Source organism: Anarrhichthys ocellatus, unplaced genomic scaffold (genome assembly GCF_004355925.1).
Source record: "Anarrhichthys ocellatus isolate YVR2014 unplaced genomic scaffold, GSC_Weel_1.0 scaffold58, whole genome shotgun sequence".
NCBI classification, from domain to species: domain Eukaryota; kingdom Metazoa; phylum Chordata; class Actinopteri; order Perciformes; family Anarhichadidae; genus Anarrhichthys; species Anarrhichthys ocellatus.
Window position 1 is genome coordinate 1887957 of NW_022280088.1, and position 72089 is coordinate 1960045.

General features: G+C 39.1%; 4 protein-coding genes and 1 pseudogene across 5 annotated transcripts in view; 3 read left to right on the forward strand and 2 right to left on the reverse strand.

The window, feature by feature from the left end:
- Positions 1-1276, reverse strand: part of LOC116396675 (NACHT, LRR and PYD domains-containing protein 12-like) — a 9491-nt gene extending 8215 nt beyond the window's left edge. For both annotated transcript variants that reach the window (XM_031871428.1, XM_031871427.1), the window contains exons 1-2: positions 1131-1276; positions 134-237 (exon numbers count right to left, since the gene is read on the reverse strand). In XM_031871428.1, the coding sequence (XP_031727288.1) occupies positions 134-237; positions 1131-1261 (235 nt within the window). In that variant the 5' untranslated portion in view covers positions 1262-1276. The remainder of the gene's footprint in view (positions 1-133; positions 238-1130) is intronic.
- A 7502-nt stretch (positions 1277-8778) lies between these two features.
- LOC116396707 (arachidonate 15-lipoxygenase B-like) lies at positions 8779-16201 on the forward strand (annotated as a pseudogene).
- A 739-nt stretch (positions 16202-16940) lies between these two features.
- ccdc86 (coiled-coil domain containing 86) lies at positions 16941-20216 on the forward strand. Its single transcript, XM_031871454.1, has 4 exons — positions 16941-17572; positions 18293-18422; positions 18516-18590; positions 19146-20216. Exons 1-4 carry the CDS (start codon positions 17028-17030, stop codon positions 19296-19298), a joined length of 903 nt encoding a protein of 300 aa, XP_031727314.1. The 5' UTR covers positions 16941-17027; the 3' UTR covers positions 19299-20216.
- A 5558-nt stretch (positions 20217-25774) lies between these two features.
- rnf24 (ring finger protein 24) lies at positions 25775-55266 on the reverse strand. The gene is made up of 6 exons (XM_031871410.1): positions 54753-55266; positions 40619-40768; positions 37460-37502; positions 36687-36728; positions 31626-31705; positions 25775-29883 (listed from the first exon to the last, which is right to left on the reverse strand). Exons 2-6 carry the CDS (start codon positions 40759-40761, stop codon positions 29742-29744), a joined length of 450 nt encoding a protein of 149 aa, XP_031727270.1. The 5' UTR covers positions 40762-40768; positions 54753-55266; the 3' UTR covers positions 25775-29741.
- Positions 55267-68557: 13291 nt separating this feature from the next.
- smox (spermine oxidase) overlaps positions 68558-72089 on the forward strand; it is a 15525-nt gene continuing 11993 nt past the window's right edge. Inside the window, exon 1 of the mRNA XM_031871388.1 lies at positions 68558-68659. The gene's annotated coding sequence lies outside the window, so the exon portion shown is untranslated. The remainder of the gene's footprint in view (positions 68660-72089) is intronic.

Here is a 72089-nt window from a genome sequence, read left to right on the forward strand (position 1 = left end):
GACCGTATATGAATCAATGAGAGCTTCTTCCTTTGTGTGTTCACATCGTTCAATCCAACAAGTGTCTCTGTATTAAAACAACACGTCCTGTTTCCAGACATGAAGACATCAGCAGAGAAATGGACAGTCTTACTTTGGACACTTCTGGTCTCACTGGCCGTCTGCAGTCCGGCTCTGGTTCTGGATCTGGACATCAGCCTCAGAAAGAACTTAGAAACACGACTCCTCTTCTTCTTCCTGTAAAGACATTTATTTAGAACTAGAATGATTTGTTGGTTGTTGTTAAAACATCCAGATGTGGACTAAAGTGTGTAGAAGCTCAGATGTTCACAGAGAACAGTTAAAGTGTTACTTTTCTCTTTGAATTCAGCGTTCAGTCTGTAATGAAAATGTTCTTTGATTTCAACTCTCCTGCTTTCATAAACTCTCATCAGCTGCTTTTCCTATCAGGCTGTCTGATGAAACATTGAGTGATCTGTCTGTAGTTTGTTTATAACTAACTCAACACTTCCTGCAGCTCCTTCACAGTAAAAGTCCTCCATTAGAGAGAGCCGATCATGTCCTTTACTGTGTCACAGCTCAGCTTGAGTTAGTTGTGTTTGAACTGAGGTTAGAAGAGGTCTACATGTTGTGGTGGACCAACAGTCTAACACACAGTATGTAACAGTGGAGTCTCAGGTTCAAGTCCACACACTTTCCTTCTTCATGTCTGTTTTCTGTCACTTTCTACTGTCAACTATCAAATGAAGGATCAATTCAAACATGATGAAAACAGAAGAGGTCCAAATGTACAGTTGACCATTTCCTGTCTTGTTTTTGTCAGCAGAGAACTTTGACATCAGCAAACATCAAGATGATTTTATTCAGAATGAATCTTTGAGAACAACAAATACATTAAAGTAGATCTGAATACACAAACTACTGTTACTGCAGATATTTAGAAGCTTTTAAAGTTTGTATTAGTGCTCTTAGATTACATCACAGCTTTTCTAGGTGACTGACAGCTGTCACTGATACTAAGAGGAAGAACCTCAAACTCAACTCAACACCTCTAAATCTACAGAACACATTGTCAGAGGTACAGGAAGTGAAAATGACTCCTATGAATGAGTTAGTAGAAGTTCTCTTACTGTGTGTCTGAGGGTCCAGGTTCTTTACTGAAGAACAGAGGAAACCTTTTGGACCGATCACTCTTCATAGACAGACAGCCGGAGACTAGAGACTCTGCTCTGTCCTCCTCTTCCTCCTCACAAACACTCATCTTCTGATCTGAAGTCAGTCTGAGAGTAAAACAGTAACACTGACTGTGAGAGAGCAGACACCAGAATCAAGACGTGAGAACAGGAAGTAACACACACACACACACACACACACACACACACACACACACACACACACACACACACACACATTCTGACATGTGTGTCCTCTACAGCAGTGATTCTCAACTGGTGGGTCGCGGGCCCGTTTTCAGTGGGTCGCGGGCCTTTGCCTGACAAAAAAATTTTGAAGGCCATTTTTTATGCAGCGGAATTATTCCAGCATTTACGGCACTTGTTCAGCGGTGCAGGAAACACACCGATCAATGCGTTGTGAATCACATCACGTGATGCAGCTCAGCCAATCAAATATGGGTAAATATGGGTATTCTGACAAGTTTCCTGATTTGAGTGAGATGTACACACACCATGACACACGGAGGAGAGACGAGGAGATAGACAGCAGAGCAGGACTATTGAGGTGTGAGTTGAGTAAGTCAAATCATAGGACGATCTCCAAAAGAGAAAATGACCAGAGAGACCAGAGTCATGACTCATATACTGGACAGACTCATATAGCTGAATTCTTCCCACACTCATTTCTCTTTTTAGAAGATGAGAAAAAATATTATATTGTGGATTTATCACTTCACCCTGAATGAACTGAATTTAAAGCTGCAGGGCAATTCAGTGAAAATAATTTTTCTAAAATGAATTTCGTTACGTAATTTATTTTTTAATCCAGCCATTATTTTACTTGAAATGAGAAGAACATTTATTCATGTATTTCTATGTATTATTTATAATCCATCCAGTTCAATTTGAAAACTGAGAATAATAATTGTTAAAATATAATTGGTGTACTTTCTTTATTTGATTTGACAGTTGTTGACTGCACAGAGATGTTACTACCAGACTTCTTGAATATAGATATACCCAAATTATATATATATATATATATATATATATATATATAATTTGGGTCGTGGGTCGTGGCTTGTCATTAAGGGGTGATGGTGGGTCCCGCAGCCAGACCAGTTGAGAACCACTGCTCTACAGTCCACAGGGAGGAAAGTGACTCACACACTGTGACAGTAAAACAATCAAATGTTGGATTAACACTTAATCCAACAGAACTTCCTTCTGCTCTGTGACTCAAAATGGAGTCTGAACTTTCTGATAAACACATCAGGGTTATTTTCCTGTTCTCATGTACCTGGATCACATCATCACTGTACCTCCGACCCTCTTCATTTACAGGAAATCAGCTGAGTTCCTGTAGAACCCACAGAAGAGTTCCTGTGGGTATGTTTGTGAGCTCACACAGATCCTCTTTGTATTATGATGTGTTTATGAGCGTCTCTCTCGGCTTGAACAGGTTGAATTAAAATGAGTTTTGGTCAAAATTTTGCTGCATTATCTTTATGTTTAAATCATGAACATGAATCTATAAGAGCTTTCTGTGTAAAGGTTTCTGTTCCAGACTGTGAGGAACAACAACACAGTTGAACATCAGCTGCTTTTTACAAGTTACAGTTTAATTTCTTTCCTTCTGTACAATTTTCTTGAAACAATACATTAAATCTCAAAATCAAACAGTATAATTAATTTAATTAAAAGTAAAGACATTACTTAAATAAACTAATGGTCTTAAGTTGCAATAAATAATGTTATATTAGTGATTTGTTTATATATGCTTATGTATGTTGAACTTAAAATAGTTATTTCATTAAACTTAGACTAAAGAAAAAATAATTCAAGTGAACTAATGATTTTTAGTAAAGATTACTAATGTGGACTTAAACTTGTCTACTGCATTCATTAAGCTTCTATGTTAACACAACTTGATCTGTTTAGTTCCTCCATTTGTAAAAACTTAAATGGTTTGAGGCAACGGGTTGCCACGCGATTTTCTAGTAAAGTCAACTAGTTCGGGCTAACAGTGTATCTATATATATGAACATAACCCATACAACAACAGTGTTAATGGAATTAAGGTGATAGTGCAGAATGGAGGTAGTAGTGCAGTTTGACTGTTAATTGTTCATGAGAGTGACGGCCAGTGGAAATAAGCTGTTCCTGTGTCTGGTGGTTTTGACGTACAGAGCCCTGTAGCGCCTACCAGAGGAGAGGAGTTGGAACAGGTCGTGTCCAGGGTGTGATGGGTCTGCAGTGATCTTTCCAGAACGTTTCCGGACTCTGGAGGTGTACAAGTCCAGGATGGAGGGCAGGCTGGAACCAATGATTCTCTCTGCAGACCTGACAATCCGTTGTAGTCTGTTTCTATCCTGTTTGGTGGCCGATCCAAACCACACTGATAGAAGAACAGAGAACAGACTGGATGATGGTGGAGTAAAACAGGATCAGCAGTTCCTGAGGCAGGTTGAACTTCCTGAGCTGGCGCAGGAAGTATAACCTCTGCTGGGTCTTTTTCCTGATGGTGTTGATGTTGGGGGCCCACTTCAGGTCCTGGGAGATTGTGGATCCCAGAAACCTGAAGGTCTCCACCACAGACACAGTGCTGTTGAGTATGGTGAGGGAAGGGTAGTGTTGGGGGGCTCCTCCTGAAGTCCACTGTCATCTCCACAGTTTTGAGCTTGTTCAGCTCCAGGTTGTTCTGTCCACACCAGAGGACCAGCTGTTCAACCTCCCGTCTGTACGCAGACTCATCACCGTCCCTGATGAGGCCGATGACCGCTGTGTTGTCTGCGAACTTCAGGAGTTTAACAGTTGGGTCCTCCGAGGTGCAGTCGTTGGTGTAGGGGGAGAAGTGCAGTGGGGAGAGCACACATCCCTGAGGGGTGCCAGTGCTGATAGTCCGGGTGCTGGATGTGATTTTTCTCAGCACATACAGTACAATTTTAGTAACCTTAAGATTGCATTAAAGTGTGTTATGAATAACTGATTAAAAGTATTAAACTGTGGTCTCATCATCTTACCTTATCTTAAGTGTTTCAACAACAGAGGTGAGTGACCTGAACTCAAACATTACAAATTATATTATTGCACAATAAAGCAACAATTCATTCAATACATCATCATTTTGACAAAGGTTGTACCACAATGACCACATTGTGTTGAGGTAACCAAACAGACAAATTGAGTGCATAAGTTTGTCTTTATAGGGCTGGCCTCCGTTTGTTCAAGCTGAGAGGCAGCTACAACACACACATTCATTAATATATGTCCCAAAAAAATGATTCAACCCTTCAAGTTTGTGTCTTATGTCTTTTACCAGTACATTATACAAATCGTGCTACACAATAGTGCTAAGAAATAGAAAGAAAATATGACCCCTCACCAATCTAACCAAGGATGACATGTTCAGTTGCATGTCATCATTCCACCGCTGGCTGTCGGGGTGCTGTCCTGCAAATGATGTGGGCTTCGTAGATAATTGCCACACTTTCTGGGGAAGACCTGGTTTGATTAGCGGCAGCATTCATCCCACTTTGGATAGCGCGATGCTCATATCTAGAAATCTGACCGAGTTTATTCGTGGACTTAACTCAGAGTGGAGATCAGGAAGCAGAGTTGCTCCCTTACACGCTTCTCTGCACTCTCATTAGAGCAGTAACCCACCCAAAGACCCATAGAGACCATGTGTCTTCCCCACAGCCACTTAAGTGAGATAAATCAGAAGTAAATAGAAGAGGAGTTACACACAATAGCCTAATAAAAATGAACACGACCACCGCAACAGTGCAACAAAATAGGAAATTAAATGTGGACACTTACATATCAGATCTATAAGTAAATGATTTAATATCAGATAATCATATTTATTATTTAGTCTTAAGGAAACCTGGCTGTGTAATGAAGAATGTATCAGCCTAAATGAATCAACTCCTCCAAGTCATATTGAGACTCACATTCCTCGAGGCACAGGCCAAGGAGGTGGAGTAGCAGCCTTCTTTGACTCAAGCCTATTCTATTTGTTATAGTGTACCAGGCCCCAGGTCTTTATTCTGAAATTTCTGAATTTGAATTACTAAGAATCTTTATCAAGTTTAGTCCTTAAAACAGTCTGGTGAGAGTCTTAAAATGTATCGGAAGACCCTCCGTAATATCAGAGCAGTCTACTACTCATCAATAATATTGATCTCCTCAGCACTGTAGCTGACAGAGAGTCAGAGCATTTTTGAGGGACTTTCTACATAACATTAGTTTATTTGAAGATTTTCAGTCAGGATTAAGAGTGCATCATAGCACAGCGATAGCACTGGTGAAAAATACTAATGGCCTTCTAATTGCAAAAAACATGTCTCTGTACTTGTCTTGTTAGAACCTCAGTGCTGCATTTGACATCATTGACCATCATATCCTATTACAGAGACTGGCACATTTAATTAGCATGAAAGGAGCCGCACTCAATTTGTTTAAGTCCCAATTGTCAGATCAATCCCATTTTGTATGTAAATGATGAATCATCGATGCACGCCAAAGTTAGTCACAAAGTCCCACAAGATGCTGTGCTTGGACCAATTCTATTCACCTTATATATGCATCCTTTAAGCAAGATTATCAGTAAACACTAAATAAACTTTCATTGTTATGCAGATGATACCCAATTATATCCATCGATCAAGCCAGATGAAACCAACCAGTTGGCTGAACTTCAAGCATGTCTTAGGGAAATAAAAACCTGGATGACCTGCAACTTCCTCATGTTTAACTCAGACAAAACTGAAGTCATGGGGCCTCGCCCTGAACATATTTTATTTCATTGTCCACAAACTACCAGCTGTCTGTTAGAGAAATGAGGACAGTGTACAACTAAAAAGTGGATTGAAGTTATTAGAGTATCAATTTCAGGGGCAGAGTAAAAATTTGTGACTCAGCCCAAACCTAGGGGGTTAAAAGGTTGAAATATTTTTTTTCCCATTTGCCACAGCTATATGCACGATTCTTCAAGCCATTTGAGATGCTAGAATGCCTGTACATCATTTAGAAAAGCGTGATAGTAACATTCATTCTGTAGCTTTCCTGTAGCTGTCACCTATAAAATGATGCTCCCATACACCTAAACTCTCAATTACGTTTCGAGGGAACCATATTTTTATCCGGACTGAAAGGGCGCAGTTTTAAACCATTTTAAACACGTGGTTAACGAACATAATAAATCTAAAAACACTACACAATTTCTTAGTAAGGTTTAGTAAAAAAAACATCATGGGTTGACTTAAAAGGATTACGAAATTGAAACAAAACAATAAGGAAACAAAAGTACTTTGTACACCCGTAACACAAACAGCAGTCTCCTGTGTGAAAGGCTTGTGTTTTGAGACAGATTTATGATAAGTCAAAAGCATGCGTAATCCACAACAAAACAATTTTCCTTTCAAAAGTAATTCACAATGTATTGTTTTGTTGTATGGGAACATTGTCTTTAGGGGACAGCCTGCCTGTAGAGCCTACATCTTATTTTGCATATAATTGTACCCCAACTGTCATTTTCCTTCTGGATGAAAATGTTCACTTTGACCATCAAAAAAGGCAAAAACTGTGACTATTTTAGAATTTACATAACAGCGAAGGAATTTGGTGTAAACAGCATTAGTAATCTTGAAACTTACTTTTGTTATTCTATGCTGGAGTAGAGTTCACAGAACGAATATTTGGCAAATGTGCTACAGTTGGATCTAAATCTATTCTGGACTGTTGTCATTTCAAATAAAGGATCCCCAATAATGCGGTATTCAATAATGGATTTCTTTAGGGAATAGCATAGTCGGACAAACAACAGGAGCATATATTATTATTTTACGGTACTTTATTTGATCTACTGCTGGTCACTCTGTTCTCCTTTCCTCCTCTTTTCTTCTAAATGTCTCTTACTCTCAAATACTCATAAAGTTTAAGGTATTTAAAAAATCTAAACGATTCGGGACTTTTGAGAAAACAGTTGGGGCTGGAGCTCTATATTTACGTAAAGAAATCTGTGCTTGGAGGATTTGCCTGTGAAGTGAACAGGGAACAAGGTCAGATCATCAAGAATAGATGTGGAAAATGAAAAAAAACTTTTGGAACTGTCAATAAACATTTAAAGAAAACTTGATATATTACATTTTCTCATAGTGACAACAGCCAGAGCAGATGAGGAGACAACAGATCAGATTTCATGAAGGAAGACTAGTTAGAAACTATATACTGTAGCCTTCCTTATCATCTGCCTTTGACTCTGGAATGTCACCCGCATATCAGAGACCATGGGGCCACCCCACATGGACCAAAAGGAAATAAATAGAAAATACAGTAGGTCCTTGATTCTGTGCCGACATGTGTGTATTAGTTTATTTCCCCATTCTTCCTTTAGTGGGTGTTAAGTTAACTTTGACTTAATTAACAAGGATCCTGTTTATCTTTTAAGCTTAAACAAAGTGTCCAACATCATTAATAAACTTGTTAGTGCTTTAGTGAGTTCTACTCTGGAGGCTATATTGTGTCCTCACCTTTTCTAGATAATATTTATCCCTTGAGACGCCATGTTGAGGAATCTGTGATGCACCCTCTGATTCAGGAGCCTCTCCCATCCCCTCAGGTTGATTACGAGCCTCTCTCAGGGAGAAACCCATTCCTCGGCTGTGCATGGTTGACCTGTCACCGCGTTTCAGGGAATCCTCCAGTCAGACATCCTGGACTAGCTCCCAAATGTCGTGGAAAATACTGAAAAATATCAGGTTTTAGTCTAGTAAAAGATGCAAGTTGGAAATCGAAGTATACCAGCAGACCAAATATCCATTTAACATGGATTTGACATGTAATGACTTAGGATGCATTAATTTTACCCTTTATATGTGAAACATCTGCAATCCAACTGCTTAACGTCCTACTCATCCATGTCAGGTGGTTTGTACATAAGGTCTCTTATTTATGCATATCCTTAGTTTCTCAAAATACACACAAAAACACATCAAATAAAAAACAGAATGAAGTCTAACCCTTAAAGTATTTCGCGAGTTTACCAACTTGCAGTTACCAACTTAACCAATAACCATCATGTGAATACATAAGCCTCTGGTCATTATTATATAAACAGGAACGTAATGACTATGCATAATTATAACAGGGATTTTCCTCACAGGTGGAAAACCTTATTTGTCTTGAATGATAATAGTGCTTCCTTATTTGCTTCATTTCCCTGTTGTTTTGTAGGTCTAACTTGATACATGTCCAACATTCCATCAGCATTCAGCTGGCTACTACTCCCTGAATGCACTCCCACAAAACTGTATAAAAAGGGGAATCAGTGGTGAGCAGTTCAAAAAGGAACTTCTCATTAACAGGTAAGAAGAGAGATGCTTTTTCGGTTCACATAGACTGGATTGTAATAAATAAGGTAGAAAAGAATAATTTAATATTAGTTATTATAACAGCATTTGCCAATAGCCTTTTCATTGTGATACCAGTATTTTAAAGTGTTTACTCTCAGGTCTACATGATAGTTAACCTGAACAGTGCTGAGAATGGTTATTATTTTTCTCTCCCCACCAGGTTTCTTCTGCTTTCCAGTGTGAAAATGGTGAATTATATAGTGACCATATACACTGGCAACCTCGCCTCTGCCAGCACTTTTAACAGTGTCTGCATTAAGCTGGTGGGCACGAAAGGGGAGAGCAAACGCACCTGGCTGATAGGCTTCAAAGGGCCTTTATCCTTCATCAGTGGAGCAGTAAGTCTGAAATATTGCTCTAAATGTATAACATACTGTCTCAACTTTACGAGATTATGGCACATTAAATATCAATCTCGAGAAGCTGATGTAAACTCTGGTCAACTCAGACTCATATGTGCAGCAACAGGATATGTGCTGCTCTGTAACTCTTTAACTTACGGCCACAAGGGTGAACAAAGCAACAAAACAAATCCCAATGAATTCATATTTTATGCAGTGACATTATTTTGCTTAAGTTTTTATTTTGTCCACCCTTCCACATTCAGTAGTTTATGATAAGTATTGGGATGTTACAGCTCAGTTCTTAGTTATCAAATACATTTTTATCTCTTGTATGAATGTTTTCAACTCCAGGTGTCCAGTTTTACCGTGTCCTGTCCTGACTCCATTGGAAAGCTGGTTCTAATAGAGATAGATAAACCGTGTCTCCTACTGTTCCTTGAAAAGTCTTGGTTCCCTGCCAAGGTGGAAGTGAGATCCCCTGAGGGTGACACCTACAACTTTCCCATCTACCGCTGGATCTCTGACAATGAGGTGCACCGCTTCAGAGAGAGAACAGGTTTATGTGAATTAGACTTGTCAGACATCCTGTACGCTGTTCACTGACCACAGAAGACATAAAAGAAGGAAATGCTGGTCTATAAGGAGGCTGGAGTAACCAACTCGCTGTATTTATCAACAATTTTAAACCTTGTTATTTCTTTCTTCAAGCTCTGAGAGTCTTTGAAGACGACCATTATCTTGGCAAATACAGTCGGGTGCTGGAGCTGAAGCAGCGAGGGGAAGACTATGGGTGAGCAATCAGAGCTTATACATTATTTGACTTTATGCAACCTAAAACTAACATTCATCTACGCCCTTTTGCGAGAAAATATTAATTCGAAATTAACCACAAGATGACATTGCGACACCTGCCATGGTTTATTTAAATAATTTGATATTATATCATGTTGCAAAGTCCCTGCGATAGTCTAGCGATCTGTCTGGGTGTACTCTGCATTCGGATTATGATAAGCGGTTTGAATAATGGATGGATGGATGTTGCAAAATTACAATATAGCATACGTGTCAAGTATATTATGCTTGCATACTCTACATCTACTGTTCCTTATCACTCTGCTCCTCTCTCTTTTCCAGCTGGGATGACTATAGAGAGGGAGTACCCCACTGCATGAAGGCAAAAGACCCTCTTTCTCTGCCTAGTGAGGTCCAGTTCTCCTTCACCAAGCACACAGAGTTTCACTTCACTGCACTCACTGGGTGATGTCCTTAAATTCTGTCAGATCTATGTAACTATGTATCTACCTATTAAATCAGTCGGGCATCATCATAAAGTTACTCTATGCTTTTATTTTCTAGGCTGGCTGGGCTGAAACTGAAGGGACTTACTGATGCCAAGGAGAACTGGCCAGATATTGATGCTATCAAGAAGGTGTTCTGGTTCAAACGGACTGACATATCAGGTACTATCATGGTAGTTTAATGAAATACTTGATACTGTATGCATGATAGTATATTAAATTGTACTCATTCAGATATTCCATGATGCTAAACTTATCATATATATATTATAATTATTATCACTTATAGCTCAGTAAACAGGGGAAAAAATCTCACAGAAAGAAATGTGTAACAATATTTAATTGAATACAATCAAGACTTTGATAAATAACTATGAACAACCATGTCTGTGAGTGCAGTCTGTGCAACACATTGTTTGCAATTTTCCAGTTTCATATACAGTGTAGAGTGAAGCTGATAACTGTAATAGATTTTCTGGCACAAAGTTTATAACTCAATGAAGTTTAACTTTTTTCCCAGAATATGTCCAGAAACATTGGGAGGAGGACGCTTTCTTTGGCTACCAGTTTCTCAATGGTGTCAACCCCATATTGATCCAACGTTGTTCAGTCCTGCCCACGAACTTTCCTGTCAGAGATTACATGGTCTTCCTCGGTGATCAGTGTAGCTTGGAAGATGAAATGGAGGTGAATGTCTTGACTTTGATTGATCTTAGACTCATATTTTGCTCCATGACATGTTCAATTTGGAAAAGCATGTTGCACTAACATTCACTTACGTTCGCTTAGTATAATTAATATTCACACTGTATGCATGTGAGTTAAATAATTTCTCATCCTCACTAAATGAAATACAGAAAGGAAACATATTCCTGTGTGACTACAAGCGTTTGGATGGACTGAAAACAAACATCAACGGGAAGAGGCAGTACTTGATGGCTCCCCTCGTCCTGCTTCACAAAACACCTGGTGATGAGTTGGTGCCAATTGCTATTCAGGTGAGATTAACACTCAAATATATGGACGCCCTGGGAAGCAAGTGGGAAAATAATTCTGGTGATCCATTTTCTAAGTGTGATCTTTGTTTTCTCTCCTGTATTTACGACTTAAGAAAATGTGAAAACAAAATTTGGCAAATATATTCTTTCTGTTCCCTATTTTTTTTCCATCCCTGAAAGTTATAAGTTCTTCATTCACTCTAAACCAGGTGTTTATTTTGGCTCACTTCTGATTGTTAAAACCCCAATTAATAAATGAGAAAAAAACCAAATAGTGACAAAGAAAAATGAAAAAAACTTAACTAGGCTGTAAATGATGCCTCTCTCAGCTGTAAAGACCAGAATAAATATTCTTCTTACCTTCACCTTTTACTGGCTGCCATTATGAATCCAAATTCCATGAATTCAGGGTTCATCACCACACACTTTGAAACTTTTACTGTTGTCTCCCACATCACTTTTTGATTTCAAAACCAATCCATTTTGTTTCACTGCACCCAAGGGAACGTTAGCTGCATAACAGAGGCTAAACCCATTTGTCTACTTGATGATGTGTCGTGATTGGTGGTTTGTGGTGATATTCAAATGTAAAGCTTTATTAATACTCGCCCTTGGTGTGAGCTCCGAGCATGAAAGGAGGCGTTTATACGCTGCATTATTCTCCAAAACACCAGAAGGCGTACAAACAAAATTAACTGTAAGTAATCAAAAAGACAACGAGTGTAACCCATAGATATGCCCATAGACTGTAGGTGTATCCGGCAAAATGCCATAAATCAACCTTCACAATGACGAGGAGGGATTGTAATTATCTGTAAAGTCATATCTCATATTAATGGACTACTTTATTACCTTTGTACAAGCCCTGTAAAAAAATCCCAAGACATGTAAATAGTGTTTTTAATCAGTGAACTATTTGTGACAGTCATGTGATCACGTGTGCCTTGCGCCGGCTTCACTACGGCGAGTATGAACTAAGCTTAATTAGACATTGAAATTAGAGTTTGCTTGAATTACTACTATTCATGTGACTCTTTGAGCACATTTAGAACTAGCTTTGTAAATTACCAATTTTTTTTCACCTGTCATAAACACAGTTTGAGAGGGTGGAGTACAACCGAACCAAACACTGACATTTTGGTGACAAAATGTTACACTTAACTTTCATGAACTGAAAACACCGTGAAAGAGTTAAAAGTGAAAACAGGGAAAACTCCCAGACCAGAGGTTGCCGCCTGGATTAAAGCAATGAAATTTCTCATTTCTTCCTGCCTGTACTCGACCCATGACATTTCTCCCATAGCCATATCCAAAGTTGACATGCTGACAGTTGTAAACAAATCAACTTTATTTACATGACAAACAAGCATTTATGTCTGTCAGACTGAGGAAAGTACAGCTATAGGAGAAATAGGAATTTCCCTTAGAGATCAACAGAGTATCTAACTGAAAAGCAGATGAAACCTAAAGTAAACATACAACAATTTCAGAAAATCCTTTAATGTCATTGACCACTACTGGTAATATATTGAATGGATTGAATTAACCACACCTCCCTTCCTTCTCCTGCAGCTGAAGCAGATTCCAGCAGATGATAATCCCATCTTCTTTCCTACTGACTCTGAGTACGACTGGTTGACGGCCAAGATTTTTGTGAGAAGTGCAGATTTCAACGACCATCAATTCAATGTTCACCTGCTGCGCACTCATTTGCTGGCTGAAGTTTTTGCAGTGTCACTACTGCGCAACGTGCCCATGGTGCATCCGCTGTACAAGGTAACTGAAAGGAAGAATACGGAACTTTTACTAGAGTTGTCATTTTTTTCAAGTTGCTGATTTTTGTGTCTTCCAAAGTGGATGAATCATAATGTTTTAGTGTGTTTATATTTTTAAGTATTCCACACTGCTAAATGGTATAGAAGCATCACATTCACAGAGGTTTTGTCTTTCCCTCAGCTCCTTGTACCTCACACGCGCTACACTCTACAGATCAACAAGTTAGCTCGAGGTCTTCTAATATCTGATGATGGATTTTTCATAAAGGTATGAAATGAACAACATGCTCAGTGGGGACACAGTGTATGAAGCTGAGCAAATGTAATGTTTTAGGTATGACTGTATCCAGGCATACATTACCAAGATCTTCTCTTACGTCAGATCTGTGTTGTAATAAACTCATATTCGAGTACGGACAACTGAAGCTCATCAAGTTTATTCTATTGTTCATCAAAGTGAAGTTTGACTGAAACATTTTTTTCCACACCAATCATGTACACATTTGATTTCCTCCTAGTTTGCAGCTTCTGGAGGAGAGGGTAAGAGGACACTCCTGAAGAGATCACTGACCTCAGTGACCTACCGCTCCCTCTGCATACCAGACGACATTGCTATGACCGTGGGCTGGAGCATGTACCGAACTTCTACTACAGGGATGATGGAATCAAGCTTTGGAGTATCATCCACAAGTATTATAGGCAGTTTGCATTCTGTTGCACATTATTGCAAAATCATGTATGTTTTAGTGACGTGTAGCTGTCATGCTAATGTGTCAATGAGTCCAATTTAGAGGTGCTTATAGGTATATATTTGAACTATGAAGCAAGCCAGGCTAACTGTTACCAGTTGTAGACCTATACTTAACACACACATATGAGAGTGATATTAATCTTCTCATCTCACTCTCAATAAGACAATTGGCAAGTTTTGTAAAATGTTTTGTAAAATGTAAAAAAACCAATTTATTTATAATTGTGTGATCTACTGTGTTGAATAAGCTATTGCATCAAATTCTTAAAAAGAACAGAGCTGATCATTCTAAAGACATGGCCTTAAATTGTCTTACAAAATAATGTCTTACTACTGCAGTGTGTATTTAAAAAAATGGCTAATTCAACTAGGAATGTGTTTAACAGAACTTATCCACATTTGTCAAAGGTTTGTGAAGGGAGTGCTGAGCTTCTACTACAAGAATGACACTGAGGTCCAGAAAGACTCTGAACTGCAGAAGTGGATTTCGGACATTTTTGAACATGGATTCCTTTCCCAAGCCGGCACAGGTGGGCTTTAAGGGGATATTTTAGGGGGGTGTTGTTCCTTATCGGAAGCAAAGGTCAAAGGACAGAGGGTGTCATATGCTCTACAGATTGCAAAGACCCTTGAGGCAAATTTGTGATATTGGGCTGTATAGTCTCTCAACATGGAGAAAGCTGAGTCAGCAGCTAGAAGCTAAAAGTGATAACAGCACAAACAATGGCAACAGTACTGACAGAGCTAATATTGTTAACCTGAGGGGGAACTGGAGGGTGGGTGCTATGCTTCCGCGATGATGCCGTGTGTCAGGACGGCGTTATCAGCGGTCCCGCCCTATGAGCACAGTGTAGATCAGCAACCTTGAGCTAACCAGTGGGGCACACACTGAGACTCACATGCACTAAAATGCCTGTTGGGCCGGCCCGGCTACGTAAACAAAACACAGAGAAGCTTGGATTACAAGAGAGGGAGAGCGACTTCATTCTCTCGTAGCCATGACCCTACTATATCATTACATTGCAAATGGTTGCTTACTGATATATTTAGTCTCTGAATCCCGAGAACCTTTTGGGAACGCAGTTTATTCCCTCTAATTCTCAGGAATTCCAGAGAGCTTCACCACTGTGGCTGAGATGGTGAAGTTTGACACCATGGTGATCTTCACTTGCTCAGGACAGCACTCGGCTGTGAACGCTGGACAGGTGAGGCCTTTTTGTTAAATCATAATGTTGCTATTTTTGTGGAATAGGTTTATCAGGTTGTCTGTTAGTCTTAAGTCCTTAACATAAACAAGAGTCTGTAAGCCATGCAAGCAGGTCTGTGAGGCTGCACTTTGGCACGGTGATGCTTTGAGCTAAATGCCACGAATGCTATGATACTCACAATGGCAACGCTATCATGCTGACTTTTAGCAGGTATAGTGTTTATAAGATCACAATCTACGTTTACCATGTTAACATGCAAGCATTTGCAAAATTAGCACAAAACAAAAAGTACAGCTTAGGCTGATGGGAATGTCAATAGATTTTAAGGTATTTGGCTACAAAGTATTGGACATATACAAATTTTGATCTGATGATAGCACCCAATGAAAAGTCATAGGATCACGAAAGTTATCACCCTGAGCTCAACATGAATGTTTAAACTAAATTAAATGGCAATCCAGCAGAAAGTTGAATGTCCACCTCCTGGTGGCTCTAGGCAAAAAGTTTGGAACACCAAAGCCATCCTCTGGGGACAATGAATGTCTGCAAAGGTTTTGTTACAATCCATATTGCATGCATCCAATAGTTATTGGAATATTTCAGTGTGGACCAACGTAGTCAACTTTCCAACTACTGACATGATGTGGCTTCTCAAAGTATTAATCATCTGTCAATCATTCATTCGTCGCAGTTTGACTACGGTGACTGGATGCCCAACACTCCCACCACCCTGGAAATTCCTCCACCAACCGAAAAGGGGACAACAAACGAGGCCACAATGCTGCAGGCGTTGCCTAACATGGGCATTGCAGCAAACGGAATGGCTGCCATGTGGCTACTTAGCAGGCCATCCTATGACTCCGTAAGTGTACAAAACCTCATGAAAATAAAATAGCAAATCACATTTATGTTTGAGGTATTAAAACAAAAATACCCTCTTCGAGCCATGGAAAAATCCTGGTAACTTTCTACAAACTGTTCATTCTTTTATTAATAGTTTATGTTTGATAAACATTTAAAAAAAAGTTTTTAAATGTATCATTGATGTCATCAGGTCCCTCTTGGCCACTACCCAGAGCAGCATTTTAGTGAGGAGACTCCCTGCGACCTGATCAGGGATTTTCAAGGAGAGCTTCAAATCTTAAGTGAGGCCATCACAAACAGAAACAAGGATCTGGAGGTCCCATACACATACCTGGATCCAAATGAGGTAGAAAATAGTGTGTCCCTTTGAATATCATAAGGTGTGACCTCCGCAGCTGTTGGCCAAATACAGCATCATATTAACAGAAGTGAGAAAGGGAAGAACTGCATGTTTTAACTAATAACTACTATAGGTGAAAGAAACTACTGCATGTGATCATCGTTAATTAATATACAGAGCATCTTATTTTAAAAACTTTCTGTGGGAAAAATATTATTTAGCATTATGACTGTAACATTTTAGAAATAAACTGTGCAAAACAAGGAATTATCAGACAGAGCAATGTATGCTTAACGATGTAGAAGAAAGGAGGTTTCTGTCATCATAGAAAGAGATAATGCTTCAATAGTCCTGGAGTTGTTTCTGTCTGTTCTTATGCTTGTTTTTTTCTTCTCTATAAAAACACAGAGAGAAACTGCACTTTCATCTCTGAGGTGTGTTCCCCAATGCCGCATAATAAAGAATTGATTCATAACATTGATATTGGGTGTTTTTCCTCTCAAAAAAAAAAGAAAAATACATAACAAAAATATATACTGTGAAATGTTTAAAAAAAATAAACTATTTGGATTTGGGTTCACCAATTCTTCCATTCATTTCTAGTATGGGTTTGTAGGCAATTTGTTGAGAGATTTTCATCAACAGTCTATGGGTTCAACAAAGAAATGAGGCAGAGTACTAGAATAGGAAGTTTGCAGTTCACACTCCAGACCAGTAGGGGGAGATAATGCGCTGCTATGTTGTTTACCATCCGCCTTAGAAGCGGAAGTAAAGCAAGTATACAACGCTGGCGGTGGTCACACGTGGGTACGCAAGTTTATCAGAGTAATTTGGTGTAGCCAACTTAATTAGAAACATGTCAAAAAGGCAGACAGCCATGCTAGAAGTAACTACCGGTTCTGAAGTGGGACACGAGGAGAAGGAGGTCCAGGATCCCCCGCCAGAGACCAGACGGACCCGTAGCGGCCGCAAAGTGCGCACTCCAGCCGCACTTCTGGACTCAGAAGCCCCAGTGAGGACCCCCAGCCGGAGGACCAGGAGGTCCGTCCTCCAGGAGCTGGCGTCGGTAGAAAAGGAAAACACGGAGGTAGCAGGGCAGAAACTCGAGAGTCTGGCCGAAGAGAAGCTCGCCATGTCAGTCGAACCAGAGTCTGGTGACGTTACCTCGTCAGAGCAAGCGGAGCCGCACGCACAGGCTGCAGCAGATACAGACGGAGGCCACGTTAACGGGAACGAAGACATTCTTCTGCCCGGGCCTGCACCGGCAGAAACGGCACCCACGAGTTCTGCCGCCGCCCCAAATAAGAAGGTTCGTCTGGGTTTAAGTGCGAAACAAAGTCCGGTCATTCCGCTGGGAAAACCCAAATCCGGCAGAGTATGGAAGGACCGCAACAAGCTGAGGTGAGGATAACGTTAGTATTACTGTGGAAGTAACTGAGTAACGTTACATTTAATTAAGTAGCTTACTGTCATTTAAGTCAAGTTTTTGTTTTGATTTCATGCAACAATATACTTCTACTCATCTACATTTCAGAGGGAAATATTGTACTTTTTACTCCACTATTTATATTTAAGAGCTTTAGTTACTAATTCTTTTTTATATAAAACATCGCTTTAGACACTAAGATGCTATATATTTCCATAGAGTTAAAGGGGAAAGCTGCAGAAAGTAATACATCTGTAATATTGGTTTTGAAATATAAATGAGGGTCGAGTATCACACCTCAGTTCTGAAAGCATTGTGTTCTTAGCAGTACATCTCAAATCTGTCACTTGTTGGATTTTTTTAAAATCGATTAGGTATTATATCACTGAATCATAATTGTGTGATTTCATTTAGGTTAAGTTATCGTATAGCAGTTTGTGTTAAAGTATCATGTAAGACAGATGAAGGTCGGCTTATTTCACAGAATGAAAATGAATTGCGGATTGTAGAAAAAAGTATTAATACACAAGAGGGAGGATGTGTTTCTACCAAAAGTCTACCAGCATTCGTCACTCAACTGACTCAGCTTATAGGGCCACAGCAGTCCCTGGCCTCATGTTGCCTTACATGCAAATTATTCCAGCGAACAATCTTGTATCATCTATAAACCTGCTATATCTGATTTTGTCTTTCAGGTTCTCTGCAATGTTGAGAGACAAACCATTGTGCTCTTCTTGGGAAAAGAAGATGGAGGCCAAACGGGACAAGGACCTGGTGAAACGGTATACTTTGCAGCTTAAAGGGGATAAAGCCAAACAGAGAGAGGTAGGCAGAAGCTGTGTGATGATTTAACCGTTGTAATCTTTTAAGTGTTTGCACCTTTTTTCACATTATATTCTATGTTCCCTGGCTTTATAGGACAAGAGGAAAAGGAGAGAGGACAACTTGAAACGTCGTGCAGAGAATGAACGCAAATCAGAGATTGTGCAAGTGGTATGTCAACTGTTGTTCACACTAAAAGTTCTGGAAGACTTCACCCAATATATGATGACAACCTAATGCCCGGGCCACAATATTTCAGAATAAAAGCCTCGTGATAACAATGAAGGGATTCTGTCCACAGAAAGACGCTAGATGGCTTTTATTTTGAAACAGGAAGTTTTAAGTAAAAAATAAATGTTCAACAGAGATGGTCAAAATATGTGTCAACTGGCCAGCCAGCCAGCGTTTCTCAGATTGGAGTGAGACGAGGAGAAAATGTGATGTCGTGATCTTCGCAATAGAACATCTTTGACGTGTCGAGTCTTGGCTAATCAGCGTTAAGATGTCTACAGCGTCTTCATTTCCCTCCGTTACAGTTTAAGTTACGTTATGTTCCGTTACCGTTCAGACTTGAACCCGACAGGGTTTCGGGCTTGTCACCTTTTTCACCTCTCATGAGTTTGCAGGTATGATAATTGATTGGCAACATAAGCCCACACAATCTTTGTATTGGAGTTTTGACCGTTGTTTATATTCTACTGTCTCTTTTCCTGTCTCGTATCACAGATCACGAACACGGCAAAGATCAAGAGGATGAAGAAGAAACAACTCAGGAAAATTGAGAAGAGAGACACGCTGGCTCTGCTGCAGAAGTCACAGAAGCAGCGCGTAAAAGTCAAAGCGCAAAAAAGTCAGAAGGTTGAACAAGATATGACCTAAAGATTGTGAGATAATAAAAATGCAACTCTTCAGAACTTGGCCTACATGTTTTATATGTGGATGTCTGAAATACAGCAAGCATCTGTATGGGAGTTAAACATTTTGCACAATAGGTGAGATTGCTGTTGGTCGCCACTCTAAAGATTCAACCTTTTCTGTTGTCTTTTTTTTTTTTTTGGCATAAGTGTCCGATCATTGATTTGCCTATTGCTCTGTTAACATCTCTCTAAAGCCTGTAAAACATCACATATGACCAATTCTGTTTTACTTGTAGGATTTTATATTTAATAAAATTGAAATTCTTATTGTAAATCAAATTGTCACACTACTTGATGGCCGGGAAATACAAGTTAAAAAACAGTGAAGGTATGACGAGTTTAAAGTATGTATACCATTAGAACAACAATACCAGAAATATGTACTTTTTAATTGTTGAGGTGTTCTTGAGTATTGTGTTATTGTGAGGAACTTAACTGGTTATGACCTACATAAGTATCTGAGACTGTCAGCGAGAAGATTTTCTATAATGTTATTAGTTAGAGGAGCAGAGCATCACCTCGCTGCTACACCGCTCCCTGCGGGGAGCCAACACCGACACCATACAGCGGAGACTTGGGCCATAGTACTGGGTGCACGGGAGAACCAGGACTGAGTGGGGCCGACTGTCAGACCCTGCTGCAGTAAAATGAGAGGTTTTCTAAAGGGACTCTTTTGCTTGGAAACACGACCGCTTTTGTCCAAAGGGACTGCCAAAATCAACAAAATGTTTTCCTTGTATAACTTTAAATGCACTTAATAAATTACATGGAAGCTTTAGAGTGACAACCTATGTCTTCAGTCTTCAATTATTTACTGGTTATTACTAGAAAAAGTACATCTGCTGAGCTTAATTGTGTGATACGTATCCAGAATATAGAAAAAAGGGATCGTGTGGTGAGTTTGTTTTGACAACTTGTTTCCAAAGTCAATTCATTTTATTGTTTTAAATTTTATAAAATGGGTGAATTTTGAGCTGAAACAATTAATTGATTTATCAATTGAAAGAAAATGTTTTAATTGCTTCCAAATATGACAAATATTCACAGGTATCGGCCTCTCAAATGTGAGGTTCTGACCCTTTCTTTTATATGATAGTGAACTTGAGTTTTTGACTTAAAGTCAGACAAAACAAGCATTTAGAAAGTGTCAACTTGGGCTTTGGAAAATAATAATGGCAATTTTTAACGATTTTGTTGACACTTTGAAGACAAAACAATAATTATGATCTATCAATCAACAGCCAATGATACGTTTTGTCTCATTATTATGGCTTCACCTGAGATGTATAGTGTTTGGGAGGTTTGGGTGGGACACTGCGCCTATTGTCAGACACTGTTTATTTTTCATCAGGTTAAGCAAGAGGCTGTTACAGGACAGATGGCGCTGCTGTTCACCGTATTTACAGTGCAGACGCTGGGCAGTAACATGTTTATTGTTTAGGCTCTGTTCTCCACGATATTGGATTTAAAGGTAAACTATGAGATTAAAATGAGACCATGTAAACAAAGGACTAAGTAACACAATCCACCTTCTATAAATGAAAAATGTCTTGAAAACAATTCAGCCCCATTATATCATATTCATGTAGGATTATTGCAGGGCTGATGTGTTAGACTGCATTTGTTTTAGCTGACCAAATAAACTGGATGTATGATACTTAATAACATTACTGAGTCAGTCCCCTGACATTATGACTGGAATACTTTTTTTATACATTACATTTCAGTGTGTCACATATATGTTTTTTAATGTTTTTTATCGTGAACACCATACCTCACTAGAAAAAATAAATTAAAAAAATCCATTATGCTGTAATTGCTATTCTGGCAACTGAATTCTATTTAGTAACTGTATTCTACTGGAATACTTGAAGCTGGTCTTACTGTTTACTGGCCTAGTGCCATGTATAAACATATCTCTTTATTGTGCATTCAATACTAAGCTATTCAAATAATACACAGGTTCATATATTCATGTTTTTATTTTAAACATGTGCAAGGTACAGTGAGTAGCCGTGCCACCACCATTTATAAACACATCTTGTCAGCTGATACCAATGCCAACATCAACATTGTCTGTCAATTGCATGATAATCATGCATACAAGCTATTCAAATTGTTTTCATTTTAAACATAAATGTGGAAATGAGTGATGGCCTATTAGTGCTACTGTCATGCATAAACATACCTGTTATCTTGCATACAATACTGAACTATAAAAATAATGGACACATTCATGTTTGGGAAAGAAATTAAAATAAACAAGTTGTCTAATCAACCAAAAAGTTTGCTGACCCCCTGGAAGGCACTTAATCATGTTTTTAATTTAGTATGTTTCATTTTAATCAAGTAAAAGGACAATATTTCCCAATGAATTTTAGTAGAATTGTGAATTGGCATGAAAAGAAAATACTTAAATCAAGTACAACAACCAAAAATGTGTACTCAAGTACAATACTTACACTAGTTACATTCCACTAGTGGTTATTGGCCATTTTGATTTTACGTTCTCAAAGTCATTTATGAACATTCGGTATGAGGTTGACTCATTACTGATTATCACGAGGACATGAATGTACCAGAATCATGAGAGCAGTTGATGAAACTGAATAATAATGTGTTGTTAATAATCGGCAATGGACACATAACTTCATGATGCAGCATCTACGTAAATGACTGCATCACAAGACACTGGTTTCAGTCACAGTATTGTATGTTTGCCCAAAATAGCAAAAGTAAATTTGGCAAGTAGGTCGAGTACAAAAAACACAGCTTTTCCCTCACCTTTACTCTCATTCCAAGGGCTTTAAATGACATGCATTATTAAAGTACACTATACTTTCTTTGTGTCACAAGAAGAGACAACTCCTTAAGTTCATCACCAACTTGTTTGCTTTTTTAAAATCCTTTCAGTTGCTTTAGAATAATCTGACATCCTTTAGAATACACGGATTAACAAAGCAATTTGTTACACTGAGGGGACCGATTGAGAAGTAATGATCATCTTTCAATCACGTTGAAACTGGGTGTCTTGAACATCATTATTCATGTCGGTCACTCACCATATAAAGGCTGTGACAAACTTGGTGCACATCTGACGGTGAACTAATTAAAGTGCGAGTCAAGAGAAGCAGCATTCATACAACAGCTCAAGGCAGCTACATAAGTAAAATCCGGAGTTTTGTAAGTACAATCTTTTTGTTTATAATTTTCTATATTTAAGTGTGTAGAAAACAGATTTTGTGGCGTTATTCATATTCATTGTTTTCAGTATTGTCATCAATTGTGTTTAAGATCCTTTTTAGAAATCTCTGACATTCTTAGTTCACTTTTACATGGAAGGAATTGTTTTGTTTGACCTTGCAAGAAAACATAATTTTGATTTTTTTTTTTTTTTAGATACAACAGAGGTTCAAAATGATTCTGCCAATTATTATACAACTCCTTCTCATTGGTGAGTGAAGCTTATTTTTCTTGTTACAGTGCACTGCAATTTTTGGAAAAGGGACACAGTGCTCTCTTTCAAATTGATGTCTTATCTATTGTATATTTATTTATTTTGTAATAGCGTCAGCAAATGCTCAGACTACAGCACCTGCAGCTGCCGCAGCCACGACCACCGCAGCCACGACCAACGCAGCCACGACCACCGCAGCCACTACCAGCGCAGCCACAACAACAGCGGCGATAACAACAAACACCACCAACGCTGCTGCACATGCTGGGGTCACGTACACGAGCAGTCTTGTTGCGTGTTACTTTAGTGTTGTTCTCTACAAGTTCCTCTTGTAACTTGGTTGTGTTGCCTTAACCTGTTTTTACAGAATACAGTCATTGTTATGCACACAGAAACATATACTTTATGTTTAAATATATAACCAAATAACCATGTTATAAATCACTGGTGTTGATAGGTTTCGAAAATCTAGATGATTCAGTGTGTTCAAATGTTGATCATAATAAAAGTTTGGTAGAACTCTGAACATCTCGGTTTGTGTCTTGTTATTGTCATCACTTTTAAAGTCGACTGCAATTTTCCAAAGCGTCTCCTGCCCATCACAAACGTGTACTAGTGGTTTCAATGTTTTAGGAATGATATTTAAACGAACTTACAAACTGTTTTCTCAAAATCTTGTATAAAGTTTACAGTCTTTCTTGAAAATGTAGTTATCTAATCTATACAAAGTAAATAATCTTCCTTCAGTTGAAGGACTTTTTCAGAATGAAGTGCTCGTCATTTAAATATAGAGTGATCAACATTTGTTATTTTCAGTCTAAATACAAGTAGCAAATGAATACGTTGATACCGACTCTTGAAACAAATATAAAGCCTATCCTGTTTTATATAATTATTTTGAAACAAGTTATCATTTGCATACTGAGATTTCATCCTCGCTCAGTAATAACAAAATCTATTTTTCCACATTACGCTTCCTTCTACTGTCTGTTTTGATCATCAGGCAGTGAGAACAGCTTCTGATTTATGATCCTAAATGTATCCTTGTGTGTCACCATTCATCACAATGACTTGTTGAGAGTGGGACTATTTGCCAGTCACACAGTTTAAACAAAAAAAAGGGCTCACCCACTTTAAAAGAATGCAAAGGATGAAAATAATCTTTCCTCAAACACACAGAGAACAGATGCACCTTGTCTACATTACAAATACGGTAAAGTCCAAAAAAAGAAAAGTAATAATGGACACGTCCTGGCTAACATGATCAATTAAACCCACTATGAGCCTTGTGTCAAATAAATCTGCTGTGGGCCCCTTAATTATAGCTCAATTATATTCTGACGAGAGTCCCAGAAACCAATAAGTACTCCTGAGCTTGAATACCACCTGGCCTCATGTTTGCTGTGTGTCAATTAGTTTGTAGTATTTTATTTAAAAACACATTTATTTCGGAATATTTACCACCTTAGCACACAACTGGGTGGTGAATTATGGGAAGCTAGATTTTCACAGAAAGCCTCTCTGCAAGACAGAGCCACACGATTGAAATCAACTAGGTTTGTTACTTAAACCTATGTGCCCCGCTTTACGGCCCTTATCATTATATCGTGATAACAGACGCATCACCGTTTGTTTACAGGTTTACATTAAATGATGAACGTAGACTCTTATACAGCCAGATTGACAAATTTGATACCTAACATATGCACTGAACTCTCCAGAAAGATCGAATAGACAAAGTGAATGCCAGGATAAGATAAGTTGATTGGCTCCTGATATACAATCAGTTAATCTGATGTCCTTAAAGATTCTTTGTGGTGCAGCAGTCAAACAAACAAAAAGGATATATTCACAAGGCACAACATAAACAGTGAGTGCAAAATTCAAATAAGTGCAAACATAGAGGGCATCAATTAAAACTTACATATTGTTAAATCTCAGGTTCACTGACTGAGGTCACATCTGTCAGGAGAAACTCGTCAGTCACAGGAATCAGGGTGTGAATGGTTGTGAGACTACCTGCAAAGGTCTTATGTATGTGTATGTGAATGACAGGGCAGGGACAACTCCTCCGTTTTACTCATCAAAGTTTGTTTACAGGTGTTAGGGAGTAGCCTACTACTGCAGATGTGGATAAGTGATGAGTCAGTTTGTTCTGAAACCAAAAATGTGAAAAACCTCCGACTGTGTGGAGTAAGAAAGAAGTGGTCTTACCAGACCTCTATGACCCGCTCCTCATCTCTGCTTGAGGCTTGCAGCTCGAGGCTACTACATCAGCTACCACTAGCATTTACACACCTGGATCTCTGACCGAACTGCCGGTGGTCGAGCTGCATTGTGGGTAATGTAGGCGGCAGACTTTGACAGGGAAAAGAATGCATGGAATAAAGAAATAAGTTCTTTGTTTCTGTTGCATTGAGTTTAATGGCAATGTTATAGGTGTAACTTTAGCCTACATACTATGTCTACGGTATATTTCAACAATAAGATATACATGTTATATCAATACAAGCCTCAAAGACTTGAGAAGTGAAGGATCAGTTAGGTAAACCAACATTTCCCACCAGATGACTCTGCTGTTAATGAGCGTTGTATCCATATTTCAACTTCAGCCTTTTGGAGGACGGCCTTGACATTATGGAGCATGATAAATCTTATTACATCACAAAAAACAAATAAAAAGAAAATGTGAATATTGTCATCATGTTGACCATGTATTGCAGATAATTTGGACTAACGCTGTTTAACCACAAGGTGGTAGTATTACACATGCTTTACCAAAGGATGACTCTGGCCTGTTTTAAATAAAGTCAAAGATATTCATGAAATCATGAATAAATCTATACAACTAATTATTTGTCTAACTTGTATGAGATAGAAATATAATAATGTGGCATCAAATGCTGTATACCTGAAGTAATACATAATATCTGATCATATTCAGGGTCGATTGTTTTTGAATGAAAGGCTGTATGCAAATATAAACACCCAAATCTTTCCAAAACTTGGACATTTTATTTACAGTTCAAGTCAGTCACATGCAACATTTTCTTAAAATGAATAAACATGAAATTAGCAAAAACAAGAAAAGAAAAAAGAAATGCATATTATTTTCTCCAAAATAGCAATATACAAAAATAGAGCTTACAAATACTGTACAGCAAATTGTCTCCAAAAATATTCTGCTGCAGAATTCTTAGTTTTACAAACAATGTCTGTGAGGGTCCACAAACGTAATCAGTGTTAACAAAAAAGGGTGTGTGGGTAGGGGAGTGGTGCTTGGGTACACTGGTAAAGGTAGCAGGGTCTGTTTGGACAAAGAGCGAGGAAGTTATTTGTGACTTGGAACGGCACGACAAGAGCCTCGGAGGAATAAATAACACCATAAAAACAAGAGGAAAGTCGACTTCAGGGCGGCAGTGATAGAGATTAAAAAACTGATTAAATGGTCTGGTTGCTAAAACCAACCATGGAAATATAATTAAACCCTTCATCTATAGAGGATGTTGGTACCACATTTCTTTTAATAAAACAGGAGAGTTTTTTCATATTCTTACAGAACACTGCCATCAAATATTGTGCACTGAAAGGCACAATCATATAAATGGCCTTGTGACGCTCTCTACTCTTGAGTATCAGTCAATTTCTGATGTGAAGTGGTGTCCCCGACTGATACTTCATCTCATTGTGTCTTGTCTATTTATAATGGAGATAACTCAGAAGCAGCACTGACGTCAATGATTTCAGTGGCGGGAAGCCATTTCTTATATTCATCTATTATATTCATGGCTGACTCAGTTTCCATTCTCTTTTGGCCACAATGTGACGAAGACTGCACCCTTTCTCCTTTGCTTTAAAAATGCAAAACATTATTTCTTACTGACTGGGGCTTTGATTCACAACAGTTCATTTTGGATTGGCACTTTGTTTTCAGCGGGATTATGACGGCACACAGGAAGGAAACGGGGAAGTCTGGTGGAAAGGCTAAAAGTGTTTACAATCAAACACAACACTTAAGATGGCCAAATGGCAGGAAGTGTTCGGCTGCCATTTGGTTCATGAAGGAGCAATTTTAGTGCACCTTATGTATAACTACACTACTACTGTCTACATACATGTAACAATGATGACGCCAACACCTCTTCACTAACAGGCAATATAAATTATTGTCTGATCACAAAGTTAATCATTAATACACTGTGGGTTTGAAATTGCCAATTAACACAGCCCTCGTCTTGTTTTTATAATTGTGGCAGTTTTTGTTCAAATAACGCTAATGTGAACAATATGTTTCTTTAAATCCGAGTCGCTTTAAAATGTTAACACTTTCTCGTCAGTGGAGGCAATGCGTTGCATTTATGTCGGAGGACTGGACTTCGATAAGGGCATGGGACAACCGACTAATACGCTACATACAGGATCATGAAATCCTGCTTTTGCTCTCGTCTAACAGTTGACATTTTCACCTTGCTGCGTGCTCTGATCCATCGCTGTGAGGTGTGGGCAGGCATTCAGCAGAGATGAAACATTGAAAACACAGAGGAAGGGTAACAAAGCGTTCCTGCCATAAAAGCACATTGTCACTTTTAAAAACGTCCATGTGTTGGGAACCTGTGAGACTGTTTGCTGTTGGAGAACAAAGTCTAAAAGCAAATTTTGAGTTTTTAAAGGCACAATCAATGTTTTTTTTAGCTTAATTATAAGTATATTCCAAAATATATTTGAGTTAAATAGTAATTGGGTTTTGGTGTGTTTCTAAACCAACTTGAATTCAGAATATAAGCCTGTTTCCATCAATAATGTTTGTAAACATAAAACAACATGTAAACAAACCTTTTTATAGCACCAAAGACATTGAAAAATGTGATCTAATTGCTGTCTAATGTATTTCATTGTGTCAGTTTACATTTTTTCATGGTGGGACTATTCTTTTGTTTACAATTGGATCAGGGACTGTGCCTATAGTGAGAATGTATTGTCATTTGACAATATCACAGTAAAGGAAATCTCCAACTTATCCAAAGTCCATCACTTTTGACACAAGTTTTTTTTTCAGCTGCCGTTTTCAGATCAGCACATTGTCGCACAACCCATTTACCAAATGCAGCTAACAAGGGATGAGGACAAAAACATAACCACAAAAGCTGGTACGACTTAGAGTTACTGTATGTGTGGCACAAAACAAAAAGCATCCTGTACCGTATAGAAAGAGGGAGAGCGGCGAAAGCACCAGAATACTGCAGTCACAAAGCAGAGCTACCCTTTGTGTGCCTGTGTGTGTGTGCATGAATGAAAATGCTGCTTCATTACAACCTGCTGACCACTGACTCTCTGGCAACCCGTCCATGGGGGCAGCTCAAGCCCCTCCCTTTGTGCATGTAGTGTGTATTTCTTGACCAAATAGATATGCTGATTATCTGCTGAGGGCAGTCATTCTGATGCAGGTGTCAATCCACTTACTCATTCACTCTATGCAGCTGTACCTAGAAATTATAATAAATTAAAAAATAAATACAAATACTCTACTTGGATAGAAGCAAAAGTAACTGCAACTGTGTATGCAGAGCATTTTAAATAGGAGATGAACAGCAAAGAAGGCAAAAGCCCGCTTCATCCTGCCCTCTTCCAAAATTGAGGTATTGACCTATTCTAGCAGGATATATATGATGCTAGTTTAAGATTAATCAACATGACTTTTTGACATCTGTTGTTTTGTTTTCAGAAATGTCTCAGCCCTAATCTGAAGCAAGCCACTGTGACATTCACACAGAACGGCTTCAATAAAACAAAATGATGCAGCAGAACAAAATAAAACTGAAATATTTACGTTACGTGTTTAGATCTTTGTTTAACATTGCCTTATTACTGGTGTTTGTTCTGTAAAATAGTTTTTTTTTAGATAAAGCACCAGGTTTTACACCGGTTTAAATAATCACAGTAGTTGGAGCAGTTGCTTTGTAACTGTGATTCCCGTTGGAGATATCCTGAATCGTTTTTTTGAGTAATACCTGGGATAACAGGATATAGCCTGCACTCGTTTATGGTGGATGTCTCTGTGTATTCCTTTCATAAAAAAGATAATTTGTTCACTGTATCACCTTCCTGTATTGACAGAATAATAACAAAGGATAACGACAACAGTCACATTGTAATGAATGACAAACAGGGCATCAATGAGGGAAAACATTTCTATAGGCTCAGTGTGAAGAATTCTGTTTCAACACATTCAAACCTTTCACATTTAGGTTGCTTTGACCTTAATTTGTCATGTGTGTGCGCAATTACAACTAAAGCACTGTCCAAATTTCCTGACATCTATCTACTGACAGGTTTTGTTGTGCCTTTCAGATATATTTTTTTACAAATCAAAGTTTACTAGTTTACTTATTAAAAATCAAAGCCCATGTGGCTTTGTACTGTACATAGAATAATAGTTAATGATACAATATAAAACATAACCTTGCTACTAGGATCACAAGCAATTAAGGTTTGCCTTATCGTAAAGTGCTTGTTAAAAAAAAAAAGTTAAACAATTTATATTTTAGTGTACTGTAGTTCTTGGCTTTTGTGTTTTTTTCCTCCTGGTCTTAAGCTGGTGTCCCCAGAAAAGTGCTTTGGTTGAGAAAAAGTTATCGACCACGTCTTGGTCAAGAAGGAAACTTCTATTATCCATCACTATTCTTCATTGCCCGCGAAAAAAAACCAAAACATTAATACAGTTGATTATCAGTTAGAACTGATATAAGGAAACCTTTTGTGAACCAATGCAAGAATAAGAGACGATGGCTGAAGAGTCACAGTTCTCGTGGGTATCTGCACATGAACCCCTGTTTCTCCGCTCTGCACACAGACTCATACCAAAGGTGTACCTGTACAAGTGAGAGTATGAGTGACGGGATGTGTATTTGTGTGTGTTTGTCGTGTACTATAAGAGAGGTTTCGAGTCTGCTACACCAGGTTCTCGATGCCGGGTAGAGGCTGCTGTATTGGCACAGGAGCGTCCGTGCTGCCGGCCTGCTGGGCGAGCTGCAGGACGGGCATGTTGCACAGCGGACACACTTTCCTCACCTCCAACCACTTAATGAGGCACCTGGAAGAAAGCAAAGGCAGTGAGCGTATGGTTAAGGCCTAAATACAGAGGTATGTGAAGGGGTAGAGAAAATTAAAACTTGGGTTAGCTTGACTCGTCTTATATTAGGACACAAACTACATCAATTCATGTGTCAACACTTGCATCTGCTTACAAGCTTGGCAGGCTTATGGTAAATGGTAAAAGGACTTGTACAGGCCCTTTTCTAGTCATCTGACTTAACAGTACGTAATGTACCCTTCCACTGATACACTGATGGCAGGGGCTACAATGCAAGGTGCCATCTGCCCATCAGGACCAACTAACCTTTCACACACCCATATCATGTGTATTAGGCGTATATGTTTATTTTCTCAGGATTCATTGAGCTTATCATTAACATATTGTATTGGCACATATGTCAATCAATAAGTAATTGCAGTCAAGAAAAGAAAAATACATGTTTGCGTTGATGTAAAAAAGGTGCAGACATCACATGATTTGTCCACCAGAGGGCACTGACAAATGTATCTTTCTAATAGTAGGCGACTTTGACAAAAATTAATTTAAGAGAACCTTTCATAGGTGTATCTTAATGCTGAAAAATGAACATATACCATAATTGTATATCAAATTGTTTAAACTCTGTCATAGTGATGTTGGTATTGACTTAAAGAATCTGTCTGGCTCTAATACAGATAAACAGCAGTAAAGAGTTTTACGTCCAACTAACACACATTCTGTTGAACAAGTGTGACAACCACACTAATTAAATACATCCGGTCACACATTAGGTCACACGCAAAACCCTTATTGTGAGATTGCTCTGCTCTCTAGCTGTGGTGTTAGCACTGTCAATCACTGAGACACAGACAGTGGATTTACAGTTTTATTAAATTTCCATTCTGGTACTTAATGTGGAGCTGAAGTGAGCTGTGAATTAATTGATTTAATTAATTAAATGTAAAACATTGTTTGTTTCCAACTTTACCAATGTAAAGACTTTCTACTTTAGTCTGTTTTATGCCATTGTTAATTGAATAGCTTTGGGGTTTGGGCTGTTGAAAAAAAGCAATTTGAAGACCATGCCTTTGCCCCTTGGTAAATTGAACGGGTCTTTTTCACTGTGTAGGAATTTTATAGAGGAAACTATTCATCCAGTAATTGAAAAAATAATGGGAAGATTAATCAATAATGACAAGCATTGTCTTGTTGTCATTCATTGTGTTTTCTCCAAAAAACAGCATGGCTTTACTTGCCACACACTAAAAAGGAGAGTTTATACAGTGCATTCACCTAGTGGTGACCCTCTTGCTGAAACTGGGGGGAAAACTAGGCCAAGGGAGGTGTCATGCTGATATAAACAACTCAGTCGAAATGGTCAGGGCACAGAGGGGGGAGGTGTGGGGGATGAAGTTGGCTACAGCAATCCATCATGTCCTGTGAAGCTCTGCACCTGATAAACACTTGGCTTTAGTTTTGTGTAGAAAAACTATATAATCATTAACTTTTTGTTATTGTCGCCACCAACATGCAGTCCATCCACGCAATGACTTGAAAATAACTTCACTCTAGTCTCTGAAAATTGTGTCTCTTGTTTTTTTTATTGTTTTCTACTCACTGTCAGTTAAATTCATAAGAGGTGGTAAAGAGGAAAATGTACTACTTGGTTAAGGAAACCTGTACTGATCCACGTTCCTTTGGTGTGTGTGTGTGCACTTTTGTGTACGTGACCATGGATGCACACAAAACCATAAACTTACTTCCTATGGAAGGCATGTTTGCACGGACAAATCCCCAGCTCGTCTTTCTGTTTGAACTCCTCCAAGCACACTGCACAAATCTGAAAGAGAGAGGAGAAGTTCGAGGTGTTTTTCTGGGGAGGGGAATGGAACAACTTTGAATTTGTTGGTTGTTCTCTGGATTTTTTTTTCTTTTTTTTTCAGTCCTAATCTGAATTTTGTGTTGGTGGATTGAAAACAAACTATTCATACAACCAAGGTCAGGCACTTGTGGAAAAAAACAACTGTGGCCAACATCTGCCAAAAAATAAACAGAGACAACAGAGTAGTAACTGACCAACTGCATTGTGTTATATAACTCTGACTTAACTCACACTTGTTCAGTCTTCCTTTTGTGGCACAGTTTCAAGGTTACGGGACTGAGAAAGACTGAAGCATTTGAAAGACAGCCACAAAAGTGGACCCATATCACAGCACACAGGACAATTTGTGCATATTAAAACTTCATCAGACACATTTTCACTGGTTATGTAGCTCATAACAATCTACCCAACTCCATGGGTCTATGATCTCAGTGCCGTTAGCGTCTGCCATCATAGATAAAACAGTTAAATAGCAGTGAGAACCGTAGTCCTCTATGCCTCACTGAGGCAATAAGTCAGGTTGGAGTTCTTTGTCTTTTTGTGCAATGTTTGCTTTACACACACACGCCCGTTCAACTGACATGATCCAAACAGGTCATTAACTGCCAGCTAGCATTAGCTAACTGTTTTGGTTGTGTGTGACATGATTATTCATTTTATATTTAAATAAGATATTTTTCAGTTGCCTGATTGTCAAATTCTGGAAATGTATTTCTCGCTTTGACTTTGCCAGTCAACAAACACTAGAAGAATGTTGGTGAACTTCCTTTTTGTCGTCTATTGAATAATCTCTTTTATATTAAACAACTGACTGCTGGTTTATTATTGTTCTACTGCAAATGCATGAAGAAAGATGCTTTGCGTGTACAATTTTTTCAGTATATTCTGGGTATCATACAGGTTGAACACATTGCACTTCCAGATAAATTGGCGAGAATCTGCTGAATCAGAACAATATGATAACACAACCATCCATCCACCCATCCTTTTCTCCCTGTGATTCTTTCTCCCGGTGTTTCTTCAACTATTTAGGGGAGCTGGGATATATAATGGGCGTTCAGGAGGCCTAATCAGAGGGTACAAAGTACTCATTTTGGCAACTTATAGATGCAATCTCCTTGTTTTCCATCACAATCCAGAGCCACTGACCATAGGTCAGGGTTGGCATGAATCTAACTTCCCAGTGAAACTCATTGACAGGTGAAAAGAAGCGACTGACAACACCACATACAATGTAGGTAGGACATGGCTGACTACACTCCCTTTCTAGACCAACATTAGAGTTGCAGTGACAAGGGTAACAGGACATTTCAAACTGTGAAAAAATGGGCAAAAATCTGCAAAGATGAAAAAAGTCCTCACTCCATTCCCATCACAAAACTTTATCCAACCAGTGGGTGACATTTCCATAAAAGAGAGTTTTAATTTGGCACACAGTTCTTTTGGGCTGTCTAAGCCTGCAACTATTTAGCCACACAGTTTATCTTTCTCTCAGCTCTACATTATGGGGGTGGATGGACAAGGAAGGATGAAAAGGACAGCATGGGGGCTCTTAGCTTCTCTCCCGATGATCTTTGGACACAGAGCAATTCTCTGTTAAGATGTCTGCTTTACTGTCGTTATTTGTGAATAGATCAGTGTTTTTGTTCCCTTAAATGCCTTGTCTATGGTGTCACACTCACAGTTGAGATCTGGCACCCTTCACCAACTTTTGACAGAATCTCTTTCTCCCGATAAACTGAATAAACCCTGTAAGCAACAGTTACAAATCTCATGCAAAACACATGTACTTAATTTTATGGAAAAACATTACCAGATCATGGATTTGATCAGAGAAAAAACATGTGGTACAAATTAGTTACTTAACAAACGTAAAAAAAAAAAGAATGTACAATTGTAAAAAAGCTTGGTCCAAGAGAGCCATGAAACAGGGTACAGCACAGAAGAGTTACTGAAAAGAAGAGAAGAACCCAGGCTAAAAATAGGCTAATCCTCAAAAGCTATTTGTGGCCACAATAGGCACTTGTTAACCTAAGTGGGTATTCGGACCAACAGGCCCTCTCTTTATGGATCTCTAGTGATAAAAACATGTTGCCCTTGTTTTTATCATCTTTAGCAGCCACCTCTGCAGATTTGCTTCTACATCTACTACTCATCCATGTTTGTCTTTCCACACCCTTTGTAAACATTTGCAACAAGACAACATTTGTGAAACACGTGCCTGTGAGTCATTAAAGTACAATTATCGGCTAATGGTTGTAGTTAACACTTTACATCCATGTCAAATGTAAAATGTGTCATAATCAGTATATGAATTCTTGAGTTATGGCAAAAGCTGTTTTTTGTGAGGTCGCAGGGACCATTGACCACCAAATTCAAATCAGTTCATCCTTGAGACCAAGTAGATGCTTGTGCCTCCATGCATTCCTGATATCGTGTTCACGAGAATGGGACAGAATCACATTAGTTCTGTGAGGTCGACACATGGACTAACTATTACGCAGAACCTCTTCATGACAGAAAAGATATCTCATATCTCAAGATGTATCATTATGAGCAATAATCTAGATGTCATTTTCCATCACGGGTTCTCTTCTTTCGAATTTTATTACAATATTTCTGCTGAATTAGCTTTACATACATTTCTACAAGTACATGTGAAACAATAACAGATACTGAAAATTGTACACATAATTATTTAATGTGTAGTATAATTGCAGCCTAGTTGTTTTCAGGTGTAATAACTTTACTTTCCTTTTTGAGCTCACTGATTTGAAACAAATCCCGCTGATCATAAGCTCCCTTCATTTTCTCTCTACTATAAAAGTTAGTCCCAGCAGCCGATTAAGTAACGATTTGCTGCCTTAGTAAAACAGAAGCTAACTACACACAGATTGTGAGCGTAAACTGAATGAAAATAAAAGGCACACCACCATCTCAACAACAGAACAGCACAATCAGTCGAGTACTACTGTGACCCTATAAGCAATAGGTTTTACTTGCTTATGAGTGGCCTGGGGGAGGTTGTTTGAGCACCCATTGAATATGCCAACTGTTCGCATACACGTGTATCCATTTGTGTGTAACTGCATTTGATAAAAAAAAAAAAAGAGGCTGAAAAGGTATTAGTTGGTGCTGCGTTATGATTTTTGATTCAGCATTTCTTTCATACCATATTGTATATCAGGAATCCTTTACATTAGGGTATTATTTACAAACAACATATGGGACAGTTAAATGGAGAGATGGGTCAATGTCGTACTTCAAAAAAAGATAGCTGATCAGGTGACACAAACTTTAACATGACTTGATCACCAAACTGATCCCATAATAGTGCTTCTACTGTAGATATTCCATCAAAATACTGAGACTGAATTTGTGCCATTCAGTCTAAAATCGTGTCTCCAGGGTGATCTTTCGGCGTGGCAGCCTTTAAAACTAGGTCATCCACCCAGGCTAGTGTGTGTGTGTGTGTGTGTGTGTGTGTGTGTGTATTATTGTCCTTAGACAAATACAGCTTGGTAATTCCGTCAGTGTTCACTCACATGACACTTTCTAATGCTTTCTTTTAGCTCCTAACAATATAAACAATACAAGACTGAGGCCTGATGGAGCAGCGGGAAATTCCAACAATGATGACAAAAAACTGTGTTTAGCCATGTGTTTAAGCACACGCGAAGATGGTATTGTTGTTGTTGTATTTCATTTGCACTACGGTGTTGAATGGATAGTGTTCCTGGCTGCAAAGCCAATGCTGCCGCTTTACTCACTGACTTCTGCTTGCAATTTTCCAACCAGGCTGAGCTGACATACAGCATTACTTAATAACGGTAGGGAGAACACTCATAACTTAACAGCAAGATGCTAGTTTTCACATGACAGCGTGTCAAAACAGATGCACTGAATGTTAAATAACTAACAACGTGTATGTTATCGCTGCTTTTACACTAGACAAAACCCATAAAACTCAAAAAAACGGAAGTCCAGAAACACAAAGCCAGCAGATAGCAGATAGCCCAAAAGAGTCCTGATATATTCTGATGCACATTACATAACAAGAGTTGGTATCATTTACAACCAAAGCTGAGAATGTTTATGTTAATAATGACGGCATAAATTGACAAAAAAACAACAAAAAGAGATTTCAGAGCGAGGCAGGCAAAGGTGTCTAGAATATGTGTTTGAAGGATATATCCAGGATGTTACACCGGGTTAAAAAGATAGCGATAGAAGCTAAAGACAGTGTAAAAGTGAACCACCACATTACTTCATAATCATCACTGTTTCTATGAAGCCAGGTAGGTATTTCTTTCACTGTAAAAATCATTAAAAAGCAAAAGCAGCATATGTATATATTCAGTATTCAGTAGCATAGAAGTGCTAACACTAGTTAATGATGCGCTAACGCACTCTGCTAATGTACAGGTTTTTACGTATAATTGTAATGTTTTAGAAAGTTATACGCATCTCCTTCCAACCTCTCCGGAAAACGAGTATCACTATTACACGTGCCCCAGAAACAATGTTTAACCGTGACTAGCTCAAAATCTACAAAAAAACTGATTGCATGAGAGTTTTATGGAGCAGGGCCAGATAGTTGTCGGACCCTGGTTGGAGTTGGCCAACGCTATGCTATAATTGGTCAGAGTTTTAATGACGCACATTGTATCATGGCACAACCATCATAACTGCACAACAATGAGGAGATAGAAGTACAGAAAGAACGAGCTGAGTAAATGAACGACATTGTGGCTAAAGCATTGCTCAAATGAAGTAGTATATGGCTGGATAGTCCGAATTAGATGGTATAACAGTACAGCGGATACTTGTCAGGGTACATTACAGAATGTTCCGTACATTAGATAGGCCGACTGCTTAAAGAGAGTGATATTTTGGTTTAAAGTATCATCAACTGATAATAAACAGATATCGTACTTACCTCATGCAAATTTAGCTCTTTGACTTTTTCCTTCTGAATGACCTAAGTGGCATAATAAGAGATAAAGAAAGGTTAGTCACTGATTGACTGTATAAACCAGCTCCTCTGGAAATACAATAAAAGACTTAGCATCTAATAATAATAAGTGTGTGATGAAAAAACAACCAGTCAGGCTGAAAAGGGACACAGAGATAATATGTACTCCAATATAGTTGCTGTTTTACAGTAAATGTATGTGCACTACTAATATGTGTGTGTGGGGGTTGTGTGTGTGTGTGTGTGTGTGTGTCCACTATGTGAGATTGGTAGTCTTAAATAACCCACAGAGAAGCTGGAATAATATGTCCACTGGATTAATGTTTCTAGCTGGTAGGTAGTAGTAAGACAATTTACAGAGTTAATAATCATCACAGTATATACTATGCCAGTGTGTGTACTTGTGACATGTTTGGGTGTATTACATCATTTGTGAAGCCTTGCTGGCATGCTCAATCCCAGCTAACCGTGAACCTTATTTTTCCGGCTAAGCCACCTGCTTCCCTTCAGGTAAAGGGCAGACATTTTGAGAGAACCTGTAAATAATTTGAAACGGGCCAAATCTATTTTAACCCTGGAAATACCTGCAGCTGCCAGTAGAGTTGGCAAACACATTATTGCACCAGCTGAATTAACATTTAGGGACCAGAGTTGGCTCACCGTTATTTTCGAATTTTTGAACTGCAGCATGTGTGTGTGTGTGTGTGTGTGTGTGTGTGTGTCACTGGAGTGCTTACTTGTTTGTATGCATATAGCTCTTTGTGCGCCTGGTGCCGTAACCTGGGGAGACAAAACATCTTTTTGATGAGTAAGCGTCCTTCAACTGACTATGTTAAATAGAGAGAAAGCAGTCATACAATCCTGGAAAGAGAGAAAAAAACATGGATGCAATTTCATTATAAATACTTGCAGTATTGTAATGTACCAAATAGGCAAGAAAATCAATTCTCAATCCATAGAGAATAATAAGAATAATAATAATATGGCATATACAAACTGGTTGAAGATTCTACACATGATATATCTCAATAGGAGACAGACAAACAAAGGCAGAGCAGGTTTTCATAACAGATTTTTATCTTGAGATAAAAAAGTTTGGGTTGTGCATGCTCTGCATGATTGTCAAAGAGGATATGATTCTGCTTTAGGCATATGTCAATACATATCAACTGAATTACCAATTACAGAACGGAGTGCAAATACAAAAATAAAATGTCACCTTACTGAACTCTGTTAAATATTTGTTTTTCTTAGGAATACAATAGAAGGCCAAGTTACATATTAGCAGGTTTCATTCTTAGACCGGACATTAAGTAAAATATAAATTCACAACAACACCAAAAATACATTGGATCAGACATTAAAAGCACTGGTGCAGGTTGTTGAGGCACTCTTGCATAATGGTTAAAAAGGAGCATACCCACAGATACAACCAATGTTTAAGGTTTATACCAAACTCTTGGTGTAACTCTTCATAAACATTGCTCTTGTAAATGAGCAAAAACAAACAAACAAAACAACTCAAAACAGAACAGAAGGAGCACTGGATAATAAGAGAATCTATAGGTACTGAGAACGAGACTAAAATATTTAGAAAAGGGGGACAAAAACAAGAGAGATAGGAGAAATTCATAGGTTTGTAAGATTTACCTCCATTACTAGTAACCTTAACCTCTCGCAGCAGAGTGAGAGGGATCTGTAAAACAAGCAGCACAGTCTAGGAGAAAAACTGACATTTTGAAAGAGGTCAGCAGGAAAAGGTGCAGAGACTCCCAAGGGTAGGGGACAATCGGTCATGGGTGAGGGGGTTGTGGGTGACTGATGGGGGTTGCTCAATGGCCCTTAACTGCAATGTCAAAGTGTGTAAGATTAACCAGCTGAAAAATGAGAAACAGGTGTTCAAATTCACCTTCCTCTCAAAAGGTATCATTATCATTATTTGCCTGCAGTCAGCGGGCTACTCAAAAATGTAAAATGTGTGTGACAGCCATCATTATAGTGAAGAATGTCCTGTGGTTTGGTCTACCTTAAAGGTGTGTCACTTCACTTAACATGTATAAGCACGAAACTGTCACAAGCTTGCTGTTACAAAGATCTAGGTTTATTTACATTGCACATGCATAAACATTTAGGCCATGCTCGTGAATTCAGCATTCAAGGCCTCCTGTCTCTATACTTTCAGAAACACCCCATGCTCAGGAAATACATGTCAATCCTTGTAATGTATACTGCATACTTTACATATATGTGTGTGGACCGAGTACTCACTGTTGGAGGTGGTTGAGTATTTCTGTGACAGTCTGCCTCGTGTCAAACTTCGTGTGAGTGTTTGTCTGTTTGAATAATGACCTATCACACGTCACCTCTAAAGTTAATGGTCCCATTATTCTCCTCTCTATGTAAACGAGCAATGACACTTACTGCACAGAGACTATAGGATTCACACCTTATGACAACCTCTAAAGGTTTAAGTAAAGCTTTGGCCAATTTGTAAAAGAAGAATTTTCTTTAAATGTAGCCATAAGGAGGCTTTAAATTGTACATTAATCATACAAGATGGTGCAAGTCATTTGAGGCCAGTCCTTTGGGAGACTGCATCTTTAAGACACTCTTTATGGAGCAAAAACGCTCTTTTTGCCTTTCGTGACTAAATCTGGCAGCATTGACTTTCAGTGTTGAATCATGGTACTGCATCAAAGTAGTGAAGTGTCTTTTCACAGTTAAATGGAGAATTGTAGGAACACAGTAGTAGTTAACCTACTTACCATTTGCGAGGGGTGAATTTTGTTGGGAACTGCTGCTTCTCACTGTCTTAGATAAAACATGCTGGACATTATTTCTGTTCAGTTAGTTGTTGGCAGGAGAACACCCCTGAAGCAACGGCAGCCAGGACAACATAATTAGACCAGTGGTATTAAAAAGAGGGGCAAGGGAATGACTAGAAACCACCACCACTTTTCCTTTGTGGGAAATAATTACTGGATTACACTCGAGACTAATTGCTTTAAAAAAGGGAGATTCAACCAGATTAATGTTAATGGTTACAAACATGAGTTTTAAACACCCAAATGCTAATTTAATGAATAGCCAAATGTTAATTACATTTAAGAAGGAATATGGGGAGGACATTTAGGAGGTAATTGGCTCTAAGAAAAAATAAATAGAACAAGTTGACGCCAAGTGCCATGATCATAATAATGTAGACAAGCAGCTTTGGATCTCAGCATAGTATTAGTGTTTTTCCTATCAATTCAAATCATAAAGTCGCCAATTGTAGTATTGCAGCTACCTTCTCCAAACTGTGCTGTTGTAACATTTTGACCTTCTGTGAAATAACTATTACCAAGACATACAAAAAACACACATTTCGAAAAATTTAATTCAACCTCAACTAAAAGCTATTGTGACAATGACAATGTCTGCTGAATAGAAATGAATGATTATTTAATTTAACTGTTTTGTATAGATTTCATAACCATAACAAATTCGGGGGGCAGTATATTGTATTTTTAATTTCTTACATTCCTAGATGTGAAGTTTCCATTAGTATTAAGCCTTTACATTGAGAAACATCAGTACAACATCATTTTTACTGGTTTGAAAATGAGAACCCTGGAAGCCTAAAAATGTATTTCTTTAAATAGATTCATGTAACTTTGTGTTTTCGATCCTGGCAGCGCATGAGCAGAATAATGCAAGTCAACAAGGTTAATTAATATCAGATTGTTTTTTCACATACCACCATATTAATGATTTCTTTCACCCAGTAAGTAGACAATGTTGGCTACCCATGGGACCCCTGTATGACACTGTATTGCCACAAACTCACACATCACACACACAATAAGAATTGTAAGCAAAGCCAAATCCAAAGCTAACAGGTGCATGGGTGTTACCTTATTAAGTAGCAGCAGAAGAGGAGGCTGAGGATGAAGACAAAGATGGCTGTCCCAAACACCACAATGTAGATATTAAGGGGAAGATTCTGGAACCCTATATTTGGCATCCTGAAACTGTAGTGAGGGAAATCGGAGCTCATGGATAGTCTGGATGGAGAGAAGACAAATGACATACAGTACATAAGAATGTCCACATAGTTGGACACACTCAGAGAGTGGGCAGAAAAACAACATGGGCCAATATTGACACAGCATTATGATACAAAGTGAAACTGGAACTGAGGGTAATTAAGTTTGACTTTCAAGCTAGTTTTACTTTCAGTATTGCAGGAACATATTTCAGGGGTTTATTTTCAGTTTAGTTTTACTGTAAATGTTAAAGTTAGCTTCATCAGCATGTACACCATTTTCACTTCTTCAACTGTAGGTGCCAGACATCTTTTAGAAGCCAGATCTTTGTTGGCATGAGTATAAAAACACAAACAGCTTTTTGGGGGTTGACATACTAAACCACTACTAATGACATTTCTGTTTTTACATTTTTGTGGAGTAAAGTTAAAATAATATCAATCTGCATTAGTAACTGAAGGCAGAGGCAAAAAGGCAATATCCTAGAGTGGCATTTGAGGAAGAATGATGCCATGCAAAGTAGGGATTGTCTGTGTGTGTGTGTGTGCGTGTGTGTGTGTGTCCTAATATGCAACACAAGATTTATTTTAAGTGACAGCATATATTGCCAAAAAATAGCATCCATATTGGAGCATCCAAATATATATTTTTCATCAAGCAATCTGTCACAACATGAGGCAAAAAGATAGCCTTGAGCTAAAGATGCAATATAGCCTTGATGATCCTTTACTCACAGTGCTTCGGTAGTTTTACATTTGACGTTTGCTTAATTTGGCTAGACACCAAAACTTCAAAATCTAGGGTGCAATATGTAATAAAAGGAAACCAGAAACCTTCCTGTGAGATTAATGGATAGATTATATTATCATTTACATCTTCTATGGTTAACAGACAGCTCAAGCTTTGTTCCTACATTTTTTTACAGCTCTCTTTGTTTTTCATTCCCTATTCAGAGAAAAAGGGTTCCTTGTCTTGCTTTTATTATTTAAAATACAATGTTTTAAAATACACACTGGTGCGCTTCTAACATAGCTTTTTTTTTGTAACAAAACTGGCACAAAACAATGTTTACAAAAGCTACATTAACATTTATTTGACAACGTATGAGCATACCTAGAACATTTCTTTTGATTCATAACAGCCAAGGCAAACAAACAAGGATCTATTGGCCAAGTGCTCTTACTCAATATACCTAAAGGCACATAACTAGGCGTGGCTACGCCTGCCCAGAGAAGAGGAGGAGAGAACAGGAATAACTTTGGCTCCTTTGGGAACCATGTGGCCCTCCCCTTCACTAAACACCAAGAGCTTCATTCCTCTACACTCCTCTGGACAGTGGAAAGTTTTGTAGGATTTGCTAAGGCCATCGTCTCCTTCTTATGATTACACTACATGTGTATCACAGTGAAACCTGCTTTTTATATTATAACTATGGTGTCTCAGTATGGGAAGCTCTCTCAGCATTACCCTCAGAATCCTCTATCTCCAGCCAGTATTTTCAGCCATTTAAAAAGAGGTTGACACAGACAGTGTCATCTGCCGTTCAAGATATATTCACCTCCAGCTCCAACACAAAGACAGTGTTCTTGGTAAGACACCTGGCTCATGATATCAAGGTTGACAGGATAAGTAACGTGAAGTTCTATTTAAAACATATGTTTCAATGTCTCACTATGACACTATTTCTGCCAAGCTACACTTTCATTTTACTATTATTTCACTTTTTGTATCACTGTGAAGAACATACGCAACCACTGATATGCAGGAGAGGAGGTGATGGTTCTTGGGCACAAAGGCCATATTAAGCCTGAGCTTCATCTTAGTTAGTTGTCCCGACCCGTGCGAATGTTTTTATGGAAAAAACAGCGTAGACAAAAGATGGATGCCTTCAAGATGTTGTGGATTGGGCCTAGGGAGTCTAAACGATGGCACTGAAATCGTAGGGGAACCAAACTGTTATAAAATCAAATAAGCCACGCCCATAAGCGTGGATCAATTTATTTTATATTTTCAAACAGCACAGGCTTTTTGCCGCCTGACTAGCTGTTTTCGACAATTAAATCAGCTGTAGACAAATCATGCAATGACTTCATTTTGATAGTCCTTGTTTGTCCAAGTTCAAGGCTCCATGCCAAACTCAATTCCTACTTCTCTCTCCGTCTTTCCCTCCAAACACAGCCCAGACAACCCCCCCTTGCTTATATGAACACACAAACATGCTGCTACATGATCCTTTCACACAAACTACAAGCACCTCTGAAGAAAGAAACAAAGAAAAAATAACATCGCATTACTAGCCAAATACATTTACTTAAATGCTGCCTTTTCCCTGGCTAGTTTAAAAAAAGGACTGATGGCAATATTGCAAGACTAACAACTACATCTTATCTTATTATTGTTGTGTAGACGCACACATATTTAGCAAACACATACCCGAGTGGTGCCTTCATGCTGAAGAGCAGAGAAATCTGTATCTCTGTAACACAGGCCCTTGAGAAGTGACATAATGTCCTTAAGAGCCTTGTCAGTGGGTTGCCTCCGGTTTGGATCGCAGCCCGTATTTGCCTCGTTCATAAAGGCTCCATGTTAAATTCAAGCCTCGCTTCACTCTCTGACTCCCCACTATAACCTCCCCCTGCTTATCTGAACACATACACATGCGGTGTAGCCACATGCTTTCCACACACACACACACACAAACAAACCCCTCTGGAGAAATTTGAGAGCAACACACCGGCAATCAATCCTAAACAGTAGATAATTAAGCACGAACAGAGGCCGTACTTAATTGTATGATTTTGAATAACTATTGATCCCCCAAAGTTTAGCACATTTATAAAATACTGTTCAAAGCATACAACATGGATTGAAGTCCAAATTAAAATAAAAAATACTTGTGAACTTTTTTGCCAATATCTGATTATTTCCATGGTCAATTCAGCTTTGAGCAGCAGCTCCTGTAGCCCTCTGGGATATTTTTAGTCCATTTTTGTTAGCAGATCGGCTTTAGTGAGCTATGGCTCACCACCAGAGCGAACATGCACCTCCAGTTACTGCTGCACTGAGTTTTCTTATACATGTCTTCGATCGTGGTGGACATTATTGACAGTAAAGGCAACATCAAGGAATGTGAAGAAAGGCTCAGTAGACTTCTCCTTTAGTCTTCTCCTTTTCTGTAACACCAGACATATGTTGTAATCTAGCAAAGCTATTTCCACTGTATTGAATGAGTGCACGCACAGACACTGACATTCATCTTTCATGGAAACAGTAACATTTCAAAAGCTACAAGGCTAGTCTGGTTCTAGACCACAAGCCGACTTGATTATTGTAAATTAGTCGTCCTGTGTTTGTGGTTCATGCTTTTTCTTATCTACAGATGAACACTTCAACATGTCACCTAGGATTTATGAGTATATGTGTGACTTAATTATCTGCTCAGGGTGCCATTATTCCACTATATCTTTACATAGCAAAGTATTGTTTGCTGCTATAGTAATGCACTGAATTTGGAATTCAGCATCTTTAAGGAAAAACCTAAATGAGCGACTGGAGAAAACATAATAAGTGCAAATAATTCCATACCGGCTGTAAAAGATGACCGAATGGATAAATGAGGATGAAAGTTTTGGACCAATGTGTTTGACAGTGATATCCATCATAGTCATCAAAATACCAAATGAGGGAATACCTTTTTGGTGTTAGTCTTGAAAGTAGAGTTCAACAGACTTGCACTCCAAGGCCGATTGAAGCTAATCTGCCAGCCAGTAAAACAGCTTACTGAGAAAAGCATTATCTATAATGTCATCAGCCATGACATTAAAAACTGGCAATAGTCTAGGCTTAGCACTTGCATTGCTTCCTCTTCCTGTGCCATCTAAAAATACCTTGTTGTCGCTCTGCCTCTTTGAAACTGAAGGGCCCACTCGGGACCAAAAGCCAAACTTTCACGCACCACTGGGTATAAAACTGTACAAACAATGTGAATGTACAGCGAGGCAGCACTGACAAAGCGGTCTCTACTGCACAATGACCAAATGCAATGTTATTGTGAACACATCTCACAGAGAGAATAATATGCTAGAGACCAAACAGCACTCAGAGAGAGAGAGATAGGATGACTTGGCAATAAACAGTGTCTTCTGATTGGAAAGGGCAGATGTGGTTTGCGTCACGTTTCTGCCACCAACTGCCTTAGTCACTCAAACATTTCCACATGGCCTCACCCTGTTACATAAACACAAACCATACCACGCACAACACATCATATTCAGAGGATATGAGCATGAGTGAGCAAATCACTCTTTGCAGTCATTGTGCACAGCTTCCTGTGGTATGATGGAACAGAAAGAAATATATTTTCAACTTCTGTGATATGAAAGACTGAGAAAGAGCAGAAGAGAGGGGGGGGGGGGGATCTTGAAGTGCCGGTTCCCCAAAATTATAAAAAGATAGAACATAAAAACCTGCTCCTACCTGTTGTAGTGGTGTTTGGCCACAGAACTTTTGATTGTGTGCCCGCTGATCACAACTACACAGGCCTACTTGTTTTTATGTCAGTAGATAAGGACATGTTTGTGATGTTTGTTTCAAACTCCTGAGTAAACTATGATGCAATAAAATAGTTTTTTCAAGATCCTGCATGATCTAAAATATATGCTTCAATAAAAAAAAAACTTTTGGACAAGAATGGTAGCCATACACATGGAGACAGCGTTTAAACATCACAAAGAAGCCTGCAAATAAGTATCCAGAAAACTATTCAGCAAAAACAATGATCAAGTCAGTGAGGAACTTAATACACATCAAAATCACTCATTCGTCAGATATTTGTATTCGCTCTACTTCCTTTTGTGAAATGAACACAGGCCATTAAGCTACCTAAGATTGAGAAACACACAAGCTCGTCTGCTCGAGGTCAGGAGGAATTTCAACTGGCAGTATGTTTTATTTTCCAGTGAAGCTTCCATAGAATAAAGTTATTCAATGATCTACTGTTCCTCATGTGTGGGAACTCACTTCATCCAAGGATAACATCACTCCCTAACTTAGAGAAGCAAAGACAACACCGCTGTGTAACACCGTAATAGTTTCACCACTGACTGAAGAACACTGCCTCTGTCCTTGCTCAACCATTACGTAACTAATTAATTATATAATGCGATGACTGTAGCGCTTAATCAAACATAATGAACACAGCAGTCCTCCACCCATCAACTTCCCAAGCCCTCTTCTATACCTTACTCATAATCAATAGAGGCTGAACCATTAGTAAGTAGAAACATCATATGGAACTTGGACCCATGATATTTCACATATTTGTCATGTGACGAAATAAGTTTCAGGAAGCTGCTGAGTAATACAGTCATTGGGTTTTTTCCAAGGAAAATGCTTTATGTTCATATGCATGAACATAAACAGGTTAATTAACCTACCCTTGTCCTCTGCAATTTTCCAAAATAGTTATTTACCATATATATCTTTAAAACATTCATTTATTTTTATTGCCTTGTTTTATCACAACATCAAATATCAAATTCCCAACCCCAAAACCTTAGCTCTCTTCCGTAGTTTCTTATGATCAGCCCACAACATCACATTCACAAGATGCTGTCTGAATGAGAAGTGGAAATTTCCACTAGCAGCCACAGCCAGCCATGAGATTTTCACATCTGAAACTTAATATGCCAAAGGGCAGCAACAAACACCGGGGCCTCAGAGGCAAAAGGGCTCTTCAAAACGTACTGGCTGTGGTAAGTGAAAGGCCCACACTCAGATGATACTGAACTTGCACACCAAACTTTCAGCAAATTGAGTGGGGGAGGGTTGTGGGGCACTGGCCATTCACATATTTGACCGCCCATCAAAACATAATTGCTCCTAGTTAAAATGTTTTATGACAAGAGTGGCTAGTTAAATCATCCTTTCAGCTGGAGGGGAGGAAAAGCAGATCAGGTACAAAGCATACAAAATACAGGCCTAGGATACAGCAGTCAGTGAGGGGTGTAGAAACTTTAAAAGACTCCTTTTTCTGTTTAAAGTGTGCAACAGTGTTACTTCCTGAGAGGAATGAAGATGACAATATTAATGATCACACACCCCATTACTTATGAAAATAGCCAACAGTGTTTCCACTTCAGACCTAAAATATGCATTACAAAAAGCTTGTTTTTCCAAAGTTGGACCAAGTTCTACAGTAAGTAGGTCGCTGTAACTATAACTCCAGTTATGGAGATGTGGGAGGCAAAAGACTCGAGTGGAGCTGCTGAGGTTAATCTAATGCCGGCTGCTGATAGAATTCCAATTACTGGATTTACATATAATGCCACTCCATGTACCATCAAACACTTATATATTCACAAGCATGCATCTAACAGTGTCAGGCATGTAACATACAGTACATGTTACCATGATGTTTATACAAAATGCAGTCATTTAAAAGCTTCTTCTCTAGTGCGACAAATGCTCAGTGACCTGCTGTTTGTTTGCTGATGGGGATTTATGTTGTTTATCATGTATCAGTGACTGGTCATCCCATACATGCAATCTGACTTTACTGCAAGCCTTAAAGGCACGTGAAATAGAGTCAAAATGTCATCTATTTTGGTTATATTGCAATTGCTTTTATTGTTTCTGTTTTTTATCACGTAAAGTGTCTTTGAGTACCTTTTAAAGTGCTATACAAATAAAATGTATTATTATTATTATAATCAAATTGTAGATTTGGACCAACGTCTATATCTATGCTAAGCTACTACCAGTTAGCCTACTACTAACACTAAAGACAATCCATATCTACTTCATAAAAGAGTTTATCCATTAATATATTTAACTAAGATAAGTGATATTAGAAATAATAACAAAAGTTACCCCAGCCTTAAGTTTTAGAGTTGCTTACTTACTGACCAACTGCGAAAAAAGTAATCAATTAAATGTTCTATAAAGCTTTGAAAAAGAAGGAAATTTTCATTTGTGAGGCTGTTACTAGACAAAGATTTGTATGATGAATGAATTGACTAAACAAGCATCTGTATTTTTGTGACAAGTAATTAATCCCTAGAATAGTGTCTGAGAAAGACTTCTCATGATGTAATTGGGAAAGAAGAGTGGTTCAACATGATCTAAATGGGACCTAAATCAAAAGTGTGTCATGACCTTTACTATATTTGCTCTCTCTCCCTCCCCTTAAAGCCCACCGTTCCACAGTGGACTCTGATTGTAACACAAGCTGACACAAACAAGAGGAACTGACACACACAGCTGTCTCATACTAGCACTCTTGTCTCCCCGTATCCAGTGGCACATTTTTCTGGAGTTTCTTTTTTTTTATACCCTCAGTGCTCCACGTCACCTCAATAACTATAGCCATTTGACTGTCAAACCTTTTTTCACCTCTCAATAAAGAGTGCTGAGTTAATTCATTTGAAAATGATCTTTTCCAAATAGTAGCACTGAACAAGATAATATTAAAATTGTATCAGGCCTAATCCTCTGTTATGTCTTTACACAGCTGCCTACTTAGAAACAAGACCCTTGGTCTGCAGTATGCAGAGTCACATCACATGTACTATTAATAAAACCTGTAGTCATGTGAGTGTGAGTAAGTCATGCTGAAACATAAAAACAACCTGAACCCATTATAAGTCATCACTTCCTGGGGTTATCAGCTACTAACATGCAGGTAATAAACAAATAGTTTAAGATTAAACGAAGCATGCAAAAGTGTCATGTTCACAAGCTATGACCGAATCTAAAATATTAAATTGTTTATTTTCTAGTGGACACATGCTTTCTATGCCTTCTCAGGGAACCTATTTTCAATTTCAGTGGTGCATTACTTTAGTCAGTGAATTTGAGAAATGTGTTTGCGTTGGACAAGCGCCTTGTGCTTGAGGCCAAGAGCAACAACAGTTAAGATTATGATTAGTGGAGGAAACTAAAAAGTAGCACGTAAAAGTAATAAATATAAGTGATGTCAAAACGTTGCCACTAACTGCTCTGCATCAGGATAACACGGAAAGAGGCCACTTATTGGTGAACCATGAATGTACATGCAGGCTTTATACATGACCCTTTGCTTGCTTTTACAGTTCCCCACACACGTTCAAATGGATTTTACCACATTTACCATGGACCTGCTGTGTTCTCTAATGTTGGGGTATCAATATGAATTCAATACGTTTTCAGCCTACTGTAATTGTATTTTTGTGTCACTGTGCATGAGGCGATATAATGCATACTGTATGTCAAATTATTTGCGCTGGATATCGTTTAAAAAAAATTGCAACGCAAGTACCAATACTAGTACGGCTAAAGTGAGACAGATGGATAAATACCAATACAGTAGAGTACTTCATTCAATACCCATCTTGTGAATGGAAGCAAACAGCTGGGTGTGCGGACGACATGCTCGACTCACAGTCCATCTAGCTGCATGAAGGATGCAGCTTAATGTCAAACAATAGTATAGTTTGAGTTACTTATGAAATAAAAGGAGCCCTCACCAGAAGACTTCATTAGTGATTTTTTGTGGAGGTTTATTATAATGGAAACAAACCTAGGCCACAGCATCTTATTTGCATTTAAGTCCAGCTGACAACGCTCTCCACAATGGTTAACCACTGAAGGTCAAAGTCTTGTGGTCAACCACAAAAAAGATATTTCAGTTTTTTATGGTTTGACAACAAATTCAACAAGCTACATTTAGCCACCAATAAGAAGGCAAGTGCTAAACACAATATTGTGTAACATAGAATAAAATCACCTTAGGTTCTTTCCGACTAATTTTCATATTGTACCTTCATTATATGTGAGAACTGCAGCAATTGAAGGAGTCTAAAGGAGGACTCCTGATCACTCACGTCGCAAATGCTGTCACAGCTCTGCCACTACTATCCTGTTTTTTCCATCTCTCACTCACCTAATCAGTTTATTCAGTGCACCTGCCAGTCACACCCACCTCATCAGCTCATTACTTTCACCTGCTCACTCTGCTGCATCCACTATTTAGACCCCAGTCACACACACACACACTCACTGCCAGATCGTTCTCCGCTTTCATGCAAGACCTTCCAGTGAATACCCTTGGGCTGATTCCCCATTATCGACCCTGCCTGTTTTGGACTACCCCTGCCTTGCCTCTGCCCTGGTAATTCGAGATCCTGCTGCTGATTCCCTGTGATTATTCTACCTGTTGTGTGTCCAGAGGAAAATAAAGCTTTGATTTAAACTATCCAGTTTGTCTGTCGTACTGCTCCTGGGTCCTTACCACACCCGTTACAGTACGATTGGGCCATAACATGGATCCAGCAGACGACATCACATCACGGGCCCGGTTTGTGGCGATCGAAGAGGCGACACGAGACCCTGGTGGTCACCAACACCGCCGAGGTTCGCCACACCCTGGCGAATCAGAACCAGATTCTCACCACATTGATTGACCAGGTACAGCAACTCACGGCAGCCACAGCTCAGACCAACGCGGCGTGGTCGCCGTCACCTGCTTCGGTCCACTCTGTAATTGATCCAGCGCGGTCTCGGAGCCCCGGTTGGGGGAGCCAGAACGTTATGCTGGGGATCCTGAGGGTTGCAACGCATTCCTGATGAACTGTTTCATCCTGTTTGCATTGCAGCCCCGCACCTTCATGTTAGAAGAAGCCAGGGTTGTGTTTACCATCAACCACCTGACGGGGAGAGCTCGCCTGTGAGGAACGGCGGAATGGGATCGTCTTACTCCTACCTGTGCTTCCTTCCAGTCCTTCTCCGACGAACTACGCAAGGTTTTCAGAGTGGTGTCCATGAGACCGGACGTCACCGGAGGGCTAATGAGGCTTCAGCAGGGCCACCGATCTGTCACGGACTATGCCATTGATTTCCGGACCAAGGCACGATTAAGTTCATGGAACATGAACGTATTTGCTCGGTCTAGCAGATTACGTCAAGGACGAGCTAATCTCATTCGAGCTACCCACATCTCTGGACGGACTTATCGAGATAACCACCAGATTGGCTCACCGCATCCAGGTCAGGCGGCTGGCAAGGCGCCGGGAACAGTCAAGCCAGGGGCAACCTTCTCGCTTTCCTCGTGCTACAGCTCCGGAGTACACGTCGACTCAGCTGCTTCCTCAAGAGAACGAACCCATGCATGTGGGACGTACTGGACTATCTACGGAGGAACGAGAGCGGCGCCGACGGGGCAATCTCTGCATGTACTGTGGCCAGGCGGGTCATTTTGCTCACAATTGCCCGTTAAAAGCCCGGGCTCACCAGTAAATAAGGAAGTACTCGTGAGCCAAGCAGTTTCCCGACCCTCCGTCTGTCAACGACCACTTTTCCACGCCAGCTACTACTAACTGGGGGCTCCCATACTATTTCCACCTTCCTGGATTCTGGAGCAGACGTGTCTATTATGGACGAGGAACTCGTTACACAGTTGAGGATCGACCGAATACCTCTTCCCCAGTCTGTTCCAGCCAGCGCCCTGGACGGTCATCTTCTGGGCACGGTGATGCACCAAACCGTTCCGGTCCACATGCTGCTGTCCGGCAACCACCACGAGACCATCAGCTTCCACATCCTGCAAACCCCTCACATCCCCCTCATTCTGAGATACCCCTGGCTGCGTCGACACAATCCTCACGTCGACTGGACTACGGGGGCTTTTCGGGGTTGGAGCCAGTCCTGTCATCTAGTCTGCCTGAAGCAAGCCGCCGTACCACGAGGTGCCTCGCTCACCAATTCCACGCCTGAACTTACGGGGGTTCCCGCTGAATACTTGGACTTTAAGGAGGGTTTTCAACAAATCCAAGGCCATGTCTCTGCCTCCCCACCGTCCTTATGATTGTGCCATCGACCTCCATCCTGGTACGTTCCCACCTAAGGGGTGCCTTTATTCCCTGTCTGCTCCAGAGAGAGAGAGGCGATGGACCGTTATATTAACGACTCCCTGGCTTCCGGTCTCATACGCCCCACGTCCTCTCCCGCAGGGGATGGATTTTTTCTTCGTGGAGAAAAAGGACAAGACTCTCAGACCCTGCATCGACTACCGGGGCTTAAATGAGATCACGGTTAAGAACCGGTACCCCTTGCCACTCATCGCGACGGCCTTCGAGTTACTTCAAGGAGCCACCATCTTCTCCAAGCTCGACCTCTGCAATGCCCATCACCTGGTCCGGATCAGAGAGGGGAATGAGCGCAAGACGGCATTCAACACACCTAAAGGACATTACGAGTACCTTGTGATGCCCTTCGGCCAACGCCCCTGCCATCTTCCAGGCCCTGGTCAACAACATGCTCCGGGACATGTTGGACCGCCACGTATTCGTCTACCTCGATGACATCTTGATCTTCTCCAAGAACCAAGAGGAACATGCGCATCATGTCCAGTCCGTGTTTCAACGCCTACTGGAGAACTCCCCGTTTGTGAAGGCGGAGAAGTGCGAGTTTCACGGTTTCATTCCTGGGATATATTGTTTCCCAGGGCAGCATCCAGATGGACCTCGCTAAGGTTGCTGCCGTCACTACCTGGCCTGTCCCAAACTCCTGCAAGCAGCTTCAATGTTTCCTGGGGTTTGCCAACTTCTATAGGAGGTTCATCAGGCCTCTGCCCCGGTAATTCACTTAGCCTTCTGTCCCCGACCACGAGATCCTGCCTCTGTTTCCCTGTGATTATTCTAGTGTGTGTGTGTGTGTGTCCAGAGGAAAATAAAGCTTTGATTCAAATTATCCAGTGCGTCTGTCTTACTGCTCCTGGGTCCTTACCACACCCGTTACAAATGCTGCAGCAATGTGTTTCAAATGTGTTGGAATAGCTCTACATGTTTAAAGAGTCACCAGTCTGCCTAAAATCAGTTATGTCATATTTGATTATTTAACCTTTGTTACCAATCTGAGTTAAATTAAGTTCCTTACACATTGTAAGTAATGCTCATTTCCTCTTAACTGGAAAACACCTTAACTGGTTACTGGTATTAACACATTGACGGTATGAAATGACGTTCCCTCTACTGCCATTGACTAGCAGGCATTGTATTGGGGTGTTTACAAGGTGTCCATTGTCAAAGTCATCTTAGTATTAGTAATCACAGGGGTGTATTTTTATATTTGGTAATGTGTGTCAACACACACACAGCTGACCTCCATTTTTTTTTTTCTGAGATTGTCTAAAGACCTTTTACAGAAGTCATCTAAATACCCCAACAACTGATTACAACAGTGAAGTCAGAGCAAGGCCAGCACCTTGCTGTTACAGAAACCTAGTGTTACACCTTCATGAACCCTTGGAAAAAGGTTTGTATGCAAATGAAGGGCAGGGCTCAATTCATTCTGACAGGAAAAGGTGCAAGAAAAGAAATTGGGACCATTTTTATTGCCTCAACATGTTGGCGTCGAACCGGTCGGCTCAGAGTTATTGGTGCCAACAGTGAATGTGCTGACAGAGCGAACAGGGCTACTGCCGTGGGCTAGCGAGTGGGGCACGCTCACGTGCACTAATATGCAACAACTGTAAAACAATATCTAGATAAAATGACTCACCAAATATGATCTGCAGTGCTCAGATCTGTTTCTGTCAAAATGTGTCTGTCTTTAACATTTTAGCTTTTGCATGTTTCCTGTTTTTATCTATATTATAAATGCATGATGGCCTCCAACATGTACAGACTTGTTTAATTACAATACTATTTGTATTTGAAGGAGCATTTTCAAAAAATATAGCTTTCAAACTTTGCTTGAAATTCAGAAGGACTGCAAATCCATTTCTACTCCATTTTGGACACACCAATGTAACACATTTGAACATTTGGTGCAGTGCATTGTCCACTACATAGCCTACTTAAGGTCAAGGCTCTAGCTAGCCACCTAACCAGTCAACATCTCTTTTCAACAAAACCATACAGAATGCATTTGCCTCAGAGCATATGACACTTAAATGGTGGAGGAAGGCTAAACGAATGTTGTTCAATATTGTGATTTAGTAAATTGGGTCTACAGTTACTATTAACATGACTGATTCTCAGGACATTGAAACAATTATCTCTGGACATCCTATTTGACAGCTGCTTCCACAGTAAGCAGTCATGCAAACAAAATGAACATGATTTCTGCCAGTATCAGCTATGCATAGTTCAGATTTAAACAACCCTGCTTGCATCTCATGCTATCAAATTGGAGAGCATAAGCACTCATCTTCTACTCCATAAACCTCCGTCTTCACAAACGAGTGCACGATGGCATACACATGAACCTAAACAGTGTCATACATAGCAGTGCTGTCAACTACACCCACTAAAAGGAGAAGCGTGCTGCGTGTTACAGCCCACACAATGCAGTCAGTGTTGACGGAAACAGAAAAAGCCCCACTGTTTCTCTGCCATGCGTTTTCACTGAGGTCATCACTGTTTGGCTATAAGTGAGTTTATGTTTATTTAGCTAGGTTTAAACCACGGTGGCTGCTCTTTTTCTGTGCACTGACATGATGATAAAGAACGAAAAATCAGCGATTGTCCCGGTGATATTGCATCATTGAGCTGAGTTGACTTGTATCCTGTCATTGGGCGCTATGAGAGCCTATTAATAATCCCACCTGACATTTCCCACCGTTACAATCAATGCATCTTCATGTTTTAGGTCAGCTGCTGTGGTTGTGTATTACAGGACAGGAGACAGCTGGGCGTAGGCTCGTCAGCTAGCAGCGTTAAAGGCTAACCGTGGCTACAAATGACATAGCGTTACTTATCCCAGAGCAATCAAGGGTCCAAATTAACAGAAGAATAATGCTATTAAATAACGTTAAGTCAATTCACAAGCATGTGCACATCCCTTTACAACGCGTGAATGATGTTGTATAATGGCTCACAGGCTAAACTCGTAAACAGACTACATGTTTGACTGGTCTTGAGCTATAAATGTGACAGAATCAGTGCGTAATGCCAGGACGCATCCAACATAGCTAACAGTACCGTTAGCAGCTACGGATAAGGTAAAAAGGGGACCATCCACTCACCGGCAGTTCCCTCAGTCCCAATAGTAGCTGTGTTCTTCTGCTGGGTATTTCTTCACACACTCGGGGTGCAAGAAGGGCTTTAAAAAAGCGACAAAGTTGACCCAAACTGAAACTGGCAACATGCACCGCCTTATCTTCGCGTAACCAAAGCCCAGCTGCAGGGCGACCTCATCACACAGCCTGTGATGTTAACGGTGGTGAAGAGGCTGTGGTCAACGGGGACCTCGCTGAGTGGGAAGCACAGGCAAAAACAAAAACAAAAAAACGACGATAAATAAAGAAGGTGGTGGATAAATGTATGTTGTTGGCAGGGAGGGGAGGGGTCCCACCAAGGGGAGGGGGGGGGGGGGGGCTTCCTCGTAGTAACGATTTCCTCTCGATAAAAAATCCTTCGTTGGCAGTGGAAGTCGTGGTTGGCAATCTGCACGGCTCGCACGTAAACCTTGGCTAGATCCCACCTCCTCCCAGTCAGCTCAGCATGCACAGACCGATGCGGGTAATGTCGCTGGCGGTTTTGAGCACGGCGTGTCCGAGGGGAGTGATGCTTAGCGTGGGAGAGAGGGAGGGAGTGGCGCACATGGTCACGTAGCTGATTTTGCAAGTGAGTCTCAAAAAAAGAATGGTTTAAATTAGAACCAATACTGGTTCATGAATGGTGATACAGGGATTCTCCAGTTTATTAGTCAGTACAAAATTAAAGAAAATTAAGAGAGATTTATTCATATTTGTGGCCGACAACAAAATTCTACAGAAATATAAAAATAATATAAAAGTACTAATTAGGCAGCATAGAATAACAATATGAAAGTATCAGCCAGAAAAAAGAACATTTTTTTAAAAAGCAAAAAATATATCGTATGAAAAAATATGAAAGTAGGATGCAAGCAATTTACAACAAAAAATTAAACATTTTTTATATGAAAAAATAAATATAATTTGGTAGAATATCACATCCCTGCACTTTAATGAAAGTAAAGTAAATACATGTTTGGTAATTGTGGTTTCATTTTGATTAGGCAATAATCTAATGACTATTTGTCTCTATTTCTGTGGTGGAAGAAATACTCAGATCTTAAAGTGCCACAGTGTAAAAATACCCCATTGTAAGTAAATGTTCTGCATTTGAAATACTACACTATCAAGAGTACTTGTTATGCAGAGAGGTCACTTTCATAGTGGTAGGTTGTTCTATAATTGGTTCATTAAGCATTTTAATATAGTAGCTTGTTGAGGTGGAGCTTTTCACTTTTTTATATGCTGTTTCTTAGTGTAATCTGTAAAAGACATGATATTTGAATGTTGAGAATACATTAGCAACCAAAAGTAGTAATGGTTTATCATCTATAAAGCATGTGAAAGAAAATGCTCCTTAACCACCTTACATCACCTTACATGTTTGTAATCTCTGAGGTGTACTAGTACAAAGCAAAGGGGCTTTTATCAAACAACATTTTGCCCTTTTTGTGGTGTGAAAAAAATACCTTACACATTTATAACAACAAAATAAATATATAAAATGCATTTGTTGGTCGATTAGGTTTGTCCATTGACTCCAAAATAGAATGAGCACCTATAAAAACTTGTGTCAGCTTTGAGAGACTGTGGAATCATGAGTTGCCTGGCTTATGTAGACTTATCCATACACAGACAAAGTATCATTTATCAGCTCATGTAACAAGCTCCACTTCTGAGAATAGCACTCCTCTGGACCGTCGTGTCACTCTCTATATCTATAAGTACTGAATTATAGTCCAAGTGTTGTCTTGGAGGAAACCTTGTTATCTAGAGTAGTCGCTCATTGGAAATCTTCTCCACACATCTCATTAAAATCCTGAATTTCTCTAACCTGATAATCAGACTGAATTAGATGTTTGTGGTGATACAGATGTCTGGAACTGGCCTAGAATATCTATACTTCATTTATGCTCAGTTTTACTTGTCTTTTACATCCTTACTGTATCTGTCAATAAAAACATATTGTTACATTTGAATATGACTTTTTCCATAGTAACATTCACTCAGTCATTCTTTACATTGTAACATACATATGTGGTGTTATCTAGACTATTGATGTTCATCATTTATAATATCAATCAAACACTTTCTCATGGTAACTGACAGTTAAAGGTGTGTGAGTTTGGTGTGACACATTTGCTGAAACTCACCGGCAATTCCCAACACACACACACGTTTCAGCACTTCCTCCTAAGAAATATGAATACCGTATCCAGGAAGCCACACTTTGGCCACCTAGCCCGGCACTTCATTTCCTTTGAAAGTAGTGGAGGAGCACGACCATTCCCCAATGCACATCACTATGAGCGCATGTCAATGAGGTGCGAATGACAGGGTTGCATTGTGAGATGGGCACAGAGTGGGATTGCCATGTGACACTCCTGAATGGGCTGCCTGGGGTTGGCCGGGGGGGAAGGATGGCAGCAATCACAAAGGCCCATTGAGGGATTGCAGACTAGGTACAAGACTGGCACTGGTCCTCCTTCCCTTCCATGGGATGGCAGGAGGAGGCTGCTGCTTTGGTACTGACTGAATGGAGGAATTATTTCTGAAGAATTGGAGAGAAGAGGTTTATTATCACCATCTTACACTTCCTTCAGTCTGTTGATGACCATTATGTCCACTGTACTATTCTGCACATGTACTATTGTCTTGTGTGATTTACCACTGCGTCTTGTTCATACAGCCCACAATAGGATGTTGTGTTTTCAGGACTACAAAAGCATCATAAAATTACACAAAATGAGAATCGTGGAAACATCACATACTGTTCGACTCTGCCACAGGCCAAAGTAATAGCTGGTCTTTCTCAGGGATATACTGTAATTTAATTCAGTTACAAAAATGAATGGTCGAAGCAAAACTGATGTCCAACATTTTCTGATATCTCGCGATATGCAAAGCAAAGATTTTCTGGACAGCGGTTCACTATGTCTGGTAAAGTTGGTACTATTTGTAAAATGACAGCCTGTGCACAGAAGATGACTTGTGTTTCAGCATGGGAAGAAGTATATGAAGAAATTGCACTCAATCTCAAAAGCAGCAGGAATTTGTTCAGTATATTCCTCGGGAGAACTTACTGTAATAGCACAACACAATCAAATAGGCGTCGGTGCAGTTAGTGTAATACAAATACAAGAAGAAGATTGCAGTTTCTTACCACCACTATATAATTCAGTGACATCATGTTTTTCAGGTGTTTTAAGTTTTTGTACAAGCAGCTGTTGGCCTGACAGAACAAGCTGTCAAACCTAAAAATCATTCACTTTGTTTTGATTTTCAGGCCATCTGTACTGTATGTTAACATTATGTGTGCACTGTTCCAGCTCAGGAGAGACACACATGAAGTGACAACGTGTAACACTTGACTGGCGCATTCATATTAAGACACTTTATTGCATTATTTGCTACCCTCTAGTGGTGATCTTGGTGCATTACATTTAGATCAAATTGCTTCAAATTCCAAAGAAGGACAATTTAAAGGCGCAGTATGAGACATGCACAACAGTTAATTGAAGTGAAACAGATGAGGCTTAAGACCTGAAAATCAATAAGTAGGAATCCTACATGAGACCTGAAAGGTGTCTTTATCTCTACCGCACACGTTAAGTTATGTGGTATATTTCCAACCATGTCACGTAAAGAGTCGGGGGAAAAAAAGGTTTTTGTTTTCTTCATGCCAACTAACTTCTTTGTCTTGACTGAATAATTTCCGTATTTTTTGTTTTACTGTTTTTTTCTGTTTATTATCTTGGTTAATTTTAGGCTAAGATTGAGTCCTTGTGGGCTGACTAGAGCTGGCCTGTAGAGGGCATTTTAGGCTTCTGTGGAGTCTGGTGAAAAGGATACCTACTCCTGAGCATTTACTGTATTACAGATGTCATGATTATGTTACAGGTACTGCACTAGTGTATTTGTTTCCAGGACTCTCCAAAATAGCATTGAAGACATTGTAGCTCAGTCAGAACACTGCTGCTAAAGTTATTACTGGGACAAAGATAGCAAAGCCCATTACTGCACTTCACTGGCCTGCTGGATTATAAAGGGTTGATTTTAAAATGTCATTACTTGTCTATAAAAGCTCCAAATGTTGATGAGATAGCCTTTTGCTTGTAAATATTATTCAGAAGTTGCTTAATTAAATTATCACGACCAAAATATTCCACTTGTCACTAATTCTTATTCAAATTTGTACTACTCATTTCTGCAACATTTAACTGTACTGAAACTCCTTTAGCTACATATGTACTTTGTTTTATTTTACTATCTTTTGGATTTAATTTTTAGGTTGTGGTCTTATATTCACTTTGAATTGTTTTAAATGTGCTATAAAAAAATAAATGTGCCTTGACCATTTAAAATGAGCCATTATGTTTCCAGAGAAGTAAACTGGGTGTAACTTAGTTGCTGATACAGATTTCTAAAAAAGACAAGAAAAGAAAAGACGACAGTCATGACTTAAAAGCATGTACGGTGGCATGACGCGTGGCTCAAATCCACTTATAAGTAAACAAAAACAAGTTTGTATCCAAGAGCTTGTCAAAAGAGAACTCCAAATGCTAAAAGGGTGTGTAGGCTGCTATATCTTCCAAATACAGTTCACAAAACGTGTAGAATATGCAGATTATAAACTGGAGTTTGTATTATTGTTGGACATTTGCAATGCTAATTAAGGCTAGAAAAAATAATCATGCTGCTAATTTATGGTGATACGGTTTCTTCGAGTTCCCTCAAGTTTGCACTCTCAAAAAGTCCTCTGCAAGTTTCTAGCTGTTTGATACTAAATGTGAGTGTTACAGCAATTAAATAAAGTTTTGATTTCTTAAAAACATGATTTCCTTTTTAGACTGTATTGTTCAATACATTCCCCAACAGATTCTGATAAAGCTGATTCTGATATGGTGATTAACTATGGTTGATTTTCATGCCATACATTGTGTATAACTGAATTACCTGTGTTGTGATAACAGAGCACTGCGGTCACATTTACGTTAGCTGATTGGTTATGTTTCAGTCCAGCTTTACTATGAGTGGCTCATTGATGCGATACTGTACCTCACTCAAATAGCTTCCAGTTTTGTAGTAAAAACAACTACATCATTTTAACCCAACCACCATTTCTGACATAATGTTGCACACAATACATGTTTATAATCCTGAACTGCTTTGGCTGTATTTTCCTATTTCATACCAGCTTTTAGAGATGTTCCTTATCACTTTAACAAGATTGCTGTTGTTTCTGACTAACTTTGCCTCAGAGGCTCAGAGGAGTCAACATTCTTTCCACTACAATTCAACTCCTGCTGATGTAGTTACAGATCAGCCATGGACAAGACAGTGTACAATGTTTACCAGCCTGCTATCCTGGAGAGAGTCAGCATCTCCTGCAGTCTGTGTGTGACATTTAGAATCAGCAAGGTTGTGCGGCTGCAGTGTATGTTTTGTAACAGGAGAGATCCACGGTCACATAACTTGCCTAGTTCTCCCAGGGAGACACATATAGCAGAGTCGCCTGTGACGAGGCGACGTATCCAGTGACAAACACAGGCGAGATGGAAACAAGAGTGTGTTTGCTGACCTCTCAAGGAGCAAAGTATGGAGGAGTGTTGGTGCAAGCAATGTATTGCTGTACTGTAGCTATCACTTGCAAAACAAATAATCATTTGCAAAATAACTGCAAGTGTATTTTTGAAGCAGCGCTGCTACGTTCTTTACATCGTGTCGTGGTAACTTCATTTGAAAAGGAGACTGAATTAAAGTCATTATTATGCACAATGTAATTCCTGTAGAAATAAATATTTGTCATTACTTGTCATCTACAATAATATTAGTTTTCGTAGGATCCTCTGACAATCGTTCAAAAATGACTTCCAACTTACACTAATCAATATTTACATGTAAGGCCTCAAAGATCAAATGACTGTGCAGCGGTCACTCGTAGAATTATCACACAACTTTGCATTTCCCATCTGCAGATTTGAGTGATTTGGGCTCTTTCAACCTATTGTTTTGTTTTTACTTTATTGTTTTGGTTCACTCTTATCCGTGTTGTTTTTGGTCACGGCAGACATTTGTTTTCTGCGCAAAAGCTCGGGTAAACCCACTGCTCAGCACCAAACAGCAGACAGATATAGATAGGGGCTAGCTGGTCAATATAGTGGAGAACTAAGCAACTAAAGAGGCACATATTTTTCCATTAAGAGTTGGTGGAGACCAAAGCAGAGCTAAAACAGATTAAATACTGGACTCATATTCGTTAGGTGTCCATAAACACAACTCCAAATGAATGCTTATGTTGCTCTGTATATACTGGATGAGTAAATAAGCAACTCTTTACTTTACATGGTGATAATATGTCAATGTTGAGTTTGCAGCTTGTTACGCTGCCCCCGAAGAGGCCAAAAATGAATTAATGTTGCCTTTAAAAAAGATCACACGTACATTTTATTAATCGCTCATCTTTAACAAACAATGATTGAAAGAAGTATTAATAGCTTCAGGTCATAGAATGATTTCATCAAGGCGTTGGTCTCTCATCCCTTTCCTGGACTTCTAAAATATCCTCCACATGTGCACAGGTCAGATCAGAGGGTTATCACTCACATCCCATTCATGTCCTCACTGTAGGACCACCAGATGAGACACAGCAAAGGGCCTGGACAATAATGTAATTACCATGCGTCATTTTTTTGTTCTTCAGGTCAAAGATAAGGCAGGAAGCTACAGTATATTTATTATCCTGCCTCTCCCTCTTCATGTCTATCTTTGTCTGCTTCATACCTCCTAAGAACTCAACATTCACTATACTGCCTCTTTTTCCTTTGCTGTGAAGTCCTTACTCATACGTTCCTCAGTGAATTCAAGAAAGCAAGATTTCTTCATTGAAATAATTTGTATGGGGGAGTTTGTGGCCACATGCTTCCAAAGTAGACTTAAATCACTACAAGTAAAAAGTATGATTTCTTCAAGTTTCTGATGTGCAGATTATAAATACAGCTAACTGTTTTACATATAATAATGTAAAACAGTAAGCTGTTTTTTTATACCACAAATGGAAAAAAAAAACTCTGTCCTGGACTCTTAGGCAACCAGTGGTAACTCCAGGAAGTCATTGCAACTGCACTCGTAATCCCACATAATGCACATAATCCTATGACACCATGTCAAACATGTCATAGTCTCTGGTTTCTGTATGGAATCAACAAATGTGATAGCTATTGGTGCAAATATATTTCATAAAATGCCTGTCTATTTCTTTAAATCTTGCCTTCATTTCCTTTACTTTATAAATACATTTGTTTTTCATTCACTTGGAAGAAAACAGCTTGTAGCAGTTTTAAGTTTAGCTCATCCTGGGCTCTTTGGGGAAGTGGACCTACAGAATACACACTTTAGGCAATGCCATAAGGGCTGTGGTAGATTTACACGGATATCTATGTATGAAAAATAATATTTACATAGGGAAAGAAAGTTTGATCAGAAGACAGTGACCATCTTTGTTCTCTCCATGTGTACATACTCTGACAAAATCAGCAACTTCTGGACCAAGTTTTGTTTCTTTTGAATACCTGTTGAATCCATTGTTTTGCATTTTCAATTGTCCTGTAAGTTTGTTTCCTCCATCAAACCAGCATCCTGTGCAGTCTGTTCCACTGATTTAGATAGAGAAGTGGAAATGGACCAAGGAATTGAATATGCTGAGTAAAACAAACACCCAGACAGGCACACAACAGTGGCATGAAAACAAGTGCAAAAATGTGACAGGGAGGTCAAAAGCCACACATTGTCTTTACAGTGGAACCCTCTAAAGCCTAAATGAGCAATATAAAGACAAATTGGAAAAAAGGAAAAACACTCATGAGTAAAAAATAACAGAATATAAAGGAGTGAGGAGAACGTTTTATAAACACTGTTACCACTCAGCCTTAAGATAACCTACTTTGTCCTTTGGGCCATTCTGTGTGAAAGGCAGCTTACTAGTTAACATTTGTGATCGAGAAAGACTTGAAAGTAGGAGGAGGGGGGGGGGGCATCATATTCAGTGAGGGGGGAAGCATTTGGCCAAAACTCTTTGTGACAAGGCTCCTTGTTACACTATAACAACAGAAAACTCAGACCTCTGGCCAAGACCTGTTGCGCAACCGGTGGTGTGATAGTGTACACAAAAAGAAAAGAAGAAGAAGAAGAAAAAAATAAGTGAAATAGAGTAAGGGGCAACAGAAATGAAGGGATTAGAATAAAAAGTGGTGAATGGAAGTGGCGTGGTCCCTTGCTCTGTTTAACACTTTTAGAGTCAATACTCATCTTTGTTTTAATTCCTTGTTGGTGATGAAATTCCAACATAGAACTCTACTCAGATGTGGTTTCAATCCGTTTTAACGTCTACCTTCCTCCCAGAGGGTCTGTAATGAATGTGACTAACAAGAAAAGAATGTCTTACTATGTTTACTTTGAACATTTTGACGGCTCAAGTGGCACAGCGGCTTAGCAAGAAAGACACAAGACTGACAAGTTCCTGAGGTTCATGGGGATTTCCATTCACTTTCCAAACACATGCAAGTCAGATGAATTGGTGATTCTGAATTGCTCTTAATTTGGAGTAATTGTCTTTTTTAATCCCTGTAAAACAGTGCCGTTCATCCATTGAGGACACTGTATCACTGGTGCCAATGTTCTCAAATGCAAAACTTGAAAACACAGAGCAGGTAGAATGAGCAAGGGTTCAGCACACAGGAATACAGTCCAAAATCACTAAGGTTGAGTCAAAAAAGACAAATGAAAGGTCCAACTAGCGCAAGAAATACACAAGAGAAAAAGGCTGGAATGCTAGTCTAGGAAATGCTAAAATGCTCCAGTAACAGAAAAATGGAGCACAAAGATTAAAAACACAGTGTAGAAAGGGTCATGAGGGACAGGTGAAATTAATCAGGGAGGGGTGATAATCACACACACACAGGAAACCCACAATGGCAGGAAGTGAGGTATCTGAAACCAGAGACAAGGTGAGTATTTAAAAATAATACAGTAAAACAAGTATAAACGAAACATGAAAGAAAAGAAAAATATAATTTAGGAGCAGGGCAGATTGTGACATACTTAGGTCATGTCCCCGTTATTTTTCTGGGAATTTGTAGGATTTGGGGATCCTGGGAGGGGGGGGGGGTTGCATTCTCAATAAAGAAATATTTTATTGTTGATAGTTATAAATTTCATCCATTTTATATCTGCAGATGAGGAGAGATATAAAGCATTTTTCACTTGACCTTCACAAGTGAAATAGAAGACAGAAAATACATTTTAATAGATAGCCGAGTGAATAGATTATAACAAATTTAAATAATCTAAAAGTTTTAGAGTCTTCCTTTTTGGTTCCTGGGTGACAGTGACAGTGTTACGTTTGCCAAACATATCGGTTAGTCCTCATCATACAAGTTAAATTCCGCCAGAGACTGCACTAAGTCAGCTGAGGAGGGATAAGCAGTCCATTGGACTTGGACTCATGACCTCAATATTTCTAAAGTCTTGGCTACGGCCCTGTCGTTCGCCCTTTGACGAATAAGTGTCCAAAATGTCCTGCACTGAACTGGACTCCCTGAAGCTTTGTAGTTGATGTTCTTTCCCACCAGAGGAGCTTGAAGTCTGACCAGTGCTCCACAATAACAATAAACCAGAAGTTAATGACTGCACTCTGATTGGTCCTTTGCACCTCTTTTACTGCTTCATGGGGGGTGTTGGAGGTAATGAGTCACTCGGTAGCATTCATGCAGGATGCTCGTTGCCGGGGAATGGTACAGGATCATGAAAGGCAGTTGTAGCCATCTGACTGACTCCCCTCTTCACTGAGTTCCTGTGCATGCTCCAACTGACCCATCAATGAAAAGCCACTTTCTTCCCCTTTTCTGGTGCGTGGCTGTGCAGGAGAGCGAAAAGGGAGGTGGGAAAACGATGGACAATACAGTAACCCAACACTGGCCAGACTCACAATGTGAGGTCTCTGTGCCCCGCTGGACCAACAAACAGAGAGGCCTTTCTCATGATCCAACTGCCTCTCCAATCCCACGCCAGCATTCCTCTGCACTTTAATTATGCAGCAAACACATGCATATTCACGTGCTAATCACGTCACCTTGGCCGGGACACCCTGTAAATTAATTGAGGTAGCAAAGGAGCATGTGATAACAGTGGACCGATGCATAGAAAGGACATTACTGTATTGTGATTGCATAAACCTGTCAATAAAAGACTGGCTGTTTAATCATTGTTGTAGGGACCCAAAGCTTTTCCTGCGGTGCCCTTACTATTTCTTTTCAATGAGCACAGTATGACTCCATCCCATGTCAAAATATAATCCTAATACAAATATACTTTTTATATGCAACCAAGTGTTTAAGATACTATTGTATATTATTTACACTGCTTTTTCTCAAATTAATTTTGGGGCTACATATTTATATCTTTTACTACTTTTAATCTTCTTCTGTTTAAGTTATGATATTATTTTAACTAAAAATTGTCATCTTTTTAAACCCTATGTCTTTTATTTTACCTCATGTTTTTTTATATCTTGTCTCAATGTCTTTTCATGTTCTTCATAAAGCACTTTGAATTTATTTTATGTTGAAAGATACTCCAAAAATATATCTAAGTGCCCTGTATTTATCTGCAGAGGTAAATTAACTCTAAAAAGCTCTTTGCACAAGACGCTATAGTTTCAGAACAATGAAGTTTCCATGTATGTTGTCAGTCTATCAGGATAAAGCTGTCTATGAGGGCATGTTGGAACAAAGAGAGCCATCCCAAAGGTCCCATCTCTAAATGGGCATGGAACTCATCCAGGGCTGTTTGAATTAAATGTAAACTTGGTTTGCATTGTCATATACATACATACCAACAGAAATTTGTCCTCTGCATTTAACCCATCCCGAGCATTTAGGAGTAGCGGGCTGCGACGGGGGAGAAACTTGGGGTTCAATGTCTTACTCAAAGATGCTTTGACATGCAGACAGTATAGGAGCTGGTGATCGAACCACCAACCATGTGGTTAAAGAACCTCAAAAAACCTCAAATACAAGGAAACAACAGCCAAACTGCAAGTTTCTAGGGAAGCAGCGTAGTCTGAACTGCAGAGATTAGGGAACTAAATAATGTCATTCAAAGCACGATAGAGCTGACCGAAAGTAACCACACATGTGAAGACAGTAGTAACCAGTGTATTAACTCAACAACCATATGATAAAGAGTGACATTCATTTACATGTATTAAAAAAGTCACATGTGAGGATGTTTAATCTATTTTAAAGTCGGTGACTTGCACAACATCAATGAGAATTGTTGCTTTGTCCTGCAGAAGACTGCAGTCCAGTGATGTTAAATAGGTCATGTATTCAAGCTGTGCTAAGCCATTTGCCACTGTATCTTGCAAAACTCGACTGTTATGATTGACAGATTCCAACAGACATATATCAGGTCAAGACAAAAAAAACATTTTCTAAAATACAGTTTCATTGGTTCAAACTGTTTTGTTTGTCACTGGTTTGTCAGGTTTGGCAATGCTCTCCAGCAGGAAAGAGCTGAGAAGATTTTGTACCTCCTTGAAACCTGAGAGGTAGATTTCGTAATGGGAAAACAGTGACACTGGAAATACTTTGAGTCCAACTTCGTTGCCCGTTGCAGCTTTGACTAGAAACCAAATGTAAAACGCTCTGATTATTTTTCATGTATCTGTTATATTTTGTGTAAATTGTATCTAACTGAAGGATCGGTAAATTTTGTTTCAGAGAATTCTCCAAGAATCCATGAATACTTTTATATTTAATTTGCTGTGGCCATAAATAACACCATGACAGCAGTGAGAGGGAAACAAAACAGTAAAGTTGTGGGCCAGACAGCTATCAATGAGCTGAAACTTGCGCCGTAACGCAAAGGGATGCTGCAGATTAAGGTGATGCTTGTCAGTTCCTAACAACAAATGCTGAATTTCTAATTTCATTTTATTTAGCAGCTTTTACCATTTTCTGTTGATTATTCAAACAATTGTCTGCCAGACTTCCTTCTTTTAACAAAGCACAGAACAGGAAGGGAGGCAACCTGCAAGATGCAATTATTGGCCAGTACACAGACAAGTGCTGAATACATCCGAGAGGTGAATGCACCACTTCACTGAATCATCTTCCTGTTGATTTATGGGTTTGGACTTTTAGACATAACAGCCGGGGGTGGCCTTTTGGAGAAACTGAAGGGTCAAACCACCAAAGCAAACAGCGCCTGCTTCCTGAGGGATTTCCTGCTCAACAACATGAAACAAATCCTCCTCATGCAACATCATCAATTTGAAATACTGTGTCTTGTCATCGAGAAAACATCACAAACACTTTTTCTTTAACCACCATCTCAACAATCCTGTTATGCTTGCTGATTGATATTTTGTTTATTCTCTCAGGGTGGTAGGAATGTCTTTTTTTCTTCTTTATGATTTTGGTGATTTAAGGTACATTTGCCTCTAAATTACACTTGACTGATTTAACTTCAGAAAATATGAATGACTATTCATTTAGTTCCTAAATAAATGATTTAGCCTATTTGGGAATAATGTGTTTGTGATTGATTTTGAGTGATTGACATTTCAGAGGGAAATATTGTACTTTTTATTCCACTGCTTTTATTTGACAGCCATAGTTACTCATTGCTTTCATCATCACGATTTTACACCCAAAATATGATCATCTTATAAAATATAATGTCCTGTCATAGATTGAACAGATCATTAGCATATAATGCAGTTAAAATTATAATCAACCTCGATTTGCAACATTAATATGCTGCTTTTACAGTAAAGCATCAGGAATAATAATCATGCCCTACAACACTCTGAAATGGGCCATGTTGCTGCTTTCAGAACATATTGCTCTAAAATCTTCTGTACTTCAATTAAGGTATACGTTTGAATGCAGGAATTTTATTTGAAATGGAGTACAAGGCAAGAGTACAAGACTTTTGTTTTGGCTTTTTATGGAGGGGGGCTTAAAGAGACAGCCACTAAAATGGAACGGGCGGGTTCAATGTTGACTGTTTAATCCCACTTACAATGGGCTAACACATTGACACTCACCCTGCCACACATTGATAGTCAGTGGAGGAAGAAAAATGCACATGTTATACTCTGTTTGAGAACAAGGCTGAATACAGGTATATTCAGACAGACAGTATGAGTAAAATCATATTTTTTTAAGAACATTAAAACATGTAAGCATGTTTATAGTAAAAAACCCAAAATACAAGTACGAACTTGAAACTGAGCATAAAATATCCCCTTTAATGTGAATTACTATTTTACTTGATAAAGAACATGTGACCATCTTGGAAATTATGTTTCACATTGCAGGATATTTTCACATGATATGTTACATTTTTTGCACACATGCCTGATACATGGACATGTAAATATAAATTATGCTACCCTATTTAGTAGGATGATCAACATCATATAACTATTATTATTATTATTATTATTATTATTATTGTTGTTGTTGTTGTTACAGTATTCAGCTCTTTATTATTTAGGCCTATGTATTCATTTCTTATTTGCTTCCTTTGATTTCAATTATTTTCGTGTGTATGGCACACAGGACGTGTGTGCGTGTGTGTGCGTGTGTGTGTGTACGCAGCAGCAGCAGCAGCAGGCCAGTTCCATGACAGCAGGCTTCAGTGGAGGGCTGGTCTTATAGTCGTCACCGCTTCTCATATTTAATTAATGAGAAGGCAGCGGCCACGGTAAAAACTGGCTGCTTCTGGTTTCCAGGCATAAATACAAAGCGGAGCCGGTCTGAGGCCAAACGGGCACAAAGGAAAGCGGAGCACTCTGAGGTTTTAAAGCTGAAGACTACGAGAGTCAGGTAACCAGCTGCTCTGCTAAAACCCACATATCACAGAATTATTATTTAACAGCGGGACGGTGGGTGATGGCCACTGTGGCGATTTAAAAAGACCAGTGTGTACGTGTACGTGGGCTACATATCGCTAGAAATACAGTGAGAACAGCTTATTTACTGTACTTGTCAGTGCTGCGAGCGACCGTGCACACATTATACTAAATGTCACCGGGCTGTTTGTGTTGATAAAACGGGAAAACACGCATCCACACAACACCTGTGCAAACACAGGGATTACAAGTCCCATGCAATGTTAGTTACACTGACGTATTGTAGGTCGTTTAACGGGACAACCCGCTCTGCCTGGAATAAATAAAGTGGATTTGTGCGTTTCGCTCTATTTGTCCGCATTAAAGTGTGTTTAGGCTTTATTGGGTCTATATCACATGGTGTCTTTGACAAACAATTAATCGGAGTAGTTTTCTCTGAACTTGTTCGCTTTGTTTCAAACTGCTGCCACTTTGGCATCACAGTTTATACGTGGCAGTAAAGGATCCAGCCAGGCAGCATGTAGGATGACATCAGACACTTTGTTTCTTCTCACTTCGATTTTTCTTATCAGTTACAACTTTTCATTGTCATTTCATTTTTTGTATTTTGGTACAAGTTTCAAATAAGCGAAATTGTATAAAGTTTTTTTTAAAATTCGAACTAATGGCTGTATTAATGGTTAATACATGTTGTACTTAATGCTTTATGGGTCAGTGTTAATCTTCTAATAAAAGATCAAGAAATCTCAGGTTAGGTCAAGAAACATTTCATTGATTTCTCACTTTCTAACAAGCCTGCACTTGGAAATGTTAATATGCGAGTATGAATGCTAACACTTGTTAATAACAAATAGATTTTACATAAGTGGTCAAAGTAAAAACCTGGCAACCCAAAAGTTCCTCTTATCACTGGCTCATAATTGACATATTAGTTGTAAATGCTGTATTAACTTTTAATATTGCCATTATTTACAATTTATAAACTCTTTATAACAGGGTGCTTATTACAAAGGGATACCCATTTTTTTTTCCAAGGCTTTCCTGTGTTTTTTGTTAAATTACAGAAATATACACTTTAATAGTTTGTTTAGCTCTCATCTCTCTCTGTGGTTATGACGTTACTATCATTGTGTAATTGAGCTAGTGTGTATCTTTGGGAACACTACAATAGTCTCAGTGCACTCTTTTTCTGCACCAGGGGAACATACAGAATGATGTACAGTAGCACAGCGGTGGAGCTTGTGTGTGTGTGTGTGTATGTGTGTGTGTGTGTGTGTGTGTGTGTGTGTGCGTGGTGCCTCAACTCCATCATCCCAGTTTGGGAAAACCAGACCTGAGAGAGAAGTGTGGAATGTTTGGCCTTTGGTATGAAGCCATCAGAATACACAGATTTCTTTTATGTAGAGATGTAGAAATGTTTGTTTGCGTGCTACTACTCACATGCGACTGATAAAAGAAAATGCAGATGTGAGTGTGGTCAACAGCTGGAAGAGTGATGTCCACAATTTAAGGAGAGAGGAGAGCAGTAGAAGTCACTCATTAATTCAAGATATTGCAAAAAAGAAAAGGCCACCTTGAAAAGGCCACCGGCAGATGCACTGTATGGTAGATTGCCATTTCTAGGTCAGTGGTAACCCCCTCCCTCCTCACTCCACCCCACCCTGAGCCGCCTATCTACCCAAGGCAAGCCCACACATTAATCTGCAGTGGGGTGTAAAGCATGAGACGGCATGTGGCGAGAGTATTACCCAGCCGTGGAATAATTACAAGCAACCAGGAACGGATGCACAATCTGTTACGGGGCCAATGTGTGATGTGATCATCAAAGGCTGTTAATGAATTAGACCTGTAATTCATATAGAATCCGTGTTTGTTATGTATTCATAGAATCAGGTAGGTTTTTTTTTTTTAACCTTAATGAGCTTTATTTTATAGGTCAAGCCCAGCATTAACAGATTAAGAGTGAACAGTGAATCTTTAAAGCTATAATAGGGAGTTTTGGATGCAAAGATGTTACAGCTTAAATGTTGTCCTGCATTACATCAAAGTCACACAATCTTCTGACCTTGTTTGACTTATTTAGTAAGAAATGAAAGCCTAAACCTAAAATCTTTTATAAAGAAAAATGTGTCAAAAAATGGAAACATCTGTGTAAAACGAACAGCTGCCCTCTGATATCTCTTGGCAGGAAACATTCACACCCTATAGAATTGTGCTTTGTACCTCATTATAATAATTTAATGGTTTTCTCTGGACATTTTCTTGTTGGTACTTTACATAAATTACACTTCATTAGAAGGGATTTGACTGGCTGCAAGTTATAAACCATTATTTTTCACATCAACATAGATGTACAACCTGCTGCCAATCTAAATATATGAATCTTAAATGTATGTCATGATATTCATATATATGGACACAACAAAAATGTCCGTGTCCTGGACAGTGATTTGGAAAATATGCAGCTGTATTTAGCACAAAAAACCCCAAAAAAAAAACACAATACGACAAATACAATGTTTTACGGCAAAGAAAACAATCCCATCTACTGCCTCGTCCTGATTTGGTCAGATATGTTGTCATTTGCCACTAAGCATTGTCCTCCTGTGACCCTCACCTCTAACAACTGTGGAATAGAAAAGAGCAGCAGAGTACTGAAAACATCCATTATAAAGAAACTCCTACCGCGTATTCTTTAACAAGCTGTAGATGTAATAGCTCAGGAAACAAACATGTCAGCCTCAATTCAAGATTCAATAAACAAGTGTCACTGAACAATCACAGAAAGGCCTTTTGTTGGTTTGTTTGTGTAACATTGTGAATAAACCTAATTTTAGCATCTGTATCATTTTAGGTGATTTATATTTGAAAGGCGCAAAAATAAAAAATGAACCAACTTTTACTTTTTTACTTTTCTTTGAAGCCCAAAAATGAGTCCATTCATGTTGAAGTTGCATCAAGGTTTCATCTGCAAATTTGGGGAATCCAACTGATGATCAACAGTGTAGTTAAACTGTGTTTTCGGTGTTAATGCAAAGTATTCATGGCTGACTCACGTCCAGAGAAAGAGACGAAAATGGAACTGAAACATGGCTTTATTTGTTACACACAAAGAAGTAATTCAGTATAACTCTGTGGTTAACAGTAATGTGTGGCAACTATGCAGATTGTAGTCTCAAAGGATTATGTAACTTTAATAAATGACTCTATTGTTACACATAATTTGATGTCACAATGCAGCGATATAATATATTTTCCATAAAATTAATTCATAAAATGTTTGTGGATAACATAATTAGGTGACAATAACCAGAGAGAAATGTCTGTTTGTGTCAAATTCTGCCAAATCAAGAAACTACATCAAATCACGTGGAAATCCAATACTGCCACAAAGCAATCTAGTT

Coding starts and splice junctions, on each gene's coding strand:
- ccdc86 (XM_031871454.1), top strand. CDS start 17,028: ATGTCAAAAAGGCAGACAGCCATGCTAGAAGTAACTACCGGTTCTGAA. Junction 18,423..18,515: donor ATAAAGCCAAACAGAGAGAG/GTAGGCAGAAGC, acceptor CTGGCTTTATAG/GACAAGAGGAAAAGGAGAGA. Junction 18,591..19,145: donor AATCAGAGATTGTGCAAGTG/GTATGTCAACTG, acceptor CTCGTATCACAG/ATCACGAACACGGCAAAGAT.
- rnf24 (XM_031871410.1), bottom strand. CDS start 40,761: ATGAGCTCCGATTTCCCTCACTACAGTTTCAGGATGCCAAATATAGGG. Junction 37,503..40,618: donor TTCTGCTGCTACTTAATAAG/GTAACACCCATG, acceptor TTGTCTCCCCAG/GTTACGGCACCAGGCGCACA. Junction 36,729..37,459: donor AGCTATATGCATACAAACAA/GTAAGCACTCCA, acceptor TATGCCACTTAG/GTCATTCAGAAGGAAAAAGT.